Source organism: Helianthus annuus, chromosome 17, assembly GCF_002127325.2.
Source record: "Helianthus annuus cultivar XRQ/B chromosome 17, HanXRQr2.0-SUNRISE, whole genome shotgun sequence".
NCBI classification, from domain to species: Eukaryota; Viridiplantae; Streptophyta; class Magnoliopsida; order Asterales; family Asteraceae; genus Helianthus; species Helianthus annuus.
Window position 1 is genome coordinate 50,012,292 of NC_035449.2, and position 72,089 is coordinate 50,084,380.

The 72,089-nt window shown below is 35.4% G+C and overlaps 3 protein-coding genes and 2 non-coding genes across 5 annotated transcripts; 3 read left to right on the forward strand and 2 right to left on the reverse strand.

Annotated features, from left to right (window-relative positions):
* Positions 1-30,761: 30,761 nt before the first annotated feature.
* On the forward strand, positions 30,762-33,267 carry LOC110921535 (nudix hydrolase 8). Its single transcript, XM_022165870.2, has 8 exons — positions 30,762-31,216; positions 31,303-31,535; positions 31,649-31,714; positions 31,819-31,956; positions 32,050-32,127; positions 32,220-32,270; positions 32,354-32,497; positions 32,899-33,267. Exons 1-8 carry the CDS (start codon positions 31,105-31,107, stop codon positions 33,118-33,120), a joined length of 1,044 nt encoding a protein of 347 aa, XP_022021562.1. The 5' UTR covers positions 30,762-31,104; the 3' UTR covers positions 33,121-33,267.
* A 5,336-nt stretch (positions 33,268-38,603) lies between these two features.
* Positions 38,604-38,723, reverse strand: LOC118489535. Its single transcript, XR_004887556.1, has one exon. It is a non-coding gene; the product is annotated as a U5 spliceosomal RNA (small nuclear RNA).
* Positions 38,724-40,038: 1,315 nt separating this feature from the next.
* On the reverse strand, positions 40,039-40,154 carry LOC118489524. The gene has a single exon (XR_004887544.1). It is a non-coding gene; the product is annotated as a U5 spliceosomal RNA (small nuclear RNA).
* Positions 40,155-44,532: 4,378 nt separating this feature from the next.
* On the forward strand, positions 44,533-46,207 carry LOC110921746 (uncharacterized protein DDB_G0284459). The gene has a single exon (XM_022166095.2). It carries the CDS (start codon positions 44,667-44,669, stop codon positions 46,074-46,076), a length of 1,410 nt encoding a protein of 469 aa, XP_022021787.2. The 5' UTR covers positions 44,533-44,666; the 3' UTR covers positions 46,077-46,207.
* A 10,913-nt stretch (positions 46,208-57,120) lies between these two features.
* On the forward strand, positions 57,121-57,971 carry LOC110925586 (ethylene-responsive transcription factor ERF039). The gene has a single exon (XM_022169508.2). It carries the CDS (start codon positions 57,217-57,219, stop codon positions 57,832-57,834), a length of 618 nt encoding a protein of 205 aa, XP_022025200.1. The 5' UTR covers positions 57,121-57,216; the 3' UTR covers positions 57,835-57,971.
* Positions 57,972-72,089: the final 14,118 nt, after the last annotated feature.

Sequence of the window (72,089 nt, forward strand, 5' to 3'; positions counted from 1 at the left end):
TCGTGCCGGAGACGCAACCCGAACCGGTGCAAGACAAATCAAAACGCGGCAGAAGGTCGCATAAGAAGAAGGATAAGGACGAACCTCGACGTACAAAGACTACCATTAAATGGACGAAGGAGGAGAAATTCACGTTGACTCGGGCGTGGCTCGACATTTCGGAGGACGAAGAAACCGGTAACTCTTTTATTTTTATTTTTTTTACTTATTTTTTACTTTTATTTTTAACATACAACTTATATTTTTACTTTTTTTTTAATTTGTAGCAAACTTTCAAACGGGTCCCTTTTTGGGATAGGGTTCGTGCACTCTTTTTTAGCACGTGAGGTCAAGGCGAACATCGGGACAAAGATTCCATTTCTAGCAAATGGACCGACATCAACAACAAGTCTCACGCGTTCCAAGAAGTTTACCAACGTAACTACGATACTCGCCCGAGCGGTGAAAGTGACGTCGGGGTTTTAACGAGGACTTTGAAGGAGTTCGAGAGGACGAAATGCCCTTTCACGTACTATAAGTGTTGGGATCTACTACGAAAAAGTCCAAAGTGGGCGCTAGTTAATCCAATGACGTCTAGTAGTAGACGTCGAGCTAAAAGGTCAAAAACATCATCCTCCGTTGACCCTTCAAATCCGACATCGGATGCCCGAAATGTTGATTTAAATGAGGGGGTGGACGTTGACGAGGGAATTCAAGAAGAGTTGACCCGACCCACTGGTAGAAGAAAGGATAAGTGAACCGGGAAAAAAACGGTCGAGTCGTCTTCCGATCTCGAGTTAAAGGAAGATTTCGAGGAGATGAACCGTCGTCTCCAAGACATTCGCGATCTCGGCCACCAACGTTATGAGATTATGAAAGAACAAGTGGCCGAAACCAAAAAGTTTAACGAGATGCAAGAGGCGAGGCAAATGGAAAAGGACATTGAGTTTTTTCCAAACCTATCGACCACCTCCAAGGCGATGCGTTGATCCTTGCGCAAATGCGTCGCAAAAAAAATTCGAGAAAAATATGGACTCTAGATAATCTTCTTTTTTTTGTCTTTATTTTTTTTCGGTTTTTTTTCTGTTTTTTTTTATTTTCTGTTTTTTTTCAGTTTTTTTTTTTTATTTCAAGTAGTGTAATTTTTATTTTAAATTAATGAATTTTTTTATGTTTTAAATTAAAAAAAATAATTGGGAAATGATTGCATGGGCGTTATTAGAATAATGCTCCACTACACCACTTTATGCTATAATGCCCCATGCTGACTGGAATGACACGTGTCGAATAATGCCCCATGATGAGGGCATTATTTTGATTTACCACTACAATTGGTCTAAAGACAGGTCATCGGAGATAAACTCCCCTAGGAATTCGGATGGTCATATTGGAGTAGTCGAAAAGTCTGGCTTGCATGGGGAAAAGTTTGCTGAGACGTTGGAATTAAACCATGCATTAAATGGGGTAGGGCCAAAAGGAATTAACGCATCCCAAGAGTTAGGTGGACAAAATGATTTCTTCTCTACCAAGATACACGCCTATGTGCCAAAAAAACAATCCTTTTAACATCCTAAAAAAGAAAAACAAAAATAAGCCCAAATTGATAAGCCCAATTAGCTGTGGTAGGCCCAAAAAACGTTCTAGGGTGGACTTAGAGGACCAATTCGATGTTAATCATATTTTGGGCCTAGCTACTAATAGCATCAGAGATGATAAGATTCAGGAAGTTACTACAGAACTCGCCTCACAAGCAGGTAACTCAAAAATAGATCTAAAGTGAGGGCAAATTCTAGTAGCGAAGCTAGTGCAAGCTCCTCCGAGGAGACTCATGTTAAAGACACACAAGACATGAATGTGGAAGAAGAGTTAGTTCCTAATGAAATTGAAGCCAAGGTTCAAATGGGGAACATTGTAGGTGCAGATCTAAGAAGTCATAATCACCTGGTAAAGGAGACAATTATGAAAGAAGGTACCAATGAGGTTAAACAATGAATTTCCTTTCAGTTAATGCTAGAGGGATCAGGGGTTTGATTAAAGATGGATGGATCAGGGGTTTAAAGGAGAAACATAAGATCGATTTCATCACGATTCAAGAAACTAAACATGAGGATCCGTAAGGGTTTAACTTCGTTAATTTCTGGGGTAATAATGAGTTCGAGTTTGAGTTCGTGGAGGCTTAAGGGCAGTCTGGAGGTATTCTGTGTATTTGGAACAGGGGAGTTTTGGATATGGTGTGCTTTGTGAAAAATAGGAACTTTTTGCTCATTAACGGTCGGATAAAGGGTTCACAGGAAGAGATAAATTTTGTAAACATGTATGCTCTCCAAAGAGCGACAACAAAACAGGCCCTGTGGTGCGAGATTAGATCGGTGATGGAGGGTTTCGGGGGTATGTGGGTTGTGGCTGGGGATTTTAATGTTGACAGATCCCCAAACTAACGAAAAAAATTTCAACTTTAAAAATGTGTGTGCTAGGAACTTTAATGAGTTCATTAGCTATGCAGGTTTAGTAGAATACGATATGAAAAGGAGACGGTTTACTTGCGTCAGGGATAGGGGAGAAAACTAAGCAAGACTGTCAGGTTTTTGTATGTCCGAAGTATTTTTTCAAATGACCCAACGCTGTTTTGAAAGCTTTACTTACTATGTACTCGGATCACTGCCCTTTGATCCTTTTGGTTTGCAAGATGAACTATGGTGCCAAACCGTTCAGGGTCTTCAACTCATGGCTTGGGTTGCCTAGGTTTCGAGAAGCAATGTCACACCCTGACCGATGGTGGAAACATCGGGGCGTGACACTAGGCGAACCAGATTGCTCAAGAGATCCATAACAACTAAATGTTACCAATATTTTTAAGGTCAATTGTCCAATACCAATCAACAAATATTCGACAAAATAATTATTACAGATATTGAGTTTCTCTCAAACAAAGCAAGTCCGACAACCTAGATTTTCTAATTGATGTAGTTTCTAGACTGCCTATCTTGATTCCACAAAAGATCAGCAAACATAGCATCCTAGACACCTGTCACATACGTTAAAATATAGTCAATACACATAGTGTAAAGGTGAGTACACAAGTTTAATAGCATATAGTATAGCGAAAGCGATTTACTCATAACCAGCAGGTAACACGTGGAAAGGTGAAGCAAGTAAGCTATCGACAATGAAATATGCAATTGACATGACTGCGAGTGTAGAATGCACAACACATTATCACCACTGTGACCATGTGAAGTAAAACCCTTAACAACCCCTGTCCCCGACAGGTGCTGAGTCCAAACTATAGTATTATCGTTGCTAAGGTGTTAGGCAACAATCACTGTGTAAACATAACATATAAGCATTCATAAAAAACACGTATAACATGCAGAGCGGTTAGCACGTTTTGTCCTTTATCTGAATACCATTTTTCAGGCGGTGTCCTTTTCATCGAATTTTGACAGATTTTGCACTTTAGAGAGAATTTTGTTGCACGTTTTGTCCTTTAACCCTACCTCAGTTAAATTTTTTTTGTTAAATCTAGTCAAACAGGGGTAGTTTGGTCTTTGTACCCTTTTTTCATAAATCTTTTTAATAAATAAAACAAAAAGAATTTTAAAAAACTAATAACAATTTTTAAAATTAAAAAATCATGATCTCTCTATAAACACACACATTACTCTTTCTGTTTCTCTTTCTCTCAAAACCTTCATTTACCACCACCTCGGCCTTCACCTTTGTCACCCTCCCAACCTTCCCTATCACCGTCACCACTGCCACCCTTCTCTCTACACTGTGACAACCCGCAAATTCGGGCCAACATCTTTGCGCGCTCGAATCTCGCACACATCATGATCTTATGTTTTAGACTTAATTTTTTTTATATTGGTTCGCCATTAATATAGCAATGTCTATCTGGGTCAATTTTTTTTCATTAGATAATATTTATGGACTACCGGGTCACACACGAGTTATCCCGACACGCACAAACGTTGGTGATACTTGTCTAAACACTGGGAAACCACTCCATAGTATTTTTATGTGTGTAGTGCTAAATGTATATATATATATATATATATATATATATATATATATATATATATTTAGATATATATTTCTTATTATTATAAGTTTTCGACAAGTTAATTGTAAATCAGATTTGTGATATGCGGTTAGCGTGACCCGAATACAAAAGTATAAAAATATATTTTTATACACCTGGCAAACACATGTATGTATAGATATCTTTTTTTAAAGACCAATTTTAATTTCATTAGAAATGAATAACTAGTGGGTATATTTATACACTAGCTAGTTCTTTGTTTTATAAAATCTAGACCTATATATGACTATGACTAGATAACTTAATTCACATTTTCAGTGTTTTACCAAAATTCATACTCCACCACTTTCATCATTACTATCTTACACCACCATCCCCAATCAAATCAAGTACTAACATTTCCATTTTGTGAAGACTTTCTACCCCTTACCCCTGCCCACACCAAATTGCTTCACAAAATTACCCCACATGCTTGTAAATTGTTGCATGGAAATATTATATTCAAACAACCATGCTTGGTCTTACAAAACAAGAAAGATTAAATACTTTTTTTTCTTTCTCTCCCTTTTCTTTCCTTTCGGCTTTACAGACCCAATCAACCACTTGGTTGATTTGAGAATCCATATGTGATAACAAACAAATATATAAGTGTAGTGTATGCTTAGAAAAAGAAACCACCCCAACCATCCTCACTCAAACTCTCCAACACACTAACTTGAACACTCTTTTTCTCTCTCGAATCTCTTGTGGGTTGAAAAACTCAAACATTATCACACCAAGCAAGGTCCTCCAAGCTCAAATCCTTCATTCAAACTCTTGTTCTGCATCTCTAATCAATTGGTATGAACCCTTTTAAATCTATTTCTATGTAGATTATTTTTTTTTTCTTTTTGTACTAAACATTCACCCAAGTAGTGTTATTTGTCTAAACTAGAGAAAATATGAAACTAACACTTTAAGTAACTGGGTTTTCTTAAAATAATTGGTGATATACTAAACTTCGATGAGTGAATTTACAAGGATCTTGTGTTAGTATCTTATGTATTTTATGTGGAAGTTTCGTTAAAATAAACGAGTTCATGTTGTTAACCTTTGATCCAAGCATTATGTGTGTGGCTATATTTTTGACACAAGTATACATATATACTTTAAGTATGAACCGTATAGATAAATTTTTAGTGGATGGGTTCATGGCTCAGTACATGGGTTTATAATTTCACTAATAAAGAAAGTTGTGGAGAATAAACATATGTTTCTTGCAATTTTACAAGTATAGTTAATTTATGGTAAATTTGACAAGGACGTGAATAATATATAAAATCATATATTATTATTATAAAAATATGGATTTAAGGTCCTATAAACAATTGGGATGAAAACTATATATTTTTGTAAGTTTTATGTGGTTCACGAAAAAAAAAAGGTATATATTTTGGAAGAATATATATTTTTAGTACAAGTTCGATGCTTCATACAAAAAAATAATAGTCTCTAATGGACTAGATCATATTTTCGAGAGGTTTGGTTCAAAATAAATATATATAAACATATATATACTAAATCATTCGGAAAACTAACTCGTTTCCACAACTTACTATTATCCCGATTATAAATGGGACCAAATAACCATAGATTGGTTATTCTAAGTCAAGATAAAACTAACTTAGAGTCGTTTAGTTAACGACTCGGTAGAGCTCGGACACGTAGTTTAGCTACGTTTAAATTAGAAAACTCATAAGTATTCCTTCGTAGGAATGTCATAGATGCATGCTAGCAAGTTCACATTCTTGGAAACAACATCACGGAATCACGCTAAGCTAGCATTGCACAGGAATGTCCAGGTGAGTTCATAACCCCCACTTTTTACTGTTTTTACATTTTTATAAATGTTTTCGGGGGTGGAAAGACATGCAAGTTTTTGCAAAAGTAAATAACTTTTCGATGAACGAAAACTCATATTTATAAACCGTGTTGCGAATGAATTTCAAGGAACTTAAATGGTTTACGAATGATTTCGATCAAACATGCCGGTTTTACAAATTTGATCCGCATATTACGAAACGTGCATGATTTTCTAATGGGTACGGGTGACACAGTCGAGGTGATTCGACACAGTCGAGGTGATTCGACACAGTCGAGGGGATTCGACACAGTCGAGGTTATTCGACACAGTCGAGGTGATTCACACAGTCGAGGTTATTTGACACAGTCGAGGTGATTCGACACAGTCGAGTGATTCACACAGTTGAGGTGATTCGACACAGTCGAGGTGATTCGACACAGTCGAGGGGATTCGACACAGTCGAGGTGATTCGACACCAAAAACCGTCTACACAGGTTGAGTACTTCCTATGTCGCCGCATACGTTAATGTCCTCGCGAAACATTAACGATCAACCTGTTCATAGACGCTTTACATACCCATTTACAACACTAAAACTTTCATGTATTCATAAGATTCATTTGATGGAAACTCACAAATACATAAATTACAAACTTTGGTAACGTTTTTCAAGTTATACCTAAGTAAGAGGAAGCGCTGATCCTGCTTACAAAGGTTCGTTTGGGCTCGGCCCATTCTCTCTCGTGCAATGCACAAACACTCTCATGGGCTAGACTCACAGTCCTCATATATCATGCCAAGAAAATGATTTTTCTATATTTTCTCAACAACTTTTAAACCGGTTATCAAAAAGATTTATTTTAAATCTTTTCAAAACAAACTATGAACTCGCTCAACTTTATGTTGACTTTTTCGCATGTTCTTTCTCAGGTTGCATTTTCAAAACTATGGAACGGTTGGAATAGGAGAACCCATGGGATTTCGAGTACTTAGCAGGCGTTCAATTTTTAGAAGTCTTAGCTTATTTGCTTCCGCTATGCAATGAAGATACCGGTCCAGTCACGCCAGCTCTGATATTTCGGGGTGTGACAGATTGGTATCAGAGCTATAGGTTTCAGCGAATTAGGTTTCTAAAGAGATACCTAGGCTTTAACCTTACTTTCCTTTGGGGACTTAGATTTTTAAGACTTGAACACATACAGAATGCCTAAGACTCGAATATGGGTTCCAACCGTTGCCGAGAACAATGAGTCAACAATTTTGATTTTTAAACAAACACAAGTGTTGTGTTGATACACGGTTCACGAAACAGATTCGTACATTAAGCAAGACTTTGAGAGTTTTGGATAACATGCATCTAGGACCTTTGTAAAGCTTATGTCAAAACTCATTAGAGGTCCTCACTTAGAAACTGCGACTATTAACTCGCGCAAACGCCATTATATTATGTCGTCTATGCTATCTTACTTACCAGAGCAGGTAACCTACGCGGAACGAAATGCTAGTGCGCACGAGTATACATGAAACTCAAATTATACATCAACGGATGTCGGAGCACATCATATTCTACGCAGAACGAAACGCTAGTGAACAGGTATACATGAAACTTAAACTATACGTCAGTGGACGTCGAAGTACATCACACACGATTTTCAAGGCAAGGCCTTGGGGAAAACCACAAATGGTCACGACAACAACGATGCTAATCCTGTCAGCGGGAGAACTACGGATCGAAATGCGGCAATTTGCCAAGTGATCCTGCAAGCAACACAAATCATGCTGAGGTACGTTGAAACAAGGTTTCATAACGATCGATACTAGGTCTAATGAGACTCACAACTATGGGCGCTGCAAAAGAAGTCACACGTCTCCGCATTCCCCCTATTTCATTTATGGCGATTACGTTATGTTCGACATTCCATGGTAATGTCAACTAACAAACGATTATCACGCGAAATTCCAGGTAAAGTCCTTAAATTTCTTTTGTTGAAATTTCGACTTTTTGCATATAGTGAGTAGATTTTTCCCACTTCTACTCCCCCTAATGGTCATTGCATCACAGAGATTTTCTTTCATAATAGCGAATACTCATTTGCTACATTCTTGACAAATTCATATGTTACACATGCGTTGTTTGTTATGCATGTGGCTTCACTCGAAATTGTTGTTTTATCAAAGCACAAATATCGTTTTGCTTTACTTGATCTTTGCCTTGTGATTGGAATGGCTGCATTATTGCAAAGCGTTGACTTTTTGATATCGAGTCAACGAACTAGTTGAAACTCTTTTCTTTTGAATACGTTACATGGTTTGTTCATTGTAACCATGTCGAAATCTCTTGTTAACACATGCATTCATCGTTGGAATGTGACTAAACCAAGTTCAATTGTTGAACTTGCTCGTAACATATATTCGATTCAAGATTCCATATGATGGATTGAGGCCATCATATTCGAAATAATCCCAACAAGCACTTTATTTGCTTTGAACCATCACATGCTTGTTTGGTCTTCGACTTCATTGTATCGTTTCCTTGATCACGATCACCTTGTGGTGACGTTCTCACAAATTTGAAGCTTGCGCTAATCTCGTTGCTCACATCATGTACGGATTTAATTATTTATTTATTTGTTTATTGATATTAAATCTGTTTGTTGATTTATCATGTTAAATCAGTCTTAATACAATTGTGTGTTAAGACAATGGTACACAAGTTCATGTCATATTTTGGTGTGCCTCTTAACGGTTCTTTCACCATCGAGCGAACATTTGTGATATTCATTGTTTTTCATCTTCGCTCGAAAATATTGTTTATTTGTTTCATTTTCAATCAAAAATCCTATGAGATTTGTTTGAACCGAATATTCATATCTACTTCGTTGAACCTTTCATCAGATTTCAAACATGGTGAACTTGTTCGATCACCGCTATTATTGAATTGTTTCAATCACTACGGCACCTTGTGGTGTCGGTATGAACTTGTAGCTTGGGCTAATCATGATTGAGCGTTTCATGGAAAACATAGGTGATACTTGTTCGATCACCGCTATTATTGAATTGTTTCATTCACTACGACACCTTGTGGCGTCGGTATAAACTTGTAGCTTGTGCTAATCACGATCAGTCGTTCATGCGAAACTATATGTGCTTTTCGTTTCACTCATCGTTTAAATGGTCTTAATGCAACTATTTATTAAGATGATGATACACCAGGTTCGGTTGTATTTCATTTTGGTGTATCCTTGCAACACGTTGATTTTATCTTACTCATTCAATGGTTCGGTAGTTGATAAATCGTTTTTATGATTCTACTTATTTGAGTTTGTTGAATTCGAGTTTCACTTATGCAACAACCAACGCTAGATTCCGTTGGTAGTAAATTCTATTGTTTCAAAAATTGATTTACGTATTGTGAACGCTCATTTGGAATTCTGTTGGTCGAAATTCCTCTTTTGTTGAACCCCGTAAACTTAGTCACATTGGTGATAGTATCACAACATCTCGTTCACTTGACATCGATTTCTGGAACAAACTCAGTTGAACCATTGGGTTCTTATTGATGCAACATGTCTTTACACTCACGCAATTCGAATAACTCTTGATTCGATTACGGGATCATTCACTTTGTTATTATTCGGACTTACCTTGGAACGTCATAACTCTAAGGAGATAACATAGACTAAATTTCGAGGACGAAATTTTTTTGCAACAGGGGGAGAATGTGACAACCGGTACTTAACGGCTTTTAATTACGTGATTAACAAAGGATTAAGGTGATAATAAATAGTGTTTAAGGCACAAATTAATTTGATTAGGCTTTTAGAATGCCTAGAGATGCCTGTCTGACTTCGCAGTGCGCGTATGTTAGTCTTCGGGAAATCTGCTGAGCGTTAAACAATAACGAACGGATACCAAATGAAATGCTGACAACACCGACAAATACGAAGTTTATACGTATAATTTATACATACGAATTTGGTTTCGCGAAATTATCATTCTTTCGAACGTCACAAAACGCAAACGTGAATGAAAAACACGACTGCAGGAACGCACTGACAACGAAACGAAAGCATCAGACACGTGTATTACCTACTAAACAACTGGCAGAGATCGCTATACATGTTTAACAACTGACAAGAGTCGTGCTACCTATTCAACAACTAGTAGTAGTTGTGGTAACCTGCCCAACAATTAGTAGAGGCCGTGATGCATGTTCAACAATTAGTAGGGAATTATGTAACCTGTTTAACAACTGACGGAGTTCGTGATAATGACTAATTAAGAAATAAAGACAAACTGAATTTCGGGACGAAATTCTTTCAACAGAGGGAGAATGTGACAACCCGCAAATTCGGGCCAACATCTTTGCGCGCTCGAATCTCGCACACATCATGATCTTATGTTTTAGACTTAATTTTACTTTATATTGGTTCGCCATTAATATAGCAATGTCTATCTGGGTCAATTTTTTTTCATTAGATAATATTTATGGACTACCGGGTCACACACGAGTTATCCCGACACGCACAAACGTTGGTGATACTTGTCTAAACACTGGGGAAACCACTCCATAGTATTTTTATGTGTGTAGTGCTAAATGTATATATATATATATATATTTAGATATATATTTCTTATTATTATAAGTTTTCGACAAGTTAATTGTAAATCAGATTTGTGATATGCGGTTAGCGTGACCCGAATACAAAAGTATAAAAATATATTTTTATACACCTGGCAAACACATGTATGTATAGATATCTTTTTTTAAAGACCAATTTTAATTTCATTAGAAATGAATAACTAGTGGGTATATTTATACACTAGCTAGTTCTTTGTTCTATAAAATCTAGACCTATATATGACTATGACTAGAAATTGCTTCACAAAATTACCCCACATGCTTGTGAATTGTTGCATGGAAATATTATATTCAAACAACCATGCTTGGTCTTACAAAACAAGAAAGATTAAATACTTTTTTTTCTTTCTCTCCCTTTTCTTTCCTTTCGGCTTTACAGACCCAATCAACCACTTGGTTGATTTGAGAATCCATATGTGATAACAAACAAATATATAAGTGTAGTGTATGCTTAGAAAAAGAAACCACCCCAACCATCCTCACTCAAACTCTCCAACACACTAACTTGAACACTCTTTTTCTCTCTCGAATCTCTTGTGGGTTGAAAAACTCAAACATTATCACACCAAGCAAGGTCCTCCAAGCTCAAGTCCTTCATTCAAACTCTTGTTCTGCATCTCTAATCAATTGGTATGAACCCTTTTAAATCTATTTCTATGTAGATTATTTTTTTTTTCTTTTTGTACTAAACATTCACCCAAGTAGTGTTATTTGTCTAAACTAGAGAAAATATGAAACTAACACTTTAAGTAACTGGGTTTTCTTAAAATAATTGGTGATATACTAAACTTCGATGAGTGAATTTACAAGGATCTTGTGTTAGTATCTTATGTATTTTATGTGGAAGTTTCGTTAAAATAAACGAGTTCATGTTGTTAACCTTTGATCCAAGCATTATGTGTGTGGCTATATTTTTGACACAAGTATACATATATACTTTAAGTATGAACCGTATAGATAAATTTTTAGTGGATGGGTTCATGGCTCAGTACATGGGTTTATAATTTCACTAATAAAGAAAGTTGTGGAGAATAAACATATGTTTCTTGCAATTTTACAAGTATAGTTAATTTATGGTAAATTTGACAAGGACGTGAATAATATATAAAATCATATATTATTATTATAAAAATATGGATTTAAGGTCCTATAAACAATTGGGATGAAAACTATATATTTTTGTAAGTTTTATGTGGTTCACGAAAAAAAAAAAGGTATATATTTTGGAAGAATATATATTTTTAGTACAAGTTCGATGCTTCATACAAAAAAATAATAGTCTCTAATGGACTAGATCATATTTTCGAGAGGTTTGGTTCAAAATAAATATATATAAACATATATATACTAAATCATTCGGAAAACTAACTCGTTTCCACAACTTACTATTATCCCGATTATAAATGGGACCAAATAACCATAGATTGGTTATTCTAAGTCAAGATAAAACTAACTTAGAGTCGTTTAGTTAACGACTCGGTAGAGCTCGGACACGTAGTTTAGCTACGTTTAAATTAGAAAACTCATAAGTATTCCTTCGTAGGAATGTCATAGATGCATGCTAGCAAGTTCACATTCTTGGAAACAACATCACGGAATCACGCTAAGCTAGCATTGCACAGGAATGTCCAGGTGAGTTCATAACCCCCACTTTTTACTGTTTTTACATTTTTATAAATGTTTTCGGGGGTGGAAAGACATGCAAGTTTTTGCAAAAGTAAATAACTTTTCGATGAACGAAAACTCATATTTATAAACCGTGTTGCGAATGAATTTCAAGGAACTTAAATGGTTTACGAATGATTTCGATCAAACATGCCGGTTTTACAAATTTGATCCGCATATTACGAAACGTGCATGATTTTCTAATGGGTACGGGTGACACAGTCGAGGTGATTCGACACAGTCGAGGTGATTCGACACAGTCGAGGGGATTCGACACAGTCGAGGTTATTCGACACAGTCGAGGTGATTCACACAGTCGAGGTTATTTGACACAGTCGAGGTGATTCGACACAGTCGAGTGATTCACACAGTTGAGGTGATTCGACACAGTCGAGGTGATTCGACACAGTCGAGGGGATTCGACACAGTCGAGGTGATTCGACACCAAAAACCGTCTACACAGGTTGAGTACTTCCTATGTCGCCGCATACGTTAATGTCCTCGCGAAACATTAACGATCAACCTGTTCATAGACGCTTTACATACCCATTTACAACACTAAAACTTTCATGTATTCATAAGATTCATTTGATGGAAACTCACAAATACATAAATTACAAACTTTGGTAACGTTTTTCAAGTTATACCTAAGTAAGAGGAAGCGCTGATCCTGCTTACAAAGGTTCGTTTGGGCTCGGCCCATTCTCTCTCGTGCAATGCACAAACACTCTCATGGGCTAGACTCACAGTCCTCATATATCATGCCAAGAAAATGATTTTTCTATATTTTCTCAACAACTTTTAAACCGGTTATCAAAAAGATTTATTTTAAATCTTTTCAAAACAAACTATGAACTCGCTCAACTTTATGTTGACTTTTTCGCATGTTCTTTCTCAGGTTGCATTTTCAAAACTATGGAACAGTTGGAATAGGAGAACCCATGGGATTTCGAGTACTTAGCAGGCGTTCAATTTTTAGAAGTCTTAGCTTATTTGCTTCCGCTGTGCAATGAAGATACCGGTCCAGTCACGCCAGCTCTGATATTTCGGGGTGTGACAGATTGGTATCAGAGCTATAGGTTTCAGCGAATTAGGTTTCTAAAGAGATACCTAGGCTTTAACCTTACTTTCCTTTGGGGACTTAGATTTTTAAGACTTGAACACATACAGAATGCCTAAGACTCGAATATGGGTTCCAACCGTTGCCGAGAACAATGAGTCAACAATTTTGATTTTTAAACAAACACAAGTGTTGTGTTGATACACGGTTCACGAAACAGATTCGTACATTAAGCAAGACTTTGAGAGTTTTGGATAACATGCATCTAGGACCTTTGTAAAGCTTATGTCAAAACTCATTAGAGGTCCTCACTTAGAAACTGCGACTATTAACTCGCGCAAACGCCTTTATATTATGTCGTCTATGCTATCTTACTTACCAGAGCAGGTAACCTACGCGGAACGAAATGCTAGTGCGCACGAGTATACATGAAACTCAAATTATACATCAACGGATGTCGGAGCACATCATATTCTACGCAGAACGAAACGCTAGTGAACAGGTATACATGAAACTTAAACTATACGTCAGTGGACGTCGAAGTACATCACACACGATTTTCAAGGCAAGGCCTTGGGGAAAACCACAAATGGTCACGACAACAACGATGCTAATCCTGTCAGCGGGAGAACTACGGATCGAAATGCGGCAATTTGCCAAGTGATCCTGCAAGCAACACAAATCATGCTGAGGTACGTTGAAACAAGATTTCATAACGATCGATACTAGGTCTAATGAGACTCACAACTATGGGCGCTGCAAAATGTTGGTACATTAATGTCTATCGCCTCCGTCATCTCAGTTCATAGCAGAAACAGAAGAACTTTAGTGTTTACAATGTAATATCTTGTTACTAAAGGCAAGGTGGCATTATTGTAAATAAGGAAAGATTCCTTATCACCTTTGGCCTATAAATAGAAGCCTTAGGCTTTTAGTTAGGGACTTTTGCCATTTTTGATCTTTGGAGCTTAGAGGTTAGAGAGAGAAGCTAGAGAGAGAAAGTAGAGAGAGAAAGGCAAAAGGTGATTCACGGTTCTTGTATCTTTTCAGATCTATCAAAGAATCACGTTAATAGTACGTCTCGTGTGTTTCGGTTTTTGCTCGTACACGGATTCCGCACGTCGTACGAGTTCATACGCAATCGTTTCGGAGTCAAACCGGTCCTAACAAGTGGTATCAGAGCAGGAGCTCGATTGCACAGATCAAACGCACGAATTCGCACAGAAATCCTTCAGATTCAGAGTCAAATTTACTCAGATTTGTTAAATTCTTCTTAAATTTCTTGTTCTTCACGTTTTTATCTGAAAATCTCAAAATTAACAGTGTTTTTACGGTTGAAATTGGATGAAATTTTGATATGTTGTGCGCCTATATCTGATCTATGATCCTACAAATTTTCAGGTCAAAATTCCAAGCCGTTTGAGAGAAATCAGTGATTTTGTGTTCGTTTGAGCTGAAACTGTTCGTCATGTTGATGTCAAACTCTGTTCGATCGAACAGCAGAAGTCCTACTTGATCGAGTGATTCAAGGTAATTCAGAAGATCAAACCATGGCAGAGGAATTTTATAACACGTTTTTCAACGCATTCACATCTGAATCATCTGAAGTTACAACTGTTACACCAAAAACCATCACAAAGGCAATCAATGAGAACATCAAGCATGATAACTTTTACGGAACGCATTCTAAACCACCAACGCTTGAAAGCATTGAAGATTACACTTGGTGGAAAGAAAGATTCATCAATTGGGCAAAAGCGTATGCGCATGAAAGTTGGTTTTGTCTAGAATACGGATACGAAAAGCCAAAAGATGATAAAGGTGAAGATCTACAGTTCAAGAAATTCTCCAGAGATGACAGAGCAGAATTTGCCGCCGAACAAAGGATGATCGCATTGATACAGTCAGCAATTAGAAACGATATATTTGCATTATTAAATCATAGCGGGACATCCAAATCGGTTTGGGAAGCTTTACGTATTAAAGCTGAGGGTGGCAAACAAATTAAAAAGAACAAAATCGCGCTAATTAAAAAGGAATTTGATCTTTTTGATAGTTTAAAAGGAGAATCGGTGAGACAAATGATTGAAAGATTTTGTCACCTAAAAATTGAACTCGAAAGATTTGAAATTGTTAAAACAAGAGAAGAAATCATCGATAAAGTGATTGAAGCGTTACCACGAGTTGATCAGTGGCAAACGTTTGTGTTTATTTTGAAAAATGATGATTCATATGATAAAATTTCTCTTGATGCATTGTTTGAAAAGATTGAGAGTCATGATCTAGAGCTGCAGAAACAAAGCAAGATGACAGAGTCTTCACGACAACAGAATGTCGGCTTGTATTACAAAAGTAGTGTACTTTCAGAAAAGGGCGTTGGTTCACCAAAGACAGCATTCATTGGTGAAAAGATGAATGAATCTCAAACAACGTCAACAAGTCATCATTCTGGATATCATTCATCTTCAAAAACAAATTCTGAAGACACAGATGAAATTTTGTGCAACATTGCTCTTAAACTGAAAAATTCTCCAGCAATGAGTATCAATGCAGCAAAGCAGCAAATGAGCTTTCTTGCATCTGTCCTGGAATCATATGAAGGTCTGGTAGCTGGAAAAATCGGTAATTCTGAACTAACGAAAGAAGACTACGACCAGATTGATCCAGAGGAGATGGAGCTTATTGATATTCGTTGGTGTTTAGCAAGCTGCATTCGGAGAGCACAAAGATACATGGAAATTACTGGAAAACAATCTCTTGGTGGTCCATCAACAAAGCTCGGATTCGACAAGTCAAAAGTGACCTGTTTCAAATGCAAGCAAAAGGGTCATTTCAAAAGAGAGTGTAAGAATGCAGAAGTTGCTGAAAGAAATGAACGTCCTTTCAATGATGATTATTATCAAAAGGCGATCTACCATCGAAGCAGAGAAGAGCCAAAGTTGATTGAAGATAGACCAAAAACAACTTCAAGAGCTTGTCCTGTCATATATCCTGATGAAGGATATGATTGGTCTCAAATTTGTCCAGAAGAAGATCGAAATGATATTGTTCGCAAAACAGCTCATGGGAAAGCTACGACAGCACCAAGAAAGTTTGCGAATGTTGCTGAAATTAAAGAAGAAAAAGAACCTGCTAAAAACCATGAAGAAAAGATTGAGAACAAAGAGAAAACTCGAGAAGAGATCTTGAGTGAGAAAACACATAAAGAAAGAGATGTGGTTTACAGAAGAATGGATGAGATGCAGGAAGAATATGAGAATGCTGTCAGCAACAAACGATGGGACAAGAAGAGAGAGTGTTATTACAACAGAGAAGGAGAACCAGTTGTTCCAAAGAAAGATATAATCTTTGATGATGTTCTTCTTGCTGTTCCGTTGAGAGCTGAATATTACAGAAGAGTGACGAAAGATGATGCATACGTTAAACAATACGAAAGAGATATCCGATATGCTATGCTGTCATGCTTAAGAAAAAGGGATGAAGAGAAAATGAAGAAGAGTGTTGAAGAGATGGTAGTTAATCTGAAGAAGGTTGCTGAAGAAGTTGAAACAGAAGCTGTAAAAGTTGAAGCTGAGAAAGAAGTTGGAGAACAGCAAATTGAAGAAGAAGAAATGAAGGATGTCAAGTCAGATGCTGGTGATGTTGGCGAAGAAGTCAGTGTTGAACAAAAGCTGAATGATGCTGAGATGAAGCAGCCAGAGGAAGCTGAAAACACCGAAGTGCCAAACACTGAGGTACATTCTGATTCTGATGTCTTAAAACCATTTGAACAGTGTAAGAAATGCATGGAACAGTGCAGAGCTTGTACTGAAAAAGATGAGCAATTCAGAACAAAAGAACTTGAATTCACAAAAATCGAAAACATTTTCAAAATTAAATGCAAAGAAATGTTAGAAAAAGAAAAAGTTTTACAAGAAAATGATGAAAAACTTTCTGAAAGATGTAACAAATTGGAAAAAGAAAATAAAGTTTTGAAAGAAAATGTTTTGAAAATAACAAATGAATGTGAACAAAAAGAAATTGCTTGTCAAGAAATGAAAAAGGAATATGATTCAATGAAATTATCATATGAGATTATAAAAGAATCATATGAAAAAGTGAAAGACGAAATGAAATATGCTCAATCTAGAATGAATTATATGTCAGAAACAACAAAAGAGCTAAAAAGAATGTATGCTATAAAACAAGATGTTGTTAATTCCTATATTGAGGATGTTGCTAAGCTAAAGCAACAGATTGTTGATTTAGAACAGGAAAACAACAAGTTAAAAAGTTACCATGTGTCGTCATATGTGCTTGAACGAATTTTCAATATAAAACCGGGTGATGGTGAGTCTGAGCAGAACAAGAAAGGCATTGGCTCAGAGTTTCATCAAGTTCCTCCACCGGAAAAGTTTGCATTTTATGATGAGGAAAAGGTCGAAAAAGCTTTCAACATGGTAGACCAATTGCCAGACAACATTGACATAACCTATTCCAAATCTGATGATATTCATGATTCAGAGGTGGTAGGTAAAGTCGTTGAAAGCGTCTTGTACGAAGAGTCGGTTCATACAGGTAAAACTGAATCACAGGATGAAGATGAAGGAAATCTTCATGATGGATATCTGAAGAACACAAAATCCGAGAAAAATTTGAATGATGATTCAAAAGGATTGGTTTATACCATGATTGGATCAGACAAATTATTCTTAGATGTTGTATTCCCGATTCAGAATGTGATTTCAGAAAAGATTGACAAAGTTTTCAAGATGGTTGAGATTGAAAAATCTGAAATTCCAAAATTTGCTGGTAAAGGTCACAAAACTTTTTATAACAAACCTAGTTACAAGAAGAAAAACATGAAGGCTGGGTTGGGTTATAAGAAGAAACAAAATTGGAATAAAAATAAAACTCCGAATTTTCAGGCAAAAATGAACTTCGTTCACGGAACAAGTTCAGAAGAAGAGAAAGAACTCAAATTTAGACAACAGTCAAATGAAGAGTTTCAGGCCCAGAAAAAGCAACAACAACAGGTCAAAGATGTTTCAAAGAGAACATGCTTTAAATGTGATCAAACAGGACATCTTGCTCGCAAATGTCCAAATCTGAAACCTGTTGGTGTTGAGACGATAAAGAAGTCTGTTTATGTTCAAAAACAGAAATATGAAGTTGTGAACCAAAAGTCAACCAAGTTTGAATCAAAGCAAACTTGGAAGCAAAAATTGTCAAAAGCTGACTCACAACAAACTTGGAAACCAGTGACACCCGAACTTAGAACAACACAAAGTTGGAAAACAACTGTTGATGCAACAAAACCAAACCAAATTTGGAAACCAAAAGATGTTGTTCAGAATCCAAATGTTCAAAAAGAGTTACATTTTTACAAACGTGGGACTCCAAAAGGTCAAACATGGAGTGTTAAGAAACATGTTGATTTGGTTAAAAATGAGAAACAAAAACAAATCTGGAAATCGAAAACAGAAACAGAAAGTTCAACTTATGAGGTGAAAAAGGCTGAGGAGTCAATTTCGATTGATTATGATGCAAATTTTCCACCACTTAAGGCTGAAAACTTTAAAATTCAGATTGCTAGAGTCAAGGTTACACCCAAGGCTGATAAGGCTTGGGTGGATACAATGTTTGATTGAACAATTTGATTTGCCGGAGCTTCCTTTATCGCGAAGCATGAAACGGCATCCATCTTTAATAAAAAATTATTGGGTAGTATTTGATAAAATTTGAATGTGCAGGTGTTTCTGAAGAAAACTGAATGTCAACCAAAGGAGAAACGAAGCAGCCTGGCACCGGAGGCTGCTGATCCCTGCAACAGTTAAACAGGGAGTTTGTTTGATTTCTGTACATAAATAAACAATATTTTCAATATTTTCATAAACTCTAAAAATTTAAAAAAAAAAAAAAAAAACAAAAAAACAAAAATATGTTTGTTTTTAAATTTGTCAAAAATGCAAAAATCCAAAAATATGTTACTTGAATTTGCCGGAACTCCCAGGTTGGTAATTGAGGAGTAGGAATCGGCATTTTTCTTGAGAAATGTTTTATCAAGGACATTAAGTTGTACTTGATTTAACTTTCGAATTAGTTGATGAAAGAACAAGGTGATGAATAAACCCCGTGTCTAAATTAAACAAAACTTATTTTCCGGAAAAACCATTTTGATTAAAACAAACTTAAGTGTTTTGAAATCATAATGGGAAAATAGTTTGTTATCAGGGGAAGTTCTGATTGTATACGCCGAAACCCTCACGGCTGAACAAACATGATTAATTTCACTAGATTGAAAAACGGTTTTAAAACTGTAAAAGATCAATGTGTTGTAAATCATGGGGGTACATCTGCAAATCTATGCATGAGATGCAGAAAATGGATGGCGAGACAAAGCTATCAGTATCAGTTGTCAAATTTTCTTTAAATGGTTTTGAATTTTAGGGGGAGTAAGAGATATTATTGTCAGAAAATCCAAAAACATTAGAAAATTTAAAAAGCCAAAAACATGATAAAATTCAAAAATTTGAGTTTTGTTGATAAAAGAGGAAATGATAGTACATCAGTGGACTATCACAGCACGCTAAAGAAATGTAATGTCAAATGTGATAAATGGTCTCACTGATGATGTGACGATAGGTTTTCGTACATTTAGTAGATTTATTCGGGATATAAACCTAAAATTTCAAACTTGCGAAATTTGTGGGGAACACTACTTGGATATATAGGTAACCCCTGAAATCTCGTTTGAAAGGTCTCGTATTCTGATATACTAGGTGTTAATACTCTATGATGTCTGGGGTATTATTCCGGGACTTCTGCTGAACGGTAGTTCTGACCTAGTCCTTGGATAATGCTTTGCAGTAAATGCTTGAAACATAGCATTCTAGCCCTCAGTGATTAGACAATAAAATTGATAATCATCTGTTGTAGCTAAAAGATTCTCTAAAGGGGACACACCGCAAAGTCGAAATTGATATCTCTCTGCTGAACGGAAGTTCTGACCTGAGATCCCTCAATTCTCGCATTAAACCCCTAATTTATGTACAGACATCATTGTAGTACTCTTGCCTGTAAGACTGAATATTGAGATTCTGGATACGGGAGTATATTCAAGAGGTGGGACACATAAATCGAGCTAAGTTCCTAAAATATATAAAATGTATCCTGAATAGATTGAAAATTGTGTGAAAATTTAAGAGGACAACTATATCGTCAATCGAGGTGAATCGTTTAGAACTTAAAATGATTAAAGCTTAACGGTGCTAGTGATTCGTCATAAACTGATATGATCCTCTGACACGAACTCAAACAAAATTATTGTCTGTAAATATGTTTGTACATATTTCTTTACTGCTTTATATTTTCAGAAAAATACAAAAAGATTTTGATTTCCGTTTTATTTTCGACAACCGATGTCTGAGTGCTAAGTTTCAAGATCTAAGTATGCTAATCATGTTTCTGGAAATAAATCAAGTTCATTAGTTTGAAACTTGAAATTTTTAAAATTAAAATCAAAATTCAAAACAGTTTGTGATATCTCCAAGGTCATTAATTTGGACTTGGATGATCAATCGTGAAGGATTTGGAAGCTCATATTGTTAAAATCTTAAAAGAGTCAGTTTTTCGATTTGGATCCTTATATACTGCCAAATCTTTGAAGTATTTTGATAGGGGGAGAGAGAGTCAAGATAATCCTGGATATATTCATATTATTATATCTTAAAAATCAGGATCTTGATTTAGAAAGTTTAAAGAGCCAGATTACGATTTCTGGACAATTTCAAAACATTGTCACTTATAAACGTATGAGTGTTGCAGATGTTATTCCAGACTACGATCCCGACAGCTGAGTCTGAGGGGAAGTCTGAAGATGAGCTCAATTCCAACGGAAGCGTGTAAGGAGCTAGGTATCGTTTCGGGAAGAGCTTGTAACTGGAAAACCAGGTGTCGATCCCAAAAGCACGGAAGCTTGACGAAAGGGGGAGCCTGAAGAATTTATCGAAAAGGGGAGCTGAAGCTGAAGACAGATCCACCGGGATTCTATTCAAGCTAAAGAGAGAGAAAGAAAAGAAGCTACGAGTCTGAATGTTTGAGATTGACTACGGCAATATCCAAGGGGGAGTCTGTTGGTACATTAATGTCTATCGCCTCCGTCATCTCAGTTCATAGCAGAAACAGAAGAACTTTAGTGTTTACAATGTAATATCTTGTTACTAAAGGCAAGGTGGCATTATTGTAAATAAGGAAAGATTCCTTATTACCTTTGGCCTATAAATAGAAGCCTTAGGCTTTTAGTTAGGGACTTTTGCCATTTTTGATCTTTGGAGCTTAGAGGTTAGAGAGAGAAGCTAGAGAGAGAAAGTAGAGAGAGAAAGGCAAAAGGTGATTCACGGTTCTTGTATCTTTTCAGATCTATCAAAGAATCACGTTAATAGTACGTCTCGTGTGTTTCGGTTTTTGCTCGTACACGGATTCCGCACGTCGTACGAGTTCATACGCAATCGTTTCGGAGTCAAACCGGTCCTAACACAAAAGAAGTCACACGTCTCCGCATTCCCCCTATTTCATTTATGGCGATTACGTTATGTTCGACATTCCATGGTAATGTCAACTAACAAACGATTATCACGCGAAATTCCAGGTAAAGTCCTTAAATTTCTTTTGTTGAAATTTCGACTTTTTGCATATAGTGAGTAGATTTTTCCCACTTCTACTCCCCCTAATGGTCATTGCATCACAGAGATTTTCTTTCATAATAGCGAATACTCATTTGCTACATTCTTGACAAATTCATATGTTACACATGCGTTGTTTGTTATGCATGTGGCTTCACTCGAAATTGTTGTTTTATCAAAGCACAAATATCGTTTTGCTTTACTTGATCTTTGCCTTGTGATTGGAATGGCTGCATTATTGCAAAGCGTTGACTTTTTGATATCGAGTCAACGAACTAGTTGAAACTCTTTTCTTTTGAATACGTTACATGGTTTGTTCATTGTAACCATGTCGAAATCTCTTGTTAACACATGCATTCATCGTTGGAATGTGACTAAACCAAGTTCAATTGTTGAACTTGCTCGTAACATATATTCGATTCAAGATTCCATATGATGGATTGAGGCCATCATATTCGAAATAATCCCAACAAGCACTTTATTTGCTTTGAACCATCACATGCTTGTTTGGTCTTCGACTTCATTGTATCGTTTCCTTGATCACGATCACCTTGTGGTGACGTTCTCACAAATTTGAAGCTTGCGCTAATCTCGTTGCTCACATCATGTACGGATTTGATTATTTATTTATTTGTTTATTGATATTAAATCTGTTTGTTGATTTATCATGTTAAATCAGTCTTAATACAATTGTGTGTTAAGACAATGGTACACAAGTTCATGTCATATTTTGGTGTGCCTCTTAACGGTTCTTTCACCATCGAGCGAACATTTGTGATATTCATTGTTTTTCATCTTCGCTCGAAAATATTGTTTATTTGTTTCATTTTCAATCAAAAATCCTATGAGATTTGTTTGAACCGAATATTCATATCTACTTCGTTGAACCTTTCATCAGATTTCAAACATGGTGAACTTGTTCGATCACCGCTATTATTGAATTGTTTCAATCACTACGGCACCTTGTGGTGTCGGTATGAACTTGTAGCTTGGGCTAATCATGATTGAGCGTTTCATGGAAAACATAGGTGATACTTGTTCGATCACCGCTATTATTGAATTGTTTCATTCACTACGACACCTTGTGGCGTCGGTATAAACTTGTAGCTTGTGCTAATCACGATCAGTCGTTCATGCGAAACTATATGTGCTTTTCGTTTCACTCATCGTTTAAATGGTCTTAATGCAACTATTTATTAAGATGATGATACACCAGGTTCGGTTGTATTTCATTTTGGTGTATCCTTGCAACACGTTGATTTTATCTTACTCATTCAATGGTTCGGTAGTTGATAAATCGTTTTTATGATTCTACTTATTTGAGTTTGTTGAATTCGAGTTTCACTTATGCAACAACCAACGCTAGATTCCGTTGGTAGTAAATTCTATTGTTTCAAAAATTGATTTACGTATTGTGAACGCTCATTTGGAATTCTGTTGGTCGAAATTCCTCTTTTGTTGAACCCCGTAAACTTAGTCACATTGGTGATAGTATCACAACATCTCGTTCACTTGACATCGATTTCTGGAACAAACTCAGTTGAACCATTGGGTTCTTATTGATGCAACATGTCTTTACACTCACGCAATTCGAATAACTCTTGATTCGATTACGGGATCATTCACTTTGTTATTATTCGGACTTACCTTGGAACGTCATAACTCTAAGGAGATAACATAGACTAAATTTCGAGGACGAAATTTTTTTGCAACAGGGGGAGAATGTGACAACCGGTACTTAACGGCTTTTAATTACGTGATTAACAAAGGATTAAGGTGATAATAAATAGTGTTTAAGGCACAAATTAATTTGATTAGGCTTTTAGAATGCCTAGAGATGCCTGTCTGACTTCGCAGTGCGCGTATGTTAGTCTTCGGGAAATCTGCTGAGCGTTAAACAATAACGAACCGATACCAAATGAAATGCTGACAACACCGACAAATACGAAGTTTATACGTATAATTTATACATACGAATTTGGTTTCGCGAAATTATCATTCTTTCGAACGTCACAAAACGCAAACGTGAATGAAAAACACGACTGCAGGAACGCACTGACAACGAAACGAAAGCATCAGACACGTGTATTACCTACTAAACAACTGGCAGAGATCGCTATACATGTTTAACAACTGACAAGAGTCGTGCTACCTGTTCAACAACTAGTAGTAGTTGTGGTAACCTGCCCAACAATTAGTAGAGGCCGTGATGCATGTTCAACAATTAGTAGGGAATTATGTAACCTGTTTAACAACTGACGGAGTTCGTGATAATGACTAATTAAGAAATAAAGACAAACTGAATTTCGGGACGAAATTCTTTCAACAGAGGGAGAATGTGACAACCCGCAAATTCGGGCCAACATCTTTGCGCGCTCGAATCTCGCACACATCATGATCTTATGTTTTAGACTTAATTTTACTTTATATTGGTTCGCCATTAATATAGCAATGTCTATCTGGGTCAATTTTTTTTCATTAGATAATATTTATGGACTACCGGGTCACACACGAGTTATCCCGACACGCACAAACGTTGGTGATACTTGTCTAAACACTGGGGAAACCACTCCATAGTATTTTTATGTGTGTAGTGCTAAATGTATATATATATATATTTAGATATATATTTCTTATTATTATAAGTTTTCGACAAGTTAATTGTAAATCAGATTTGTGATATGCGGTTAGCGTGACCCGAATACAAAAGTATAAAAATATATTTTTATACACCTGGCAAACACATGTATGTATAGATATCTTTTTTTAAAGACCAATTTTAATTTCATTAGAAATGAATAACTAGTGGGTATATTTATACACTAGCTAGTTCTTTGTTCTATAAAATCTAGACCTATATATGACTATGACTAGAAATTGCTTCACAAAATTACCCCACATGCTTGTGAATTGTTGCATGGAAATATTATATTCAAACAACCATGCTTGGTCTTACAAAACAAGAAAGATTAAATACTTTTTTTTCTTTCTCTCCCTTTTCTTTCCTTTCGGCTTTACAGACCCAATCAACCACTTGGTTGATTTGAGAATCCATATGTGATAACAAACAAATATATAAGTGTAGTGTATGCTTAGAAAAAGAAACCACCCCAACCATCCTCACTCAAACTCTCCAACACACTAACTTGAACACTCTTTTTCTCTCTCGAATCTCTTGTGGGTTGAAAAACTCAAACATTATCACACCAAGCAAGGTCCTCCAAGCTCAAGTCCTTCATTCAAACTCTTGTTCTGCATCTCTAATCAATTGGTATGAACCCTTTTAAATCTATTTCTATGTAGATTATTTTTTTTTTCTTTTTGTACTAAACATTCACCCAAGTAGTGTTATTTGTCTAAACTAGAGAAAATATGAAACTAACACTTTAAGTAACTGGGTTTTCTTAAAATAATTGGTGATATACTAAACTTCGATGAGTGAATTTACAAGGATCTTGTGTTAGTATCTTATGTATTTTATGTGGAAGTTTCGTTAAAATAAACGAGTTCATGTTGTTAACCTTTGATCCAAGCATTATGTGTGTGGCTATATTTTTGACACAAGTATACATATATACTTTAAGTATGAACCGTATAGATAAATTTTTAGTGGATGGGTTCATGGCTCAGTACATGGGTTTATAATTTCACTAATAAAGAAAGTTGTGGAGAATAAACATATGTTTCTTGCAATTTTACAAGTATAGTTAATTTATGGTAAATTTGACAAGGACGTGAATAATATATAAAATCATATATTATTATTATAAAAATATGGATTTAAGGTCCTATAAACAATTGGGATGAAAACTATATATTTTTGTAAGTTTTATGTGGTTCACGAAAAAAAAAAAAAGGTATATATTTTGGAAGAATATATATTTTTAGTACAAGTTCGATGCTTCATACAAAAAAATAATAGTCTCTAATCGACTAGATCATATTTTCGAGAGGTTTGGTTCAAAATAAATATATATAAACATATATATACTAAATCATTCGGAAAACTAACTCGTTTCCACAACTTACTATTATCCCGATTATAAATGGGACCAAATAACCATAGATTGGTTATTCTAAGTCAAGATAAAACTAACTTAGAGTCGTTTAGTTAACGACTCGGTAGAGCTCGGACACGTAGTTTAGCTACGTTTAAATTAGAAAACTCATAAGTATTCCTTCGTAGGAATGTCATAGATGCATGCTAGCAAGTTCACATTCTTGGAAACAACATCACGGAATCACGCTAAGCTAGCATTGCACAGGAATGTCCAGGTGAGTTCATAACCCCCACTTTTTACTGTTTTTACATTTTTATAAATGTTTTCGGGGGTGGAAAGACATGCAAGTTTTTGCAAAAGTAAATAACTTTTCGATGAACGAAAACTCATATTTATAAACCGTGTTGCGAATGAATTTCAAGGAACTTAAATGGTTTACGAATGATTTCGATCAAACATGCCGGTTTTACAAATTTGATCCGCATATTACGAAACGTGCATGATTTTCTAATGGGTACGGGTGACACAGTCGAGGTGATTCGACACAGTCGAGGGGATTCGACACAGTCGAGGTTATTCGACACAGTCGAGGTGATTCACACAGTCGAGGTTATTTGACACAGTCGAGGTGATTCGACACAGTCGAGTGATTCACACAGTTGAGGTGATTCGACACAGTCGAGGTGATTCGACACAGTCGAGGGGATTCGACACAGTCGAGGTGATTCGACACCAAAAACCGTCTACACAGGTTGAGTACTTCCTATGTCGCCGCATACGTTAATGTCCTCGCGAAACATTAACGATCAACCTGTTCATAGACGCTTTACATACCCATTTACAACACTAAAACTTTCATGTATTCATAAGATTCATTTGATGGAAACTCACAAATACATAAATTACAAACTTTGGTAACGTTTTTCAAGTTATACCTAAGTAAGAGGAAGCGCTGATCCTGCTTACAAAGGTTCGTTTGGGCTCGGCCCATTCTCTCTCGTGCAATGCACAAACACTCTCATGGGCTAGACTCACAGTCCTCATATATCATGCCAAGAAAATGATTTTTCTATATTTTCTCAACAACTTTTAAACCGGTTATCAAAAAGATTTATTTTAAATCTTTTCAAAACAAACTATGAACTCGCTCAACTTTATGTTGACTTTTTCGCATGTTCTTTCTCAGGTTGCATTTTCAAAACTATGGAACGGTTGGAATAGGAGAACCCATGGGATTTCGAGTACTTAGCAGGCGTTCAATTTTTAGAAGTCTTAGCTTATTTGCTTCCGCTGTGCAATGAAGATACCGGTCCAGTCACGCCAGCTCTGATATTTCGGGGTGTGACATACACGTCGCTGCCTACCGTCCCCCGCCCACACCATCTGCCCTGTCAACTGATCTAACCACCGTCCCCCACCCACACCTGTCGTACGATATCACTCACCCTACTAGCATCTGTCAAAGCAACTAGTTGGTGGTTACTCATGGTGGGTCATCAACATCATAGTTTCGATCTTTCTCAAGATGAACATCAACCCTATCCATACGTTTCACCATTCTCACAAATGGCACTAAACAAATCTGGATCTTGCAATTGGACAGTGGCAAAGATCAGAATCGTGTTCTTGGGCCTGTCTTTGGTGGGCCCACCTCTGTACTGGCATCTTCTTGAAGGTTTCACCGTCGTTCGCTGGTCTTTCTCTGCTGCATCTTATCCTCCCTACAAGTGTAATTGTGATTCTCGCCCTGATATTTCGTGTCCTCATGGTGGGTTTATGTTAAATCATTTTTGGGTGTTAGTTATAGCATATAGGTATTATTGATTAGCCCTTGTTTTGTGAAAGTTATTATTCTTGATTTGATAACACTGCAATTTACAAATGTTTTTAAGGTTTTTACTATCTAGATCTCAGATATCCTTTAGTTGTATTTATTTACATGTTAATACTTTATTGGCCTCTGTTTCTGGGTTGGTTGGTGACTCATGGAGGTGGTGGGTGAAGGCTGTGTGGGTGGTGGTTTTGTGTTGGCATGGCAGGGGGTGGTGGTGTGAGCAGTGGCAGTGGAGGTCTGGTGTCGGTGGAAGTCTTGTGGGGTGGTGGCAGTGAAGGTGGGTGTTGTGGTGGTGATAAAGGTGAGGTGTTTTTTAAAGAGAGATAGAGAGATGAGAGTAAATTGACAAAATTACCCTCATGTGCAAGTCACATGACTAGATTTAACAAAAAAATCTAATTGTGTTAGCGTTAAAAGATAAAACATGCAACAAAATTCCCTATAAAGTGCAAAGCTTGTCAAAATTCGTTGAAAATGACACCACCTGAAAAATGGTGTTAAGATAAAAGATAAAACTTGTAATTTTTCCTTGTATTTTTGAACGCGAGTTCGAGTGACATGGGTCTGGTTAGGTGCGTAGGTCAGGTCTGTGAACCGGGTCACAAACCATTGATGATGTCAGCAACAACATTTACTGACATCATCAACAGCTAACAAGGTCAACAATGGTTCAGGTTAAACACTTGCCGGTTTAAGCCAACAATGGTTCTAGCCACAACAATTGTTGGTTCGAGCCATCAGTTGTCTCCTAACCAGCAAATTGGCCCGACCCACTTTCCATCAGTTGTTTATCAATAGCAGTTCTAGACCAGTTGTTCTATTGACCAACAGTTCCACACCAATCATTTTGAACCAGTTGTTTAGTTGTTTAAACTGAATAAAGGTCTTTAAAGCGCAATAAATTGTATTGAAGATGTTTAATGACATTTAATTTTTTTTGTTTAAACCTTGCATACATGTTTCATCTTCATTTCATGTGTAAATATGAAGTGTTCCTTAGTATCTAAACAGGGGCGGACCTACCTCTTTGGTAGGGGTAACCCCCGCTACCCCTTGGTCGGAAAAAATTTGGAAAAATTAGTGTAAATTTTGGAAAAATTTGACGTTTTTTCGATTTCGTTACGGCTTATTTATAACACGTTACCCCTTGGTCGGAATCCTAGATCCGCCACTGTATCTAAACACACCTTGAAACACATAGCGAAACAAAAAGCATTCCAACTCTCTCTATCTTATACGTATTCTTTCAGGTATATCTTTGGTTTTCATGGTCTTCTACGACAGGTGAACTGCTTAGACTGTTGTGTCATGGAAACAAACAAGTTCATCCGGAAAACTTGAAATTTGTTTTAAGCTCGTGTCTAACACGATCCTTATTCAATAACTTTTTTTGTTTAATTTTCTTTTCTTATTGTTTTTATGCTTATACTTTTTTTGTTTAGTTTTCTTTTCTTATTGTTTTCATGCTTATATAAGTTAATAATAGTTTTGTAATCAACATCTATGAAATGTACCTAATATCCTATTATGGGGATTGAACCCACTTCCTTTTTAGATAGAAGGGAACACCCATTACCCCAAAAATTAAAGCCCTTAATTAATAGGTTAATCATTAGTGGACATGAGCTAAATTTGTCTACCCAAAAAAGTATACCATCTACAATTAAAAAACAAAGAATAATGAGACTCGTACAAATAATATATGCATATGGATACTTTTCTTTAAGGGTTTAAGAATAGAAAAACACATAATTTATATTCTTATGAGGTGTCATAGAATGTATTGGTCGTCATTGAACTTGGACAAATAACAAACAGACAGATGACAGACAATTAGGAAAAAAAGAATATAACATTATCCGTTTAAAATCCACCTAGTGTAGCCAAATAGACAAGGGTTGCCACCGGAATAAACTTGCTAACTTCACATGTTAATATATTTACACTCACATACAAAAAAAGATTCTTTTGAATACGAGCTTTGCCCAATTGATTATTACAGCACTATAAGAGTTTTACAGCACTATAATAATTTTGAGACATATGACGTAAGTGTTTTTAACGGTCAAATTTCACAAATATTAATGATCTATTCAATATTTTAAATTAGAACCATTAGTTTTATTTTCGATAGAAAAAACTACATAAGATAAACAGACAATAAGTTGCGCCGCCCCCTTTTGAATAGTAAATCAAATTCTGCCGAAAATAAAATTTTGGCTCCTTAACGTGGAGAAATTGATGTGCACGACCCTCTGAACCTGTCCAAAAACCCAACAACTTTAGGAGCAGGGGAACCAAAGGTATCAAAGGTAAAGAGAATGAATACATGTTAATTCTGAGCACAAGCATTTTCATACTTAGCAGCTTTCCCTGATTCTGCCTTCAACACAACCCGAACAGCCACGAAACGGTTTTCCCTGAGCCCAATAAGGGGGTACTCCGGTAAGGTCCACACAAGCGTGCTTCCCTCCTGCCCAACAAAAAACAGGAACATCGGCCGACTACATAATGGACCTCCCTTCAATGGGTCTGTCAGAAAATTCACAGGGGCCTCCTTTTTTTACAGAGATTCCAGCCCGCTTAAACACATCACATAGGACATCTCTAACTCAGTCATGTCTGTATTTAAAACCCGATAGCTCCTTACAATAGACCACATACTCTCTACACATCACATAGGACATCTTTAACTCAGTCATGTCTGTATTTAAAACCCGATAGCTTCTTACAATAGACTAACTCTCTAAAGTTACCAACCAAACATTGCGGCAAATTGGGCAAAGCTCATCGACTGAAAACAAAAGGATTATTAACCAATATTTAAGAATGACTTTATATGGTCGATTTTTGACCGTTTCCTAACTTTTGGTCGATTTATGATATATGATAGATATTTGTCCAAAATTTTTATTTTTTTATTACAGATATTTTTTTTATGTGATTTGAGAACTTGCACGTGTAATGCGTGCCCAACAAACCCAGAAATTATGGGTGGATAAAATGATTTCATGTTTCTTCACTTGTAGTTGTATGTATAATATAAAAATCATCATCATATATATAATATACCACCATGATCTGCTTTTAATCCAACACTCACACTTCCCCTTTTTAACTAAAAAAAAATCTGATTTTTATAAACCCATTTTCTTGTTTCTTCACTGGTTGATTTACACCACTTGCCGATTGGTTATCTGTACACAATCTTTAGTTTCCTCCGATATTGATAATACCCAAGAACTCCCATTGTTTTCATCAAGATTCTCACTTTATTTTTTAAATATTATGTAGTGTGACATATTTCTGGGTATAAGTAGGTTTTGGGGGCTTGTTTTGTGGTGTAGATTGGAATAATACTTGAACTTTAGTCATGGATTTGAAAATGTTTTATACAAAATCAGTTTTTGTGTCAAATTTGATTGGTCCCATGTTGTCTTTCTCCACTTCCAACTGCAAGTTTGGTGCTCTTAAGGTTTACAAAGGTATCACTTTGCTGCAATTTTTATCTTGTGATGGGAAATTGAACTGGTGAATTGGGCATTGATTGTTGAAATGATTTGTTTTATAGGTAATTCTCAAGGGGGTGTTAGTTTTGTTGGGCAAGATGCATATGAGGTGGGAGATTGTTCATATAGATATGATGGGTCGGGCTCGAACCCGAGTTTGTTTACGGAAAAACGAGTTCTTGATGCATTTGATGATGAGTATGGTGGTGTTGTTGTGAATCCGGAGAAGCTACCGTTTGAGAGTAAAGTGTTTGCGTCTATCCTTCGGTCATCTGTTTCGGTTTGGAGGACAGAGGTGAAGTTTGTTCATATACTAATGCTAAATTGCTAATGTTTTGCTGATAGAACTTATTCCCAAATTACCCTTTTGTCCTAGGCAATTGATGTATTTCTTGATTCCAATTGCAGGGTAAGAAAGGAATTTGGCTAAAGTTGCCTGTAGAAAAATGTGATCTTGTTCCTATAGCAGTAAGGGTATAGCTTCTGCCTTTTATTAGTCTTGATGCTTAGATGTTCTTAGATTATAATTCTTATTTTTATTTTTAAATGGAATTAAACGAGCGATATATTTGTTATAGGAAGGGTTTCAATACCATCACGCGGAAACAGGATATGTTATGATGACATATTGGATTCCTAATGAACCGTGTATGCTTCCTGCCAATGCTTCCCATCAAGTAGGAGTCGGTGGTTTCGTGATCAATGACAAGAATGAGGTGTGTGTGTGTGTGTATATATATATTACATGTAAAGTGACATGCTAATCATGAATTTGTATAAGTTTTTACAAGAAAAAATTTCGGATGCAGGTTCTTGTGGTTCAAGAGAAACATTGTGCACCCGAGCTTGTCGGGCTTTGGAAGCTACCAACGGGCTTCATTCTTGAGGTGCGCATTGTTATAAGTTATAACTAATCTGATTTAATTTCTACACAACCCATATAACATTTTTATAAAACTTTTGATTTGGTGTTGACCAGTCGGAGGAGATTTTCACAGGAGCTATAAGAGAAGTGAAAGAGGAAACTGGGGTAAGAATCCGTGATTAACTATGATGTATCGCACTATCAGTTGAATCGAAGTCTAACGTTTTTCGCTGCATATTGTTTTTCAGATTGATACCGAATTCTTGGAAGTTATAGCTTTTAGGCACGCGCACAATGTGGCTTTTGAAAAATCGGACTTGTTCTTCATCTGCATGTTGAGACCAGTTTCAAGTGAGATCAAGACCGATGATCTTGAAGTTCAAGCAGCCAAGGTAAAACGGTAGATCTTGTCTAGAGGTGTTGATTTTTGACACGACACGAAAATAGTCAGGTTTCGGCTATCATATCTAACACGTTTAATAAACGGGTCGTATTTGGGTTGACATATTTAATTATACACGTCGACCCGCCAAGCCTTTTAACATGTTTACAACTTGATTACCACATGTCACTCGTTCAAATATATGGGTCGTGTTTGGGTTACATGATTTTAAATGTGCCTAGGTTAGGGCTGGCGTCTTTGACACGAATAAATACACGAATCATATTCAGGTTCAACTATTCAAAGCAACACGAATTGATAGTTTGATACCCCGAATTTTGTCTCATGAATAAAATATCTGCACAAGCAGACACCAGAATCAAATATCTAATATAAATTTTTTATGCGTAGTGGATGGCGTTGACTGAGTTTGTTGAACAACCGTTAATCAAAGGAGACAACATGTTCAAGAAGATCATAGACATGTGCATTGCTAGGATTGGGAAGCGCTACTGTGGATTAGCTGTTCATAAAGTCGTTTCCAAGTTTGACAACAGACTATCTTCCTTGTATTATAACGTTGTTGACGATCAAAAGTTTGATGGTTGTTTGCATGATTCTTGCTCAACTTGATTCAATGTATTCAAAGATATATACACATGTTTTATCTGTATGTGTTTACATACTAGAAAGAGACTTGGGCATGACATGTATATTCAGCCATAAATGTATAGATGATCAATACAGTATGTATATATTTGTATCTATATCTTAATATCCCTTGCAGATTGAATTTCTTTCATTCAGTGAAGGCCTGAATATCTTTGTAGGAAAATGTCACGAGTTTAAATCAACTTTTTGGTTTTTTCTGGTTCGTTATCAATGACACATCCTTATCAAAATTTGAAACAAAAAAGAAAAACCGACAATGAGAAAGAAGATGAAAGTAATTAAAAAGACAGCAGTTTGTCGTTGATATGTTTAATTATGTAAAAGACATCAACTCTAACATGTTCATTTGAAAGGGGAAAACGATTGTAAATAGGTTATAATCAAGTTGTATACGAGATACTGGATCATAAACAGGGTGGCATGTAGGTCAAACAAGTTAGTGAGGATTAACATGTTCATCATTAACTTTAGTACACCCCAAAACAACATTGTTTAACAAACCAACCCTAACTGAAGTTAGACTAACGGATCAATCTAAAACCGAAATGTTTTCATGTCAGTTTTATGTCCTGTCCAAAGACAACCCCTAAATGATTATGATGTGAATTTATTTTTCTTTTTAAATATCATACAATTTTGTAAAGAATGATATATTTTCTAGTTTCAACTAGTATATATATGATCTAGTGTGTCATGTGTGGTCATCTGAATTTTGTATGTGTGATTTTTGGTCTTGCTTAACAGAGTACGAACTTATAACAAAAAATACCAACAAAAAAAAAAGAAGAAAAAGAAATCATTATGTGGTTTTTGTTTTACACATGAACAAGAATATGTACGCAATACTTGACATCTCTTTGAACCTAATCAGTTTTCGGGGCGAACCCCTAAGCAATGGGGTTTCCAAGGAGGCCCAGGGTCCAAGAGGCGACAACCACTAGCATGGTTGCTTTAAATTAAAATAGAATTAACTGCTTGATGACAGTTTTTCACAGTCTCCAATTCTAATTCGAAACAGGCCCTTTAGTTATTTCATTTTGATTCACGAAGTATGGTTGCTTTATTTCCATTTTTGGCAACACTCTGTCTCCAAACTATGGAAACATGCCTTAAACAAAAAGAAACCAATTAAATACTTACAATTTCAAAATTCAAAGTACCTCCGATTGATAATCAACTAGTTTGGTGTTAGATATTTTAGTCTAATCGGGATTGACTTAGTGATCAAAGTGAATAATAATACACATCAAGCAAGTTAGGAGGTACGGAATTGACTTGGTTTTGATTAAAAATTTTCCTGACAAAATTTTCGCAGACACACACATACCTTGGTTCAATTTCTCGAAAATCAGAGTTGTATCCGATTAAATTATTCGGGTGAACCACCGAAATAATTTGATCCGAGAGTGATTACACGTCTCTCTGATCATCCGGTTTTCTAAAATTCCCCAACATTTGGCTCAATCGCGAATTTTGTTTAATAATTCAAAGTACTCCTAAGAGGTTGATGTTCGTTGCAACTACCGGGAACTCCGATGCTCTGCCTAATATGTCTACGTCCGATGAGGTTTCGGCAACTACTGAGAAGCATATCTGGAATTACTTCATCAGACCACTTGCGATTGGGTGTTCAATCTGTTATATATCTATCAATCATATATTAACAGTATTCCCAAATTTGTAACCCTAACTAGATGTTTCTTTGAATAGCTTTGTTTTTGCAAATTTCATCAACATAATTTCACATTTTGTCTTCATTTGCCTAACTTTGCTGGGATTGTAGATTTAGCGATTTATGTATGTTATCTACTTGATCATTCCGTTAAGTTTTAGAATTAAGGTTTCGTATGTTTGATTTATGGTTCTATACTAGATGGTATTAAAATGTTATGCATGGGTTAAAGCATGGTTGCTATCTTTCCTTTTTTTGCAACAATTTGTCTCCAATTATATACTTACATTTTCAAAAATCAAAATCAATTATATACTTACATTTTCAAAATTCAAAATCACTCCAATTGATTCAACTAGTTTATTTCAATTGAGACTTTTGTTTAATACTTTTTATCCGTGTTTTAAAAACCAGAACCAGAGGTTTGGATGGTCTAGTTCACCCGGTTTGAATCGAAACGGCTGGTTGGACTGAGAACTAGCGGTGGGACTGGAAAATCAGGGGTTGAACGAGATTTTTTCGGGGTTGAACCAGATTTTGATTAAAATTTTTCAATTTTACCATATCTATATTTAAAATATTTACGGCATCACCCAATTCTTACATCCGGCCCGACCGGCCAAACCAGTGGACTGGTAACAAGACTGGTTCGACATCCGGTCTGGTCCTAAAAATTGTTTTTTTATATGAAAATTACTTGTTATATTTTCATTTGATTACTTTATATTCCTCTCCTTTTTGGATTCATAATTATTTACTCAACGGTTTACAAGCGAACTTGACTCGTTAGAAACTTCTCTAGCTCTGCAATTTAACAAGCACACGGTTTACAAGCGAACTTTGCGGCGAAGTCGAAAACGATGAACCTTCGGCTAACATACTCCGGTGGTTACCGGTACCTGTGCGTGTGTCTCTTTGATTAGCTTTGTTTTATGAAGTATGTTGGTGTGAATATAAATATTAATAAGTTTTAGCCGGTTTTTGTACGAAATAAAGTCTTAAATTTGTAAACACGATACGATACCATCACTTAAAACAATATGTAAGAGCAAATGCACCCATCGCTGGCATATTATAGTGATGACAAGATACGGAGATCGTCAAAGGATACAACGCTTTTAGTACCGAAATGTTGTTGACGTCTAGTAAAATCCATAAAAGAGGTTTTTGTAGACTTTTGTGGTTTTCTAAAAAGTCATAAAAGTAAATAAATAAAGATAGATGTTTTTGAAAACAATTTTAAAAAGTGTCACTTTGGCTTTTAACTCCTCTTAATGTTACGGTTAACTTAAACAATTATGGACTTCCAAAAGATTGCGGATGAAAATAGAAATGGCTCCTATTAAGGTGTCAAAATCATACGCCTCTTCGGAAAGTTGTTCCGAGTACTCTGCGAAACAACCACCTAAAGTCATTCTTTGAGGAATGTAGAAGTTGTGTGTGTTAATGCTATAAAGTCGTAGGACCTCATTTTATGGCATCGTTAAACCTCAACAATGTTGGAAAGAAGTAGCAAGGCAACCATCCATAATTTCGTAATCAAACCCACAACAATGAACATAATTACTGCGGAACTCCGAACTCCTTCGACGCGATACTTACCCATTGTTAGGGTTTAGTTTTATGTAAAACCTACTCATAAAGGGTCTAGTCCACCAACCACTATGGACCTCCTGATTTGGTGCTATCTCCTCAAGAGTAATGGAGATGAAAAAAGACCAAGTCCTCAACGCTTAGATTTTGCCCCCGAGTTGAGGCAAGAATTACCAAACCCGAAGTCCAAACCACAACCTCTACCCCCTTTTCAAGCAATTAACATCCTATTTACTACATAGGCATAGAAAACATGAATGTTTGACTCAACGAAACACAAAGTTAATGCTATGTTTTTAAAAGTTCAAAAAGTTCATTTTCAATATGTTGATAAGTTACTTAAAGTCATTTACACACACCTTAAGGTTATCCATAATCTTTTTAGTTAACTACCATCAAGGGTTTGTTAACGAAAAAGATTACAAGTTTTGTCCTTTATGTTTGTACCAAATTGCAGGCGGTGTCCTTTGCCTTTAAATTTGACGAGTTTTGTCCTTAACGTTTCAAAATCTTGCACGTTATGTCCTTTAGCACTAACTCAGTCAGATTTTTTTTGTTAAATATGGTCATATGACTTGCACATGAGGGCATCTGTGTCATTTTATCTTTCAGGGGCTATTTTGCAATGAATTATTATTTAAGGACTATTTGTAAAACACTACAAAAAAAGAAAGAAAGAAATATAAAATCTATCCCTCATCTCTCTCTCTTCTCTCTCTCCTCTCTCTCTCATCACTTCTCCCCTATCAAGTAACAATCAGATTTTTCAATATTCAAAAAAAATCCCCGCCCAACCAACACCATCACCCGTCACTCCACGACAGTTCTTTATTTGGGGCTATTTTGAGGAAAATGAATAGTATAAACGATGAAGGGTTGATTGGCGTGTCAAAGTATTGCGCTAATTTTCAAGAGTTGGTGCTGATTGGTGTTGATTGTACTCGTGTTTGTTTTTGCTTTGCAGGCCCTTGGATGTTTTTTTTTTTCCAATTTGGCGTGGGTGTTATATACCTCAACGTTTGTGAAAGACATCTAGGAGATGTTTCAAGGTTTTTATTTATATAATTTTTATTATAATTGTGACCCATGTCCTATAAAGCTTGACTTGATTCAAGGTTTTTTTTCAAACCGATATCGAATAGCTTATAAGTGGCTCGACTTGATTATAGCTTCAACTAGAATTATAAGATAATGCGTTTAATCTTTCAAGTACGACTCACTTTGTCAAAAAGAAAAATAGAAGTATTTAAAAACACATTTGATTTGCAATAAAATGTTAAAATTTCTTGAACATGACAAATAGAATATGTGAAATTGTGAATTGGTTGATGGGTTGAAACGAGAATGTGAAAAGCTATGGAATTTGGTTCAAATTTGAAAGGTATATTGAGGTCAAGAAGTGAAGAATGAAGATGCTTCAAGAACTATTTCATTAGCATATTTCTCTCTCTCTATCCACTATTCATTCCCCTAATTCTTGGCCAAATCTTTGGCATGAAGCAATACATATTACATATATGACGTTCTTACATATTAGATTTCTCTAGATGATATAATAAATATTAAAACTATATATCATTCTTCTTATTAATTCAATAAATACAGATTTAATTTTCTCAAAGGTATGAACAGAATTTAATTGAAAGATTCCCACCAAATATTCAACACGGTGATCATCTTAGACAAAAAGGATGAACAAACACCACAGCTTGGTCGGTCGGGTAAAAGAGCCAAGTAGACAAAAAGGATAAACTTGTCATTAAAAATATCTAACGCAGGTCTGTTACAAAATAACAACTACTGATCTCAACTCAAACAAACACTTTTATATTTTGACGTGTTAGTTTTGACAAAACATAATTCACTAATTACGTAAATATGCATATACGAACAAATTAATCCAATTTGACTATACGGTATGAACATGATCTCTGGTAACTAGTTTGAATCTCAAAATAAGTTCTAATGAAGTTTCAAGCTTTATTTCCATCCACCACCGCGCAAGTAGGTGTAGGTTTCCCACCTTCTCATCTTTAGCCATCATGTTTGCCTGCCATCAGAGTCTACCACTTGACTAAGTTAACAAGTTCTAGTCCTTGAACTTAATACCAGTTTTACAAAATATTACACTTTGTCAAGGGATGCTTAAAAAAACTTGAAACTGAAAACATTGGTTGGAGCCCTTCAGTTGTTGAAGGGTCTCTCCAAAAATAGGCGTATGCCACTTTGATGCAGCGAATACACGGTATTCTTTAGTAAAAGGCGAAAGAATAGTTCGCTTTGTATTCACTGCGTGGCTGCGTGCCTTTCAAACATCACATCTGCTTGCTTTAAATACTGGATTTCATATGAATGATCTCTCTATTCTGCCGATGTGGGACAAATACCAAATACTATTTTTCCCGATTTGCAAGCCTCCAGGCCCTTAACCAATTCATCCTCTATGCACTCTAATTCTAGCATGGTTTGGGAGGCAAAGAAAATTACTTCTTAACACTAAGTGATTGCTATGATAACTGGTTGAATTCCATTATTTACTTATCCTACAACACCTGTAACCATTCTACTCTCAAAATGCCTACTCATAAACTATGAATAGATTCTACATAGCTTTAGAATATTGAAGTTATGATGAAGAATACCTCCTTAAAATAAGATCATGGCTGCTGCTTCACTGGTAGTTGGTCATTTTGTTCCCCATGATGACAAGATAGTCAACCAAAATCGAAATTCATGCGTCCAGTAACCACAAAATCAAAAGTGTAAGATTAAATATATTTATTTTATATTTAATCTAGTAGCCATTATAATCATTTACATTATATGGATCAAAATATATAACAATCCTATTAAATAATTAGTTGGTAATTGTTGATGGGCCTAATTACCCTTATTAACTAATTAGGGTTTCCTCCTGGGTGCATATATAAAGAGAATAATGTGGAGGTTAAAGGGTTAGACAATTACACAAACCTCAATAACACATAACATCAATCTCGCCTCCCTCTCCCAACCGAACACCCTTATTCGGTTTCTCTTACCACCATCATTAGATTGCACCCTAAGGAGGAACCAGACCAATCTGACAACTATGTCAAACACTGTTGCTACATCTCCATCTGGATTCTCTGCTGGCTTGTGCTGATGCAATCAGGTATGTTTTCATGTTTTCCATTATGTCTAAACAGAACTGATCCAACAAAAAGTTGTGTCGGTTTGGTTACTCGACAATGGGTTATTAATATCACATGTATACGTTCATTTTTCACACCTATTGCTTTCTCTAAGCAGTCCCTGTGGGAAAATCCCCAAATCAATTAAGTAACAGACGAACTAGACTGCACTATATAGACGGTTCACATCATGTTTTATGAACATAGTGATTGATTTGCAAGCTTTCATATGGGTTCAAAACTCTTCAGCAAAAAGAGTTAAAAACATTTTTAACTTGAAAAAAAGAAACAAAAAACATGTGAACCCTCCTCTAACAACACCAACACACTACAGCCTAAATTTTTTCTATTTACTTGATTTTGTTTACCAGATATTTATCATAAAATTAAGAGTTTCTTAAAAATTAAAAAAAACTTAAACTGAAAACATTGGTTGGAGCCCTTCTATAAAAACAGAGACTCTCCAAAAATAAGCGTATGCCACTTTGGGCAGCGAGCACACGGTATTCTTTAGTAAAAGGCGAAAGAATAGTTCGCTTTGTGCTCACTGCATGGCTGCATGCTTTTCAATTTCCCACTGCTTGCCTTGAATAGAGGATTTCATTCCTATAACTTCTCTATTCTGCCGATGTGGGATGGACTTCAGATATCCCCTTTACCAGTATTGTTCCCAAAATCTTTTCTACTCAATAATTGCCGGTTTTGTTGGAACTGATTCCCGACTGAGTGCCGAATTTTTTTTCCAAAGCCAGGGTATCAATTAAGGTTTACCGAAAACCCTGACATGATACTACGGCTTAAAATTGGACGATATGCAAAGATACACTCGGTTGTGTTGACTTTCCGATAATTGATAATTGTTACTTGACATTTTCATTTCACTGGACTATTAATACACTTATGCATTAGTATTCAATGACCCAATTAAAGACTTAATGACCATCTGATTTATTAAAACCTTGTTGTGTCAGGTTTTAGACATACAATAGATGTAAATATGAACCCTCTTGATCATACATTCCACATATTTTGGCTTTATGAACAAATAGTATCTTTTTTTAACTTATGCCATTAAAATACTGACCACCAGATGGGTATACAACTAGTTTTTTTAAGGTGGAAGGAAAATAGATGTACTCTCGCAATAATATGAAAGCGTGGGAACTTTAGACATATTCGATTGATTCAAAGAAGGAAGAAAAGAGAATCAATAATGTTGGAATTGATTCAAAGATCTATTTCTAGATATATTTGAAGTGTACCTCTCAATAGACATGTGATCTTGAAAGTAATGTATATAGTAAATTAATCGGATGCCCCTGTAATATGGCCATATTTCAAGTCAGCCAGGCCGACCCTAGGCATGGGAGAGGTGGGCGACCGCCCAGGGCCGATTCTCCATTCGAGTCTGAAATTAAAAAAAACAGTTATAAATTTGGTCATTAATTATCCTGCATCCCCCATGTTCGGAAGCTACATGGTGATGATTAATTGATTATAAGCCATACTATTCAGTAATTATACCGCCCGATTCCCAAATACCTATCCGGTAGTCAAAAACGTAAAAAAAGGAAAATAGAGGAAGAGTTAAAGTATCAAGCGCAGGATATACATAAGTTTTATTCCAATAACAACCTCAGATTTTACGCTCTATTTTTTCAACTCACCCCGTGCCCCCGAAATGCTTAGGGATTCTCGGCGACCGCCATGCCGCTTTGCTCCTCCTTTTCTAAAACTACACATATGCTCCTTATGATTCACACAATCTTAACGCTTACAACAACATAACACCAAAAACTAATTTTCATCCACTCCATGCACCACCACAAGGAGCATCCTAGTAATTATGTGATGTAATTATATATTATAGGGTAGGAGTTGGGTACAAAGTTCAAATTTCCTAAAATTGAAAAAGTCATAAAACACCATAATGTCAACAATAAAACACACCTAAAACATCATATATATGCGTTTTGTTTTGTGTTTTGGATGATAAGGCTCTGATTATCCAATGACTAACATTATGTTTTTTATGTTGATTATCATTTTGTGTTTTATATTCATAGTTCTACGATGGCGTGTTCGAAGTTTTTTATGGATTGCTAAGGTTTGAATATAGTGTTTTAGTAATTTTTCACTCTGTTATATGTGAGTTTTAGGTGTGTTTTAGGGCTGAAATTATGGTGTTTTATAACTTTGTACATTTTTTACGAGATTTGGCCTTTGTATCCGAACCCCACCTATATATATATATATATATATATATATATATATATATATATATATATATATATATACACACCCCATTATATTTATATAAATAATAAACTCATCTAACCTTGATGTATGAACCTTGATGTATGAACCTTGATCTTGTCGTAGTTTATTAAATGAGTTTCAATATGGACTTGGGCGTGGGCTTAAGCTTGAATTGATTTAAGTTCTTTTTTTTTCAAACTAATATCGAATAGCTTATAAGTGGCTCAATTTGAGTATACCTACAACGAGAATTGCTAGATAATGCATTTATTCTTTCTTGTACCTCTTCCCCTCGACTCGCTTTGTCAAATAGAAAAACAGAAGTATGTGAAACACATTTGATTAGCAATAAAATGTTGAAAAAAAATACTTTAACATGACAAACAGAATATGTGAAATTGTGAATTTGTTGATAGGTTGATAGGTTGAAACGAGAATGTGAAAAGCTATGGAATTGGTTCAAATTTGAAAGGTATGTAGAGGTCAATAAGTGAAGATGCTTCAAGAACCATTTCCTTAGCATCTCTCTCTCTCTCCACCATCCATTCCCCTAATTCTTTGCCATGAAGCAATACATATCGCATATATGATGTTCTTGAATGAGGTTAGATTTCTCTAGATGATATAAACATTAAAACTATATACCAATTTTCTATTATTAATTCATTACAAATCTATTTTCTCAAAGATATAAATTTTCTCTCCCGCCAAGTATTCAACACGGTGATCATCTTGGCATTTGTTGGAATGACAACCTAAATATCACACCTTTGCAATTAAATTGTAATCTTAAAATTCAATTATTTGGGCCCATTTATCCATTTCAAGAACAAAGATTCTCTTTACCCATTTCTCTCCCCAACAAAATATCAATACAAGCCATATATTGTTGAGTTGAACCGGACAAGAATGAGAATTTGCCTTCCTAGTGGAGGATGAGGGTTGCAAGTCTTCTAACCGGTTTGATTTGAGAGACTAATTGTGATTTGATAAAGTTGTGCTTTGGGAAAATAGTTATATTCTTTTTCTTGCTCCATTGATGATGAACATCTCTTTGACTTGTTTTTTTATAAGAATAATATATAATATTGTTCATAAATAATTGATAAGGTATAGATACACCAAGAAGTTATGTTTATGAATTAAAGAGAACGTATATACAAGCAAATAACTAATTTGGTCTAGGTTTGTGGTTAACATGGTTCCTCTTGCCACATGAATAAGAGTAGCGGGTACAAGAGCCAAGTAGAAGTGCAAGAAGGGCGAGACTCTTCTGGTTTGAAGCAATCTTGGTGGTTGTGTTGTGGCGTTCTTCATCTTTCATGAGATGGGAAAGAGGATGTAAACATCGTGAACAACACGTTAGAGTGACCCCAAGGCCATAGCCTTAGGGATCTCCGATGGTCAAGTCAATGTATTATGTATGTATCCGACATACACATATATGTAAGTGCATAATGAGAGAGGCAAAAGTATGTCTAATTAGGAAATGGGGACAAAGAGTTAATCTGTCATTTTCGAAAATCTAACAAATATTTGGACAGTAGTTAGTGTTAGACCACAAAGATGTTACAAAATAACAACCACAGATCTCAAACATATAACTTTTGAAGTTAGACCTTTAAGGTATTAGTTTTGACCAAAACATGGACTATGTATGTAATTTACTCATAACAATTATATATAAAGAGTCGGCTTCTATATGCATATATACAATTAATAAATTAATGGTTAGATGCTTCTATGTAATGCATTTGGTGCGTTTTTGAACTTTTTTGTAACAATGTCTTATTGTTGAAATGGATGGTTGTTTGGATATATAGTCAAACTAATACTTATTATTATTATTTTTTTTAAATATTAAAAAACACTGGTGACACTAGTTGTTTAAGATATAGATTTAATAAATAATAAAAGAGCAAACTTAAAATCTTAATTAAATCACTAGCAATTGATAAGACAATATAAAACACAAATTAATTTAAGTGAATTTATGTTGTGATGACCTCTTAAAGACGTAAAGGAATGATATCAAGAGTGAAGAAAAGCATACCCACTAATCTATCCACATTCTTCCCTTTTTCTTTTTTCTTTTATTAATGTTTGATTTTTTTCTTTTTAATAAAAAAAGCTAGCGTTGGCATCTCAAAACAAGAATCACCAACACATTCAAGCAACCTACTTGCATCCCCCAAATTCCAATTTACCAAAGTGCCCTCACATTCCCCTTGCATATATCAAAAAGTACATAAAAATAAAAATAAAAAAAATACAAATAAAAATACAAATCGGATTTTAATAACCAAAACTATAACCCGTATTAATATCCTTCACTTTCACTGTCAAGACCAATTTCACTTTAAGAAGGAAGTGACTTTGTCTACTCCTTAACTTTTATTTATGTAATTTTTAAACAAGTTACAACTGATTTAGATAATAATCAGGCAATCCGTAATCATTCATTAGTGACACACAAAATTACTTTTTTGTTAGAGTGACGTTATCCTTGACAACGAAAGTGAAACTTTCGATTGCCATTTATCAGGTATAAGATTATTATCGACTAATGGATTATAATTCAAATAAATCTAATTTGAAAAGTAAAATAATATAAGGGAATATATATAAAATGAGAAAAATAATATATGGTAACATGTAGAAAAAAGCAAGCAAGAAAAGCATATATAGCTTCAAACCAACTCCATCCTCCGAACTCTTTACCATTTTCCTTAGCATTCAAGATTTATCTCACATCATCATCATCTTCAATTCTCAAAATCAACATATTTCATTTCAATCCACCAACATCAATGGAAGAAACCACAATCAACAACCCACAACTCCCTCCAAACCCAACCAAATTCTACACTCACTTCTTGTACAAAGCCATTTTTGTATCTCTTTTCCTCTTACTTCTTCCCTTATTCCCATCTCAAGCCCCTGACTTCATCAATAACAAAACAATAAACACCACAAGTTGGGAGTTCCTACAACTTGTCTTTGTCGGGATCGCGGTCTCCTACGGCCTTTTCAGCAAACGAAACGACGAAACCCCGAAAGAAGAGGGCCCGTTTAAGCCCGATAACGCGCAGTCTTACGTGGCTAGACTGCTTCAAGTGTCATCTGTTTTTGATGATGATACGGATAACCCGTCTGCATCCGGGTCACCCGACAAGGTTCAAACATGGAACTCTCAATATTACCGGGGCGAACCAATCGTAGTCGTTGCTAAAGAATCCGATGACACCACAACCGTAGAAAAACCTCTGCTTTTACCCGTTCGCAGCCTGAAAACACGCATTTCTGAATCATCTGTACCCGATTCCAAACCGTTTAACAGGTCGAATTCGAGGCGCATTTCAAGAAATTTGAGTAGATTGACTCCAGACGAATCAGAACCCGAACAGAACATTGTTCTACGGTCACCAATACCATGGAGATCAAGATCAGGAAGAATGGAAGTCAAAGAGGACTTTTCACAAACACCTTCTGTGCATGATACTTCTGACACCAATAATCCAATCGAATCACCATCTTTCCGGTACCAATCTTTAAAGTCTTCAAAACCCGGATCAAACCCATCACCAGAACACAAACCCCACCCTTCATCTCCAACATTCCGTTCAGAAATCCACTCAATCGAAGACGTTACCTGGAAAAAGACCACAAACAGAGCAAATTTCTCACAAATCCCACCTCCGCCACCACCGCCGCCACCTCCGCCGCCACCCCACCGTCCGGCAACCATGAATCACACTCACAACACAACCAATTTCTACCCCAACAGAGAATTAAAACGAAACTCAAGAAGCGTGCCAGAACAATTTCAAAACAGGGGAAGAATAGGAACAGAAACAGAGCACAGAAGAATTCGAAGTAATAATTCGTTGAGAACACGAAAAGAAGCTGAATTGGATGAGTATTTATCACATGATAGGGAAATTGAAAGGTTTATTGAAAGAAAAGGGAGTCAGAGGAAGAAATTTATGGAAGAAGATAGTGATTATGCAAAAACAGAGGAGAAAGAAACGGTGGAAGAAACAGGGGATAGTGAGAAAGAAGAAGGGGGTTATGTAAAGGATGAAGAGACGGTGGAGACTGATAATGGGCCAGATGTTGATAAGAAAGCTGATGAGTTTATTGCAAAGTTCAGAGAGCAAATTAGGCTACAGAGAATAGCTTCAATTAGGAAATCAACTACACAAAACGGACCCAGGTGAGGTGAGGTTAAGTGTTGTTATTGTTTTTAAAGATTTTAAAGATCATAATCACTTTGTAAGATTACATGGGTTTTAACTTTTTATTGGTTGATCCTATGATATAAAGTTATAAACTATTGTTTGTTTTTGCGTCGTTTTAGTTTGGGCACGGTTATTTTTTAGCGTTAACAAATGACGTAGATGTAGTCGAGAAAGAAATGCTTTGGTTATATAACTGTTTTATATATCGTAGTTTAAATGGTATGTGATGATGTTTGTATTATTCAAAATCAGTTTGCTATGCAACGATAATATAATCTTAAGGGTTACAACCTAGCGGTTTTAAGGTAATAAGGTGTGATGATAAGATGGTCCTTTTCATGAGATTGAGCATTCAAGTTATGTGGTAGACAAAGGTATTGATTTAGGAGTAAACAAAAGGGTGTGTGAGATCGCTAGTAAAAAAACGATAATATCTATGTCATTTCAGATTTATCTCAGTTGTGATATTAGTTCATTCAAAATTTTGATGCATAGCATGTAGTGCTGACCAGCCCTTGAATTACAAAAGCAAGCTAACAAAATTCCATTCCATTTGATAAAATGGTATATTTGGAGACAAGTGCGGTCAAAAAGCAAGAAAACAAGTATTAGATCATAAAGATATAAAGCTAACAATATTTTATATTTAAGGAAGACAATATATATCCGTTTATTAAATTATTTTGATGCTGAAACCGATATAATGTAATTCTTAGGTCTGGTACATACAACATTTTTAGGATAATTCTTAGGTCTCGCACATACACAACATTTTTAGGTCATAAATACGGTCTCTCAAAAGTACCCTCTTAAGTCATAGATGATGTTTATCTCTCATAACCACCCCCCCCCCCCCACCCATACTTTGGCATCTCTCTCTTTATAAATTTGGTAAAAAAATCAATAGACTAATTTCATTAGAACAATCACCCCATTAAAAAACAGGGTAGCAAACAACACAAACAAAAAAGACTACATTAGGACCAAAAAAACTGAAGACTTCACATTGCCAACAGTCTCCTCAACCCTGGTCTCCTTGTTAAAGAAAAAAAATCATTCAAAGCCTTCCATATCCGTCAACAAGAAATGATGACAATACCAATATACCATGAAAGACTTCCTTCTCTCTATCTCCCAAACTAACATGATCATGTAGCTCCAGCAAGTCTCTAACCGAGAAGCAAAAATCTAAGGAGCCCGACACCAATAACTAATAGCTTGCCACATCAAGGAGGCCACCATACAAGCTGAAAATATGTGGTCCAATGTTACTGGATTTGAGATACACAACGAACAACTTTATGAGTTCACATGGATATCTTCTATTTTCTATTTAAAGCCACCAACGTAGAAAGTCGGTTCATTTCCGCTCGCCAAACAAATATATCACACTTAATTGGAACCCATTTTACAAATTGGCAACAATTGACGAGCCCTTAATCACCAACAAACCCAGTATCTCTTTTATCGAGTCTCTCATTAAATTTTTCATAACCCTGATGGACATATAACAATGAGAAATTTTGTCTCTGAGTTTCAAATTTTATACTTGGTATTTATACTAGTTCATACAACTAACTTGTTAACTAACTGCCCAACCATTTAACTAATTATTATTTTCATGTTACACTTTTTAAGTTTCATTTATAATTTAAAAACATCGGCATCTAGGTGTAGTTTGAAAATAATATAGAAAACAAATAACAAAATGCGTACATTACATAATGAAAATGAACAAAATGCATACATTACATATTGAAAATGGGCATACTAAGTGGGTTGTTGTCTTGTTGAGACTGACCCAAGCAAGAAATATTTGTTGTTTTGAGTTAATGAGTCCAAAAGAAAGCTTGAAAACAAATTCGAAAATAGGTTGGGGCAGGAAAGGCCCCAAGTAAAGACAAAGGCCCACTCGCATATCTTTTTTGCATGCTAGTTAGGGCACAACAACATGAAGTCACGTAGACCCAATTGTAAAGCCCATTATGAATAAATGTATTTTATAAAGATTTAAGAATAAGGAAGTAGGGAGCAAAAAAATGTTAACGTAAAAAAATATTTTGAAAACAATTCTATAAAAATTACCGATTCTGTTCTGGTTTTTCACGTTGGTTGTTATGTCTAAACCATAAATCAAACCTACCGTACAACATTTATAAGTTGGTCGATCAAAAACTTTTAAAAAGGCAATGACATAACTAATTATTTACAAATTTAGACGGTTACACGGGTTTAAACCAGTTCATGAATTTAACTATATCACTTTTTATCTTTTATGCCTATGGTTTAGGCTATTAACCTCTGTAAAGTGTTGACTGCTTTCTGAAAGATTACCACACACCATTGTCCTTTTCCCCTTTCTTCACAAATTAATTTGTCTTCTCTCTCCAACTCCTTTCAAAAAGAGTAAATTACAAAAATCGTCCTTTATGTATGTCATTTATTGCAAATTGTATCTTTTATTTTCAATAATTACGAAAAACATACTCGATGTTTGCAAACCCATGCAAATTATATCCTTTAACCCTAACTCAGTTAATTTTTTGTAGTTAAATCTGATCAAATAGACCCCACATGAGGGTATTTTCGTCATTTTACTCTCATGTGAGGTCTATTTGGTCAGATTTAACCACAAAAATACCATCATATGGGGTCCATTTAGTCAGATTTAACCACAAAAAAATAACTGAGTTAGGGCTAAAGGACATAACTTGCAAGGGTTTGCAAACATTGAGTACGTTTTATGTAAATATTAAAGACAAAGGACACAGTTTGCAATAAATGATATAATAAAGGACAATTTTTATAATTTACTCTTTAAAAAAAACAAAAAAAAACCTCGACTTTTCAACAGATCGTTTGGAGCACATACGCCACAATTCCTCTCCCCTCATCATGTCTGCTTTTCAAAAGATTCCCCAGAGACCATTGTATATACTTACAAATAGAAGTTTTTTAGTTGGTTTACATTTTGACATAAGTTTTGTTTTAAAATAACTCGGGTCAAATATAATACGTTTTTATTAGATGGTAAAAATTCAAGTTACTTTACGTACCATTCTTTAACTTAAAAATATTTATTTTCTTACGTACTTATTTTTATGTACGTGTCGGTATAAGTTAAAATTGGTTAACGTTTCAACGTAAATTTTTTTCACAAATAAGCGGGATCAAATATAATACGTTTTTGTGCTTATTCTTATGTACGTTTTTAGTTTGTTTACATTTTGACGTAACTTTTGTTCAAAAATAAGTCGGGTCAAATATAATATTTTTTATTAGACGGTACAAATTCGAGTTACTTTACATTTTAAGCCCGCCGCAACGCACTAGAAAATTTACTAGTTACTAACACTACCAGGACAGAAAGGATATGGTGTACTTGCAGTATGTGTGGACTGTGGATAGCAAAGGCAAAGTACCTTGTCGTGATGTCTCTTGTGTATTGCATAATATCTTTTATTATTATGTGATATAAGTTTTATTTACAAATATACCATATTACAAAATGATTTATATATATAGGATTAGGTTTATTTTTGAACAACTTCTTGAGAGTGAATTGAGTGAACTAATTTTGGTTCTTGATTATTTTTTAGATTAAAATAGTAAGATTGACATTAGCCAAACATTTTTAATTAAAATACCTTAATTTTCTGATCTCTTAACTCTCTCTCTCTCTCTCTTTCTCTCTCTCATTTTTAATTATTTCTTCATTATTTTAATTATAAGAGATTGAAAGGCTAATGTTTTTTTAAATAAACTCTTATGTTCTTTTTAAAATTAAATATTAAACCTAATCAAATTATGTTTTTTAACATATGTATATACAGGTCAGTATATACAAGACTTATACACTTGTGTATTATTATATCTTTTTTCCACAGGTCGGTAAAAACCAGATTTATACATCTGTATATTATTCAAGTACAAATATGTATATAGGTCGGTATATACCAGACGTGTACACCTATGTATTATTCAAGTACATAGTGTATACAGGTCGGTATATACTAGACTTATACACCTGTGTATTATTACTTCTTGTTTCCACTATGCATCTTTTCATAAAACATTGATCTAATACATATATGTATAGAGAATGTAATTAAATATTGAGTAAGTTTTTATTTTAGTCCCTGTGGTTTGACCAAAATTGCCACTTTAGTCCAAATAGTTTTTTGTTGCCATTTTAGTGCAAATAGTTTTGTTTTCTGCCATTTTAGTCCCTGATTTTTGTCTTTTTTTTTTTTTTTTTGCATTTTCATCCAATCCACTAACTCCATTCAAAAAATTGAGTTAACTTAGGTGAATCTTGGCCAAACCACATTTTTCTTTCTTGTTTTTGCAGGTGCGATGGTATGTGGATGGTGTTGTGCCGGTTTACAGTGAAGATGATGGCGGTGGTTGTTGGTTTTACGATGATGGCGGCGGTGTTGGTTGATGACGTGGGTGGCGGAAAAGTGGCCGATGGTAGTGATGGGGCTGGTAGGTGGTGGTGACGGTGCAGGCAGGTGGTGGCGATAATAAAAGGTTGTGATGGGGTGGGTGGTGAGAGGTGGTGGTGGTGGTGGTCGATGAAAATGGCAAAAAATGACAAAAGTTAGGGACTAAAATGACAGAAAACAAAATTAATTGGACTAAATGGCAAGAAAAAAACTATTTGGACTAAAATGACAATTTTAGTCAAATCTCAGGGACTAAAATGGCAATTTACTCTTAAATATTTTTAATCGTGTTCTAGATGTAACAATATTTGATATTGTTTGTATTTTTTTTTTAAATTATCAAATATTAAGTTAGGTAATTTGTGAGAGAAAAAAGTATAGAAAATGTAATTAAATATTTCTTTTAATTGGAAAGAGAAATCAAGAGAGATAAAAAAATCAATTAATTAAATGAAGAGAAAAATACAATTATACTCTTGTGTTTATTAAAATACATGTAAGTTACAAAAGATAATTATAATTTTGCTACTAAAGTGAAAATCTAGATCTACAAAATCAATGGTCAGGATAAGTTTCATTTTTGTTCATAAATACACTATTGTTCACTTATAAACCTTACCCTATATATAATGTGAAAAACAGCAATGGATTTATGAACCCGTTAAATAAAGATAAATGAAATTTCGTGTTATAAAAGTCGAAAGCATAAACATAATATGTTATGATAAAAAACCATAAATGACACACAATGAGTAAAATTACCTAGTTAAATGATTAAACAGTTACAAATATGATTTCTAATTTGTTCTTCTTCTCAAAATACAATATTAAATCCTAAAACTTAGAATATGTTTCCGATATACAAAATTCTTTGATTACAAGTTAAGTTTGTGATACATGTGTCCATGAAAAAAAATTATATACACAAAAGTTGATAATGATATGAGAACACTTGGCAAACTTATATTTGTTACATAAAATACCTCGAATAATATACTCTTCTAGTCGTATTAAAGTTGCAACATAGTTCTTATACTTAATTCATTTAAATACACAACATCATCATAATCACCACTAAGTATGTTATATGGGTTATATATATGGTTAATTTTCACATGTTATTAGGCTAAAGGGTGTGGGGGTCATGGTTGGGACATGATTCGTCACGTAAGAACATGAATGGAAGACTACACCACCCCCTTCCATGATCCATCATGGTTTGCATAGATTAAATCATAGCAACCATGGTTCTCTTTTCGATTTTCAAGAAATCGTTTCCTTTTTCGTTATACAAAGCTAAATTAAAATAAATAAGGGAATAGTGGTTTGGGTCATGACCACACCCTTAGTTTATTGGTTTTGGATGGTGGATTAAAGATGGGTCACATAACACTGACGTGGAGGGTCATAGTGGTTATGAGTGTTATGACCACACCCTATAGCCTTATGAAAAATTTAAGACGGAATTGTTAATTATAGTTTTGGAAAACAATAAAGCAAGCTCATTAGATTGGTCGTGTTAGTCGGACTGACCACAATGGTTTGGTGTTAATATTGTCAACCGTATTTTAATTATAATTCTTTAGTAAATTGTTTAAAAATAAAAATGATTGCTAATTAATGCGATACATATACATACCTGTATATTTAAAATAAAATAATAATAAAGATTAACTAAGGTGGTACAGTTTAAATGGTTGGTTTCAAATTATAAGGCCGTTTGGTGTGGGGGACTGATACGTGGTCAAAATCCGGTGCTTATAATTGTTTAATTTGATGCTTTTACACAAGTTTTAGTTTCGAATTGCCTACTCTTGATTAGATATGTGTCTTGCAGGTTTAACAGAGTTTAAGGAGCTTTTCGGGAGCTTTACGAGTCACCGGAACGAAAACGGAACCACCGGGATGTGAAACGGGTCAACCGGACTCAAGAAATGGACGAAAAAGAAACCCAAACATCTGGGCACCGTCGCCGACGGTTTGCACAAACGCTCCATCGTCTGGTTTTGTCCGTAGACAGCACGTTTAGCCGTCGGCAACAACTAACAAACCACGCACCGTCGCCGACGGACACATCCACCGTCGGCGACGGCCTCTCTTTGGCTGCATCGCGAATTTGGTTTGTTGGGGGTGATTTGACGAGTTTAAAGACTTTTTGACCAACCAAAAACGGGGGTTACAGTTGTTTTGAGTTGGAAGACTTGATCTTTGAGCCATCTATCATTCTTCTTCACCTACCATTCCATCTATCATCCTCTCGACAACCCGAATCAAGAACAATTCATCATCATCTTCTTGATTCGAAACCCTAGCTCCATCAATTCACCAATCCATCAATTCACTCATCCATTCACCATCATCACTCATCCGAATCCCTAACCTTCATCCATCAATCCATCTTCAAGCTTCACGATGATCCAATTCATGCTTCCGACATCCGGTGATCAAGTTTCTTCGATCATGCTCGGCTAATTTCTTGGAGGTTTCACCCCGGTGTAGACTTTTGTAAGGTTTAGGGTTTATTATGTTTTGTTAATTGTTTTGTGACAACTTGAATTGCATTTGAATCTTAGACAATTGTCCTACGTTGGTATTGAATTTGCAAACTGTCGAGTGAATGATGAAATTTGACTTTGTGAAATGAATACACGTATTTATGCCTTGTCTTTTGGTAGGATTTGCTAGTCCAAAGTAACGAAGTGTATCATGGTCCGTTGTTTACGACGTTGATAGCGATTGACACCTAAGCTTTGTGATTGCAACCCGTTAATGAACGATTTCAAGTAAAGCTAATTAAAATACATAGTAACCCTAAGTCTTGCATTAGTTGAAACCAGGTGTGAACCTTGTTTTCTTATTATTGTTCAATCAATCATTTTCAATTATTGCAATTAGTTAATCGCTAGTAGTTAATCCATTAAATCATTCTAGTACTTCTAATTCACATCTTCCAATTAAACAAAAATACAAAAAAATATATCTTAGCAAGCTTCATAATAGTGACAACCTTCATAATTCAATCAAGTCCATACACAAACCACATACTCTTCGTGGTTCGACCCCTCACTACCACTAGCTATCTGTTAAGGGTAATTTGGGTATATAAATTCTATCTTTGACCGGAGCGCGACACTCCGATCAGGGACGTTCATGCCATGTCGAGCCCCGGCACCATCTCAAACATCACTTCCACCGGCCCAGCGGTGTCCTAATCGTCCTCCACAAGACGGTTGTGCCGCTCCTCTCTCTTCTTCTTTATACACACACACACCTAATCGTCCTAATCTTACGCCCATCCTCCATTTTCCTAGTTTCATCCCCTTTGTCTCATCTTCACACCCATCCTACGTGGCGGAGCATCCTTAGAGGACTATCCTCCTCCCACACCACCGAATAGCCTAAACCTCTGACCAAACCATTAAACCGTTAATTCATCAAAACCAAATAACTGAATGAATTATTAAACCATTAAACCAGTTGAACCAACTGATTTGTACGAGTAAATTGTTTTATTGGTTTATGAATATCCTAAGGCCCTAATTAGTAATATCCTAATATCTATATGAGTCAACTTTTTACATCTGTAGTTCAAAGTTATTAAAGTTATCAGGGAAAACAAAATTTGACCATATGGTTTTTTAAGTCTTAGAAAATTGAATTAGTGCAAGACTTAATTTATCTTATTTAAAAAGACGGTATTTAAAATATAATTAACGATTTTTTTTATTTGATCAACGTTTTTGATCAATTTATTGGTGGAGTAAAAATGTCTACATGTATCTACTTTCAAAGCACGTTGATTTGTTTTTGTTTTTTTCTTTTTACAAATTAAGCAACACATTGATTTGTTTATGTTTTTTTTTCTTTTACAAATTAAGATTTGTTTATGTTTTTTTTTTTTTTTTTTTTTTTTTTTTTTTTTTTACAAATTAAGCAATACATTGATTTGTTATGTTTTTTTTTAATTTTTGTACAAATTAAGATTTTTTTATTTTTTTTACAAATTAAGCAAATATAATTAGAACACGCCAAAGGTAGTAAAACTTTTACAATTTTTAACTAACAGAATATTTTATTATAATTAATTTATATTATTTACATAATTAACTATTTGATTTATATGATTAATTTTGTATCCTAGTAAGAACAATGTTCAAATTTGGTATCCTAGTAAGAACAATGTTCAAGAATGTATACTAACTAGTTTTTGCCACGATCACGTTGCAGGACACTAAGTCGAGTATTTCCCTCCTATAATATGTACGTTTGTGTTTTAGTTACTTGTACATATTACTCATAACACGATCTCAAAAAAAATTTATATCGATTCAACCAATTAAAATAAAACACTACCATCAATTTGTTAAAAAAAACTAAAACGATAGAAATACTATAATTTTAAACCAGGGGTAAATTGTAATTTTTCAGGCCTAATGAGTGTGTGCCAGGCAGCCGCCCGACACGAATAAAAATTACATCGAGTCAACCAATTAAAACAAAACACTACCATAGTTTTGTAAAAAAATGTAAAACGATTGTATGATTGTAATTTTACACTGGGTCAAAATCGTAATTCGACAGGAAAAAATAATGATGGCAAGACTGTAAATTTGAACTGAGGGCAAAACTCGTAAAATTTGAACTGAGGGCAAAACTCGTAAAATTTGAACTGAGGGCAAAACTCGTAATTTGGCTGGGAGACAAAAAATAAAACCAATGGCAAAACTGTAAATTTAAACGGGACAAAATCGTAATTTGACTGAACCAATGTGGAAGTGTCAGACAATTGCCTGACACTATTCCCCTCCATGGTGAATGTAATATATATAAATATAAATATCTACTTGTACATACTACTTATAGTACGATCTCAATAAAAATTAAATCGATACATAGATAAAAATACGCGTATCAAATAATTTTGTTTTAATAAAGTTTAGGAATTATAAAGTAACTTTATTAAAGTCCAAGAGTAGTGACTGTGTCCATCAATAGCTGACGATCACTATTCCCCTAGGTTGATTCATTATGGCAACAAGAGAATAAAGCTAAAAGATGAAATATTAAAAGGAATAAAAGTAAAAGGATTAAACATGTACACTACCAAAGTTAAAATAGATGGACTAAACGCACATATAAACAAAATTAACTAATAAAAAGGAAACGATTTTTAAAATTGAAGGGCTAAACACGTATATTAGCAAATATGAAAGTTTGAAAGTTAAATATAAAAGTAATCGACCAATAATAAGAGGGTGTCAGACATGACGCTATTGTCTATTCTCCCTCATGATTTATGTAGATATAGTAAACAGAACACCCATAGGGGCACGTTTATTTAAAATTCATTTTTTTTAAAACGGTAAAGGTTTCATAACACTACTGTTAAATTACATCAAATTTTACTCTTTGTAAAAATGATCAAATTCATATATAAGAGAATGTATTATTATTTAGCTCATTACTATCTCTCATTTTACCTTCTCTCTTGATTTATTTAATAAAAAAAATGTGCATATAGTTTACCTGCATTTAGACAAAACATCGTGAATACCATATATTTTTTTTCCAACTAGATCTTAATAATATTAAGATCATCTAGTCAATTTTCTTAATAATGTTAAGATCATCCAGTCAATTTAATATTTAATAAATAATACAATAGTTAAAGCAGTTCTTGCATTATATTTATTAGTTTTACTAGTTATAAAAAGACCGTCCATGGTATACATATATACACGCATGTATGTGTGTATGTATATTAGAAAACTAAAATAAGCAAGTTGAACTTATTAACTAATAAAAATTGGACTACACAAGTCTTTGTAAAAAGAAAGATGATTTTGGCAAATGAGTCTTCGGAAATAAGCCAAGACTTTTGTCGAGGTAAAGAAATTGCCAAATTAAAGGAGAACGTACGACTTTTATTGTACTACGTACAAGTAGTTAAACCACTAGTTTAATCTTCTTTCTGTAAGGAGTTGCCCTCAATAGTCATTCATCTCAAAATTGTAAGCTTTTTCTTTTCACCATCTCTTTTACACTTTATTCCACCCATTTTTTTTGGGCCTAATTTAAACGTGCTTCCTAGTTATGTGTAATTTGTAAATACTGAACAAAAAAAACATCACCTAAATCTATATATGTTTTATTTTATATTTATATATAGGGTTAGGATCATGTAAGAAAACACTAGGCTAATTAAGAAATTTGAGAAATATTCTTGACAACACATTTTCCCTAAGCTTTTCGTAATATACACATATATATAGTTTAAAATTGACTATATACGTATCTACAGATATTATTACAACTTTGTCATTTTTTTTAAATTGGTATCCTGTATTAAACATCCGTTATATCTGCAACGTGCTGATAATGTAAAGTGTAAACATTAAAATTACTTGGTGCTTACATTTTTTTTTCTTTTAAAAATATATGAGAAAAAAACAAAATTACTAAAATTTATCAATAATTCGATTAGAAAGGGAAAGAAAAAGGAAAAGTAAAAGAAGACAAGAGAAAGAAAGAAATGGTTGTATATAAGAACGACACTTCTCATATATTCCTGTACAAGACAACAATACTCTAATTCAATTCTATGCTTACTTCCTCACAAGCTCTCTTATCTTTACCTACCACCATCACTCGATAATAATAATACCAATAACATGAATCACAACACCGCCACCGCTACCACAACCACAACCAAACGCCCCAAACCCGGGGACCTTAACGATGAAGTTACAAAAAAAACAAAGAAAACCGACATTGATCAAATAAACCACCCTGTATACCGCGGTGTACGCAAGCGGAGTTGGGGAAAATGGGTGTCAGAAATCCGCGAGCCAAAGAAAAAATCAAGAATATGGCTTGGGACTTTTGACACCCCAGAGATGGCGGCCCGGGCCCATGATGTAGCTGCGGTCGCCATCAAAGGTAACTCGGCCATCCTCAACTTCCCTGAGCTGGCTCACCAACTCCCCAAGCCGGCTTCAAACTCCCCTAGAGATATCCAAGCCGCGGCTCTTAAAGCCGCCACGTTGGTCCTTCGAAGCCTTAATTCCGATAAAGATGAACAATCCGAGCCAACCCGGATTGATCAACTTCCATGTTCTTCGTCTTCATCTTCATGTTCACTTCAAAGTGATATAACGGATGACCCGTTTCTTGATTTGCCGGATCTTTATATGGACCTCGGGTACCGGATTTTTAACACATTGTCAGAGAAGAGTACTGGTAACAATGAATTCTGGCCAGAAGATCATTTCTTGTGGAGCTATAGCTAAAAATGTTTTTGTGCTAAAATAATAATAATATTATATTGTTGTTACGTCTAGAAACTTAAATTTTATTATTTGTGAGATTGAAATCTATATTGTTTTTTTGCTCATTTTTGTAAATTAAGTAAGTTGATTTATGGCCACTTTTGGTTTGCATGCTCCTAGTGGAGTAGCTAGCAAGTTTTCTTAATTATTTAATTTTTTGGTAATTTATTTAGTATTTTTTTTATTGATAAAATAATATATAGATGATTTATTTGAAAGGATTTTTGAAATCACAACAACCATAATAAAATTACTAAAAAAATTCAGAAAGAAATGTTGATACATTTTCTGGAATTCGCATGATACCAAGGTCCAAGTTTTGTTTGGTTTAATATTTTTGATCGACTATGTTGTCTCCTAATTAACTCGAGAGTTGTTTAGCAATATTGTAGTGTGCCATTAAGAAGCCTGACCAATTAAGAAATAGCTCTGAATCGGTTAATTAGTATATTTCTAAAACTTACTTATTAAAAGGTTCCATGAACTATTAATATACTTTACCTCATCAATAGCTATCAAAGAGCCTCTAAGTATGGTGAAAGCTATTTATAAAATTTGGCAATTTATATAACATAAAAACAAAAAGATATTCGTTTTAAATCACTAGAAATAAAAGCTTAATAGTGCCCCTACCTCAACTACACCTTTGCAATCCAAGGTGCTTTCTTTTTCTTTCTAAAATATGTTATATGTATAACACTCCAACAAAAACTACCGTTTTGCAATCGATTTTGGATTTTTGACAGTTTTCAATTGTTTTTTACGGTCACTAAATAGTGATCATAATTTATTGTTACTAGCAGTGTTTTCAGACCCGAATTGGACCGGCCAGTCAGACCGGAAACCGGAGGTTGAGCCGGTCCGGGTAATTGTATCGGGCCGGAAATGCATTGAACCGGCGGTTGGACCGGGAAACCGGCCGGTCGGACCGTTTTTGGAAAGTTGGACCGGTTTTTTATATATTTTTTCAGATTTAACCCTATTAATTTTTATAATATTTACGATACCTTCCGGTTCTTACGTCCGGTCCGACCGGTCGGACCATTGAACCGGTAAAGAAGACCAATTCAACGTCCGATCCGATTCTGAAAACATTGGTTACTAGTATTTCTTTTTTATCAAGTTTACCAAAGGAAGTTTCCTTGTAAAAAATAGTGAATGAAATTGCGATCAAACCTTTTTATGGAGGAACCAATTAATGACCGATTTTGTGACCGACCATATCAACTATATGTTCTTTCTGCGACCATTTTTTTAAAGTTATTAACCACTAGATCTTTTGCAAACGACGCTACCAAATATTTTGCAACCGGATCCATTATAGGAATTCCAATAGAGTTTCCATATAATTTACTAAAATACATATTTATCCAAAAGTTTGTTCATTTTCTTTAAAAACTTCTCATATCTGATTTCCCACATACATTCTTTATCAATTAAATAATACATTTTCAACTCAGAACCACTCAAACATATAAGGTAGGGATTAATAGTGATCCCCAAATATGGCGGTTTTACTATAGTTTTCTACATAAGTTGAGGTATGGAGATGAGGGCTTCATTGTATACATGAAATTAAATAAAATTTCACATTTTCCCTGTAATTTAGGTTTGGAAAACAGGATTTCTTTGTTTGTTAAGCGCTTAAGCCTCATAGCATGGATCAGCGATCTACCGTTCAACAATTTCAATTTACAATTCAAATAATTCTACAAATTTACAAAATTTTATCAATTCAATTTCCATCATATTTACATGCTAATTTTTTTTGAACAAATAAACTTTTTTCCTTCTTAAATACTATACTAAATTACACCTCTCAAGAAGGAAACAACGACCTAATAGCAACGATGTATAAAGTATAAACATATGAAGTAGGATTATAGAGATTATGGAGACAAAGAGGAAATGGAGAATGTAAGAAACTTATTCTTATTGATGTAAAATATGGATCACATATGCCTCTATTTATAGGCTTACAAGATGGGAGTTAAGTACATGAAGAGACGGGAGTTAAGTATATGAAGAGTCATGATATAATGATAAACATAAATGGATAGTCACACAATAAATAAATATTAATTCATAATACTCCCCCTTGACTATCCACTTGACAAAACTATCCACATGATGATATACCATTCTTTAATACGCTTGGTGATGTTGCCTCGTTAAAAACCTTGCTAGGAAAACCCAGTGGGACAAAACCTCAGCTAAGGGAAAAAGAGTGTAGCGCGTATTGTCTCCCCCTAATACTTCTGGATCAGGTATGTTGTCTCATTAAAAACCTTACTAAGAAAACCCAATGGGAAAAAACTTAGTGAAGGGAAAAAGAGTGCAACTTGAATAAGTATCCCCCTCATTTTAACATGTATCACTTAAGTGACGTGTGTCCATCTTCCTTGAAAGTCGAATAAAGCCTTTGTAGCGAATGATTTGTCGCTTGATCCCTTAATGTGCAATCCTTTATGTTGAGCAATGTTGTATAATATTCTAACGAGACTTTAGGTGTCTTTTCCAAAAATTATCATATGTCCACGACTGTGTTTCGTTATATTCCTGCATCTATAAGACTAACCAAACTTGTTTTTACGGGTTAGTAAAATATAATAAAATATCGTTTATACCTGAAATGTTCCTTTGAACTCATTCCATTGTCTCTTCGCTTGACAAATCTTATGACAATAAGCTCAAGTGAAAGATATTATAACCATACATAGCTAGCAAAACATATTAATGCACTTATGCATTTAACGATGGTACTTCTAGAATGAGAATCTCTACTTTGACAGGAGATGATAATAGGCATTTCTTATAACAAATGACTTAACAACCTTTAACATACATTAAGGTTCAACTATGCTCATACTAAAATATCTAAACATCATCTTCTAGTTGTACTTGGTGGGTTGGTAAAATATAATTATATATATACTTGAACTGCAGTTCGAGTAATAGTTAGACCGGGCCAAGGTCATTAAAAAATTCTCCTTCTAAAAGTTCGACAATTTCTCTCGATGATGCCTAGACATCATCACTGTAAACTGCGATTATAGTGAACTTTTAAAAGTAGAACGTCGATAAAACATGGCTAATTTAATCAAACTTATGTCTCTCTTTATGCAAATATCTCGAGTTGTATAACACTCGATCTAACTATTTTAGTCCATACATATTCTATGAACTTGATATAGTACGTTTTTGAGGTTTTGACATCATTAATGCTTCTAGCATTATCAATCCATGAGGGAATTCTTTCCATCTTATCCGAATATGCATGTGCTTTCACTCTTTAGAAGTTTTGCTAAATAAATTTGCGTATTTAACACATTGATATCTATATCATATGCAAAAATGCCATAAACCCTTGCTTTAATCTCCAAAACCCATATTGTACCATGCGTGTACACTGTTTATTGAGATATCACAATCAACGGGTACAAGTTTTCTATGTATGTTTCTTGGTGCACAAGTATTACATCGTCAAGATGTTTCAATTAACCGTTTAAGCACTCAATTGCTTTTAGAAACTCATCAGGAGTTCCAATTATATCCAACATGTAAAATAAGCATAACCTATTCAAATCCGAATATGTATAAAATGATCACATTGTTCTCGAGAACTTACTTTACATGACTTACATAATTTAATCCTTCGGGACTTTCATGTAAACTTTAAGTATCAAGTGATACACAACATTCATAAGACGCATATCAATTCTCTCTTTATATTACCAGACTAATAAAATATTGGAAAGTCAATGCATCCACCACTAGAGAATATGTTTCCTCATAATCAATCATAGGTCTTTGTGAAAATTCTTGTGCCACCAATTTTGACTTATATCACTTAATTTGATTTTCACATGATTCGCGTAAAAGACAAATTTGTATCCAACATATTTTACAACTTCAGTTGTATGGACCGTTGGTCCAGAAACTTTCCATTTCATTAGAGAACTAAATTCTGCCTTATTTGCGTCTTTCTATTTTGGCCAATCATTTCTTAATATTCATTCATAGGCAGATCTTAAATCTTGATCCTCATCATTTAATCAATTTAAGCGCTACGTTATATACAAAAGTATAACGACGTCGATTTTTATTTCGATTCCATACATATCTTAGACATGATACAACTTATCGAGATCTCTTTATTTTCAGGTACCTGAGGTTCTTCTTGAACCATCATGTCTATTGTCTCTTCAGGATATCTTATTACTATAATCTCGACTTGACCACCTTAATTACTTGCTCTAATTTTCGAGGAATTTTATTATTGGAATCAACTAGTCTACCATGCTTTAGGCATGCAATAGACTCATTACAAAAATATGTGGTTGTCATCTTGGGACACAAATATAATTGGAGCATAAGCAGTTGGTTATGTGACTTACTTAGTCACTTTATTTAGGTCAGTGAACTTGTCTGGTAATTTGTTCTTTAATATTGGTAATGAATTATACTTTAAACTTCTAGTTCATAGTTTATAGTCTGAGGATCAAGATGACATGATAATTCATTTCACTTTTCACTTTCCAACTGCTTGTTATCTCCCCCCTAATGTTGGGAACATTCATTCACTAAAGTGAAAACCAATGAGCCATAAACAAATTTCTCACTAATGGCTTTAAATATAGACGATTATTTATACCCAAGATATTCTCAAACTTTTTAGAAGTCCCATTTTATTTTTTATTTTTTTGCGGTGTGGTGGATGAGTTTCAATATATGTCGCACAACCAAAATCTTTGATGAGACGTCTTTGGTTCCTGACCAAAAACCAACTGTATGGGGAGAACTATAACTTATTGGCTTGATGTGAATTGATGGTACTATATATAAAATTACATGTACCTAAATGAACTTTTGCTCCTCTCATGATTATTGGCTTTGTAACCAATAGTAGACGTTCAATTATCACAATAACACTTATTCCAATGATCATTAATAACTTGGGAATCAAATTCACTATTAACAAATAAATATACTAATCCGGATTAATATGCTTGCTATCACATTAGCTAAGCCATAATCACACAAGCTTCAGGTTGTGGATTTGATAACCATTTAGACGATGCATCGATTTAAAACACTAAATGGTATCGTGTTGGGATATGCATATCCTTTAATCGCTTCCAGAATATTTAGGTATACACACCCTCGTTTATTTTGCAAATATATAATTTCCCTTGAGAGCAAACATTACATGCTAATTATTATCTTGAAGAATCTTCTAGTTCTTCATTATGTTTCACATCATCATTGACTCGGTGTGGTCTAACCGGTCATGCCAACTAATTAAATAATTATGATCCATAAACTTCTGGTTTATGCTCGTATGTGTATTACTTGCTCGTATGTAATACAAAAAGTATGATACGAGAGAATATATTATAACTTTAAAGTTAAAACCATCACGTTATGAAATCACTCCTTAGTTTGCCACTTTTGGTGGTTCATCTCATTATTAAAATGACCATCATTACAATTCTTATAGTCAATCTCATCATTACAAGTGTCTCAATTAGGTCCATCATTACATTTACAATGATTAATATATTATCACATTCACTTTTGGGATTGGAGTAGAACCAAAAAAAAGCTTCATATCTTTTCATTATTTACTCGGTCACATGAGTATAAAATCATTTCATTTTTTCATAACTCTTATAATGATATTGCTACTTTAGGAGCATATGTCTCATGTGTGACAAATGAAAAGAATTTAATCGATTTTTCCTTGTAAATAATGTTCTTTTTGCTTACCATCAATTGAGAAGTATTTGAATCATATAAGATTTATTAATCTTAAATCTTACAACCTTTATAACGATCATTGTATAGTCATCACATTATTAACATGGTCGATCTCATTACATGAGCATCATAACAATTTCCTCAATTACCATGATTACGAACTTTACACGAATTATTATATCATCACATTCAGTTCAAGAAATGGATTATAACCAAACAACTATCATGGTGAGATCATTACAATTTTCTTAGTTGTGATTGTGTGTGACAACCCAGACTTTCCAGGTCTTCCTTTGACGCGTTGCTTGTTGCACAACCGTTTGTTGACTATGATTAATTTGTGTTATTATTGTTTGTTGATGTGATTACGGAGCATGATTAACGTATGATATGTTGGTTAAATAACTTATTGGTGTTTGCTTGGGTCGCTCATGCGTTGGACAACATGTTCACACCTAAAAACTATACACTATATCAACCCACAATGATCACCGAGCCCAACTCTTGTGCATGCTGGGCCGCACTTGTCATGATTACCTTTGGGTCACCACCACACTATTATTAAACGGCCCAGTTCTCTTATCCATTCTGCATACCATTCCTTGGCCCACTTCCCTTAAACAGTTCGGCCCAACACCCCCTCTTTTATGTATACGTGAATACATGGGCATATTCCACAACTCTTGGCCATATTGCAAACCCTAAAGATTGTTTCCCTTCCCTGAGTGGTGACGGCAACCCCCCTCTTCTCTTCGAAGCATCTCATCCCCCTTCTTGTGCAAACTCATCCTCTACGTCTTCGGGTTAGTGTGATAATTTCCATTGTAACTTTGATTGATCTTAATTGATTGTTGGTTATGTGATCACTTGTGAAGATTGCATGAATATGTGTAGTAGTGGATCTTGGTTGTAGCATGCTAGTAAATGGATTCATTTGATTTAGGAGTATTTATGATTACTTGTGATTAACTGATGTTATCGTTGGACTAGAGGGATGATTAGGAGGCATTTGACTAGATGATAATGGATGTATACTTGATTCAGATTACATCATGATTAAAGTGGATGAAACTTAAATTGATAACTAGATGATTAGGAGGTTAGGGTTTTAAGGATTTTGATATGTTAAATTGTAATTGATCTGTGTCGCTGCAACCATCTGCTAAGGCCCTGCCGAAAGGCTCTCCCCACGAAACCTTGATGTCGACGAAACATCTAGATATTATGTCTGATATGTTTAGGATAACAGTTAGTTATGTGATTCGATCGATAATAATTATCTGATGATTAGGCTTATGTAAATCTGTGTGAATCATGTGAACTGTTCAAGGCCACGGCGAAACTTCATGTCGACGAAACACCAGGTCGATGAAACTCCTGGGTGTTTCGTCACACATCTGTTATCTGATGATCTGGAGGTTTCGTCACATGCATTGGCCGACGAAACTTGTGGAGTTTCATCACTCCCTTTTCCGACGAAACATGGAGCTTCGTTACACACCTTCACACAACGAAAGTTAGAGTTTCGTCACACTTAAACCAATGAACAGCCTTGATGTTTATATGGACGGTGATGTATAGGGTGCACGATAATAAAAGACACTGTTAATCCTCCTTGTTAAATATATCGGTGATAACTAAGGATGCTAGGGATGTGAAGCTACTCAATGAACTGACATATATATATAAATATAGTAAATGGCGTCCATGTGTGTGGGTGTTTGAAGTATCAGTCGAATCAAAACATGTGCACATTATTGAAGGGTTGTCAGAATAGTGGTTTAGTGTTTCAACTTGGATACGTGATTTTCCGTGTGCATGGTGACACCATCAACTGAAACTAGGGAACTTGAATGCATTTAATGTATAATTACTTTAAGTGTCGAACACTGTTGCATGTTGTACGCATGGAATGTGGACTGGCATGGAAATTGAATATTTGTTACATGTCATGTGTTGTTCTTGTGATGAAGACAAAGTGTGAATATACGTGACGTGGCTATTCATGAAACTGATATTATTAATAATCACAATAGGGATTGGTTGTCTTGGTGTAATCAAGTAATTTAACAAACCGAGCAAACCGAGGTGAGTTCACACTTTCTACAAGGCATGGGATTCCTGGTGGTTGGGAATGGGTAAAGTATTTCATCGAAACTGCGTGATCTCCTAGTTTGGAACACGTACACACCCTCTTAACTGAAGGGTGACAACATACGATAAGGATTAAACGGAAACTGCGTGATCTCCTGGTTTTGAACAGGTACACACCCTCTTTACTGAAGGGTGACAACATGAATTCTAGACCAAAACTCTATCATTAAGTCCCTCATTTTTATATCGACTTAATCGCCGGGCCAATGGCGAGTGGGTCATTAGTTAGATAGCGCTATTTAGGTTTGACAAGCCTCACACCGTGCCGCAGAGGACGGGCGTGAGCTAATGGATCTGGGCACTAGTCAATGATGATAGACATTGACGTCAGGGCACCAACTTACTTTAGTCAGTGGTCGATATGGTAAACCGGTCTAGTGGTTCACATGGGGAAGCCCCCCACTGGTTATGGATATGTTTGGGAAACAAGGTAAACTGGTTAATCATATTTTCAACTATGGGGTAACCCCCACAGCAAGTAAGCTAGCTAAAGACAAACTATGTTTTCGGAAACAACTTAAAACGAACACCCAACCGTGAACTCGCTCAACTTTGTTGTTGATTCGTTGTACATGCCTTGCAGGACTTTAGGTACATATCAATTGGAACTTGCTGTCTAGGAAGCTGGAGTGGTCATGGGTCGAGATACATGGAATCTCAATACAAGCTCAATGGTTTATGTACTCTTGGTTTACTAAACACTTAGCAAATGATTTATGCTTCCACTGTACACAATGAATGATATGTAACGTTTGTAACGCTTTATGTTAATAAATGAAAGTTTTATTTAATTATAATTATGAGTTCAATGTGATTGGTGGCTTGGATCCTGGTATGTTACACGCCTCGCGGGGGTTTCCGCACGTGGTATTTTGGGGGTGTGACAGATTGGTATCAGAGCCATTGGTTATAGTGAACTTGGTTTTATTTAAAAAGGGAAGAACGTTTTTGTAAAACTAGACTATAACCGAACAGTTCTGAAGACGTGAATACGACCATGACACTCAGCTCCAGATTGCAAGGTTCGCCTATCGTATACTCATTGTACTACATAACTAGTGAACACCTACATATAATATTGCATGTGATTGCACGTTTAGCACAACGGTATGAATTCATGTATACTTGCACGTGTTATGTGACTGATAGGGTGGTATTTCCCTAAACCTTCACGACTTACGCTTCGTGATACTCTTTGCTTGCTACTCGAGTTTGAGGAACCATTTGACATGAGTTAAGAGGAGCTGAGATGAGCATGCAAATCACAATATTATTGTGGGTGCACACATAATAATAATGTGGGGTGCATTTGAGTCCCAGTGAGGCTTAACAAGTGAAAAGGGGTTCCGTTCCATTATTTGATCGATGGAAAACATAACAAACCTATAGGGGTCATAGTAGTAATTGTCACCTACTCAAACTCAAACGTGAACTTTTCATTTTTGGATCCTCTAGAAACTCGATGCTATCGAGTGTTACCTGAACACCCATCTGTACTCAGCGAACCGTGTAAAATGTTAGTTGCTTATTCGAACGTCCATGTGTTGGATGTCGCAGCATCGAATGATTGATCGATATCTTTCTCACCTCTCTACGCTTGCTGGAACTCAACGTATTGACGCCTCAGATTCTGAAGTGCGATTACTTCTACAACACTCTCGCAACATACTGAGTGTTACTCGAACCACTTGCAACATCGATGGACAGGAGGATGAGCGTAGCACTTTACCGACCTCAGTACTTTGACGACCCTAATTACTGGCAATGAGCACCAACAAATTTGCTTCAATCGAATCCTTAACCCTTGTCAGCGACCCATGGGAGTCAAGTCTTCGAATCAATCGAGGCATAAGTGATGATAATTGACCTTAGTGTGGGATGCGTAACTGCCAGCACAGTGAGTAGCGCTTCAGGACGTGGCTCAGGATGTGAAAAGATGGACTATGGTGGTGAAGATTTGTACGGCTTCGTTTCGAGCAACGACATTTGGGGTAGTAGTCACAACGACAACAAGGTTCTCGTAACTCTAGCTTTTAGTAAGGAAATAAAGGTGCCTACAACATGGATTGGCCATGGTTAAGCTAAGTGTTGGTGCACTACATCTGTTGATTTCGTCTTGGATCAAGTCTAACATTACATTGTATAGATTAGGGCTCAATATACGAGAAAATAAGAAAATGTATGTGTGTTAGAAAAGGTTTCGCTTGTATGGTCTTGTAATGGTTTCGCTTCAATGTCACAGTAAAGGTTTCGCTTGAGTGTCATGTACTCATAAGCGAAACCTGAACACTATATATAGCTGCCTTCAAGCGAAACAGATAGAACTTTTGTGATTTCCATACCGAGGTGCTGCCGGTGTAACGTTTGAGCTGTAAACGTTGATAAATCAATAAAACAGTTGATTAAAGTGAAGTGCAAGCTATTTCTATCTACGTTTCTTGTTATTCCGCACCTGAAACATAGGAGATTGCCTCTGAACGACTCATTCGGGTCAAGTACACGATCCTACAAGTGGTATCAGAGCTTGGGAGGAGGTTTTCTACAGAAATTAGCTGGATTTCATCATCATTTCTTGCTTCTACACCTTTCTTTTATCATTTCAGAAAGTTTTATCGGTCAGAAATGGGTCAAAATTTCTCATATTGTGCGCATTAGATCAAAGACAAATCCTGGAAAGTATCATGTCAAAATACGAATTAAAAATGGATAAAATGACCTTCGGACATAGTTTCGCTTCAAGGGACACTTGAGGTTCCGCTTCAAACTACTACATAGTTCCGCTTATTAGGTCATTTTTCAGTAGTTTCGCTTCAAATTGTCGTTTGATTCCGCTTCTGTGTCATCAGTAAGTGAGGTTCCGCTTTAAAGTCACTAGAGTTCCGCTTGAAAGATTCCGTTTCAAGGAACATAATTGGAGTTTCGCTTCAAAGTTTCGCTTATCTGAACACCTCAGGTTTCGTTTCATAGGTCATCAACAGGTTCCGCTTAAAAGGACATTCAGGGTTTCGCTTATCAGAACAAACTCTAGTTTCGCTTGTGTGAACATCAGTAGTTTCGCTTAGTTGTCACTGTTATTGAAAAGCGTGTTATGTCTTCATGGATACCGAGTTTTACAACGTGTTTGCTACTCCGTCTGGTCCAGCTGCGATTGCTCAGGCCATGAACTTAGAGAACGAGACGGGAACCACCCAAAAGCCCCCGAAATTGATGAGTATCGAAGAATATTACAGGTGGAAAGATCGATTCGAGAACTGGGTTCAGGCAAACCACCTTAGATCATGGGAGTGTATATTGAAGAAGTATGTGTTGCCTCGAACAGATTTGCAGGTTATCAAACAGTTATCCGAATTCACGGATCAGGAACGGGTGATGTACAAAGCCGAGAAGATGATGATCACTTTATTGCAGCAAGCGATCAAAGAAGATATATTCATTCTGTTACAACACGACAAAACTGCAAAGTCGATATGGGATGCTCTTAAAGTTAAATTCGAGGGAAGCGAGAACATGATAAAGAGCAAGAAGGCGCTGCTTAAGAAAGAGTTTTATCTGTTCAGCAGCTTACCAGGAGAGGATACAAAGAAGCTGATTGAGAGATACTGTCACTTAGTGCGATCATTGTCGATGTTGGGTGTTGAAAAAGATCATGAAGAGTGGGTAGACAAGCTAGCCGATGCACTACCGCAGAAAGAGTAGGGAACATATTTGATGATGTTAAAGAATACGGGCGTGTATGATAATCTAACGATTTCTCAGTTCATAGAGAAGATCGAAAGTCAGGATCTAGAACAGCAAAAGATCGCCAGGAAACAGTCCGAGTGGTCAACAGGATGTAAAAATGTGTTACAAAGGTAGTATTCCGGTTCCTGAATCTGAGAGAAGTCCGAAAATCCAAACTGCTTTCAGTGCTGGGGATTCAGCAGAAAAAGCTGATCAGGGTTCGGGCAACAGCAGCAGTGGGTTCTCATCATTTCCGAGTGTAAATCCCAAAGAGTCAAAGACAAGCTTTCAGTCTCAAAGCACGAAAACAGGAAATGGCTATGTGATTCAATGCAACATAGCTTTAAATCTTCCAGAAGGGCAAAGTTTCTCAGAAGACACTGCTAAAGACCACATGGCTCTACTTGGTTCTGTATTGTTATCTTATGAGGGTCTCGTAGCTGGTCGGATCGGAAATCCTATGCTCACCAAAGAGGATTACGATCAAATAGACGCCGAAGAAATGAAACTGATGGATATCAAATGGTGTCTCGCTAGTGTTCTTCGACGTGCTGAAAAGTTCAAAACAATCACCGGGAGAAATGACTTTCTTGATGCTCATGTATCTACTTTAGGTTTTGATAAATCTAAAGTTACTTGTTTTTGATGCAGGGAGAAAGGCCATTTCAAACGGGAGTGCAAGAACAGAGAAGCTAGCGGTGCTCAGAATCCGTTCGGAAAAGACGACTACTATCGGAAAGCCATTTATCAGCAAGTTGGTCAATCACAAGACTCACAGACGGCTCATGGTAGAAAGATCGAAGATTCAAAAAGAGCGTGTTTAGTGGACTTCAGCTGGGACAAATATATATCTCCTGACAGCAAAGCCTGTATAGTTGATCAAGAGGATGAGAGATTACCTGAAGGTTTTAGCTGGGATATGTTTGTTGATGAGAAAGGAGAGTTCAAAGCTTTTATCGCCAAAATTGTCAGAGAGCCAGATATGTTTGCTACATGGATGAAATCTATTGGAGTGAATGTGTCGAGTGAGGATGAAAAGTCTGTTACTTCTGATGAAAATTCAGAAAGTGTTGATGAACTTTCAGAAAGATCTGGAGAAATTTCAGAGAGTTCAGATGAGAGTGTTCAAAATGTTGCTAGTTCTGAAAAAGAAGTTGTATTTGATCGAACACCATCTGACTCTAGTGTATCAGATATTGATTCCGAAAAATCTGTAAAGTTTGATCAATCTCCAGTTGATAGTAGCAGTGATGATGAGGAAGAGAAACATATTAATGTTGCTAAATCTCATCTTTCTCCTGAAAGTTTTCATTTCTATTTTGCAGATCGAATGGAGAAACTAAAGGAGAAACGAGCTGCTAAGGAACAACAACAACAGAAATCTGAAAAGGTTGTTCAGAGTGAGAATGTTGGAAGTGTTGCTGAGAAGATTACTGAAGTTGAGAAAGTAATAGAAGAAGAAAAGGTGATTGAAGTTGTGAAAACAATCGAAGTTGAGAAGATTGTCGAAGTTGTAAAGCCTTGCGAGAAGTGTTTGGAAGCATGCAAGGAATGTGCAGCGAAAGACGATATAATTGCTGAGTACGAGAAGAAGAAGGAGCAGTTACTGTTCAACCTCAACTACGTGAAAGAATCGTACGATGTCTTGAACAAAACAGTAACTGGTCTCCAAAAGACAAACTCAGAAAAGAGAACAAGCACTGACGATGATGAATGCAGTCATGATGTCAAAGCAGAAAGCTATAAATTTCTACATCGAAGAAAGTGCTAAATGGAAGCAAGAGTTGGAGACAGAGAAAATAGAGAATGAGAGAATTAGACGTTTGCTACAAAGTTATTCTAGTTCTGATTATCTCATTGATCGTATTTACCCAACTGTTGCGGGTATGGAAGCTTTTCAAGATGAGAAGCAAAAGAAGAAGAAAGATTGTGGTAAGAAACCGACTGTTAGCTATAACAAGTGTCCGCCTCCGATTTGGGAAGGGTATTCTCCTAGAAAACCAAACGAGGAGCAACTTGCAAAAGCAGTCAATATAAAGCTAAAAACCGACACAACTGACGTTTTACCAGATAACATTGATGTCACGTTTACCTCGTCCGATACCGATCACGAGTCTGAGTTAATTAAAAAGGTGGTAGATCAGGTGTTGGATACTGATGAGGAGTCCGAGTCAAAATCTGAGTCTGGAGGGTCAAATTCGTCAGTCAACAGTCAAAATTCGTCGGTTAAACGGTCTTACAGTAAAGAATTTTTATTATCAAAAGCAAATTTGGATGATGAAACATTTGAAGTTGTATACACTTTGAATGGTTCTGACAAATTATATTACAACAAAGAATTTCCAATAAGAAGTGTTCGCTTTGACATGATCAAAAAGGTTTTCAAAATGATAGAAATCAATATTTCTGAAATAAAAGATTTAAATCTTACTGAAAAACCTTAAAAATACACTTCAAGAGTTCAACAACGTCTAAACAAGAAAAAGGGTTACAATTTTGGTTCTGGTTTTCAAAAGAAACCTAACCAAAATCGTAGCTACAAAAAGAAAGGATTAGGCTTTGTTCCACCAGAAAACTATAAA

Bases quoted from the DNA above. Each gene is read 5' to 3' on its own strand.
- LOC110921535 (XM_022165870.2), top strand. From the start codon at position 31,105: ATGGATTTGAAAATGTTTTATACAAAATCAGTTTTTGTGTCAAATTTG. The intron at 31,715-31,818 runs GTATAGCTTCTG...TATTTGTTATAG, and splicing joins TTGTTCCTATAGCAGTAAGG to GAAGGGTTTCAATACCATCA. The intron at 32,498-32,898 runs GTAAAACGGTAG...TTTTATGCGTAG, and splicing joins TTGAAGTTCAAGCAGCCAAG to TGGATGGCGTTGACTGAGTT.
- LOC110921746 (XM_022166095.2), top strand. From the start codon at position 44,667: ATGGAAGAAACCACAATCAACAACCCACAACTCCCTCCAAACCCAACC.
- LOC110925586 (XM_022169508.2), top strand. From the start codon at position 57,217: ATGAATCACAACACCGCCACCGCTACCACAACCACAACCAAACGCCCC.